The sequence below is a fragment of the Apodemus sylvaticus genome, chromosome 15 (assembly GCF_947179515.1).
Source record: "Apodemus sylvaticus chromosome 15, mApoSyl1.1, whole genome shotgun sequence".
In the NCBI taxonomy this organism is placed as follows: domain Eukaryota; kingdom Metazoa; phylum Chordata; class Mammalia; order Rodentia; family Muridae; genus Apodemus; species Apodemus sylvaticus.
Window position 1 is genome coordinate 51,202,068 of NC_067486.1, and position 72,089 is coordinate 51,274,156.

A 72,089-nucleotide genomic window follows, 5' to 3' on the forward strand; every position below is an offset into this window, starting at 1 on the left:
TTAGAAACAATGAATTCATGAAATTCTTAGGCAAATGGATGGAGCTAGAGAACATCATACTAAGTGAGGTAACCCAGACTCAAAAGGTGAATCATGGTATGCACTCACTAATAAGTGGATATTAGCCTGGAAAACTGGAATACCCAAAACATAATCCACACATCAAATGAGGTACAAGAAGAAAGGAGGAGTGGCCCCTGGTTCTGGAAAGACTCAGTGTAGCAGTATAGGGCAAAACCAGAACGGGGAAGTGGGAAGGGGTGGGTGGGAGAACAGGGGGAGAGAAGGGGGCTTATGTGACTTTTGGGGAGTGGGGGGCCAGAAAAGGGGAAATCATTTGAAATGTAAATAAGAAATATATCGAATAAAAAAATAGTCCCAAAAAATAATTCTCATTTAGAAGCAGAATCTTGCTATACTGTCTAGTCAGTCGTTAACTCCTGGGGTAATATAATCCTCCTGCCTCACTCTCTCTATAAATTGGAATGACAGAATGGTACCACTATATCCAATCATTTTATTTCCCACTGAGCGTTGACTTGGGTGCATTTCAAAAAAAATTAAATATTGTTTCTTTTCTTTTTCTTTTTCTTTTCCACTTATACTGTGTCTTGTAGTCTGGGAATCTCTGATGTTTTGTTGATTGCGATTTTCATAAGAATATCAGGAAAAGCACTCCTTTGTGCCTTGTTTTGGGCGATAGATGATTCTGATTTCTTGCATGATTGGTGATACTGACTTAGATTCTTACTTACGGTCACATCCACCCATTCTGTCTACCATGTGGTCAGCAGATTATCCCCTCACTATTATACACAATATTGAGGGACATTTCGAGATTGAGTATCCCTTTGCTCATCCGTCATTCTTCACTGACCACTTCAGTGTCCTTGGCAGCACTCCTTTGCATCAGTTATTAATTTATAGCTGTAAAATACTGAACTTTCTGACTATCATTTCTTCTACAACTGTTAGCTGACATTCAATTCTAAAACAATAAAAAAAACAGCATTTTGCTTTTCAAATATTCCTTCATTTATCAACATGAACTCTTAAGGAAGAATATGAATAGATGAAAAGATGGAAGGACATGGACAAATAAATGTATAATTTCCTTCCCTCCATCCTTCCTTCCCACCTTCCCCTCCCCTCTGTCTTCCTGTCCCTTTCCCTCTTCCCCTCCCTTTCTTTCCTCCCTCCACCTTCCTTCCTCCCTCCGCCCTTCTTTCCTTCAATTTCCTTTCTCAGTGTTAGACAATGAATTCAGTGTTTTGTGCTGGCTAAGCAAACGCTGCACTCCTAAGCTACTGCCTCACTTCTCTCTCAGTATTTTAAGGTGACATTTATTGAGATACACTATAAAGTTTAGCTTTAAAAAATTACTACCTCCATACACGTATCCAATGGAATAGTATTCAGCTGTTAAAAATATTAGGAAATTCATAGGTAAATAGATGGAAGTAGCCACCTCAGGATCTGTCTCTGCATTCCCTCTCTGCTCCATGTGCTGGCCCCTCTTTGCCCTCTCTCTGCCTCCATGAATCACTCTCCATCCCTGTCTGTCTGCCATGTCTTCTCGCTCCTCCTACTCTTCCCCTCATTTCCCCTCTCCCAGCAAACCTTTTCCCCTCCCCCAGATCTTTTGCACCAGATCTGTGGCATGGTGTAATTTCTTAGAGGTACACCTTGACATGGGCCCTCCAAAGATGCCCTCTCGTTGTATTATATTTCATAACATTCACCCCTACAGCCTAGTATACTACCTAGGCTGATCATGCATTTTTCACTATTTAATATAGCAAGCTATACTGAATTGGTTTTTGAACTATTAGATTTGCTTTGCATTTCAGGAATAGACCTCCCTTGGTCACAGTTATCCTTTTAAGATGTGTGAATTTAGTTGCTGAAACTTTACTAAGAATTTTCTATTTGTGCAGATGAGGAACAATTTACATGTTTTTTTTTCTTACAACCCCCTTCAGAATTTGCCATCAGGGTAATGCTAATAACATCAGTGTTCTGTGGTCAGTATCCTATGGCTATCAGATACTGTTCTAAGTACTTTATGCATTATATTCAATCTTCTATTTTGAAATAATTTTGAACTTTAGAAAACTACTTTAAGAATAATATTAGAAATTCTCATTTACTTTACTGATGCCACACATCCTAACCACCTGCTACATGGTTATAATTTTCCCACTCATTCCCTGATGCTTTTCATTTTTAGTACTCATATTTAAAACTGGGGAAATCCCATCTATATTTTCCTATATATCCTTTCTATCACTTTTATAGAGTTATTGGCTAATCTTTATCCTTACATTTCCTGTTTCTACCCTACAGAACCAAGTTCACTATTTAAGATATCTAGGATATTATTTGAGAGTCAATAAAATTGATCTGATGACTTTACTAGAAAATCTCAAGATAAATTGCTGTGATTTACTCTGCGGTGCTCTTGAAGATAATTCTATTTATAAAACTATGAAGTCCATATCTGATGGCACTCATAACTAAAACCAACTTTCTTACTGAAACCTCCTCCCATTTTTACCTCTTCAGACTCATTGTATCTTCCTCCTTGCTCTGTTAGAAACATTGTTGACTGAAATCTAAGGTCTACAATCTCATGAAGCCATCCCCTGACTGCCAGTTTGACTAAGGAAGAGGCAGAGTGAAATACTGAAAGCAGAGGAGGCAGTTCTCTTTTTGCTTGGTTGTAGTATGGCACCGGGTACTTATTTCTAAAATCTGTGCCTCCTGCCAGGTATCAAGGAATCTAATGTGGCGTTCTTCACTGAAACTTTCTGATACTTACAAGCCCAGGGTTGCTCATCTGCATGCGCCTTGACTGACTCAGAAGCCATTTGCTCTCCCTTAGCCTCTTCTGTGTTGTGATTCCTCTGGTTAGTTGACTGGAGTGAACAAGACCTTGGAGACTGCAACAGCACAACTCTAGCAGTCCTCATCACAAGACTTTTATTGACAAATATACGTGCTCTGATCTAGTAAATAGACAGGTTTTTTAAAAATGGCTAGAATATTGGAAAATGATAGATTATAGACAGAAGGCCTTGTTAGAGGAAGTAAGTTGCAGGGGATTACATCATTGGGGGCTATGATAGTCATGTCCTTACTATTACTGCTCTGTTCCGCTTCCCAAAAGCCAGGTTGTAAATTCTCCCATCACTCACTTCTTGTCATTATGGAGTGAACCATGAACAAAAGAAGTCCTTCATTAAGTTGCCATTATCCCATAGTGATAATAAAACTGACGAAAGCTCCCCACCTACACCTAACTACCTAAATCTCAGTATTCTCTTTACTTAACTCTTCTGCCTCCCCTTTGACTGGTAGCATGGTTCCCAGCCAGGACTGTGTGCATCAATTCTGAGTCTCTGCTTTTGCTTCCTGCTTCTCCCGTTAGAATCCCTGGGAATACTCTAGCCCCAATCTCCTCGTATTTTTGATCAAAATTTAATCTACTCCATGTCTTATTTGGTGAAAGATCAATCAAAAGAAAATTCGCTGTGTCAGTCGCTCTGAAGTTGCTGCTTGTGTTGCAAATGTCCTAAGGAATTTGGAGTTTCGGAGCTTAATCCTTTAATCTCAAGAAAACCATTTTTTAATGAGGAAAGTTGGTGTTCAGATGATAAAGTGAATAGCATCATACTGTCCTTCGAGTAAGCCAAGCCCTGCACGTACAAGTAGTTTGAGTAAGAAGAAAGTATTCAATCTAGTGTTTCCTAAAATACACCCTTCAGAACAATAGCCCAGCAAAATGGTTAAGAATAAAAGGATAGTTAATGTTCCACCTTTTGTTCTATGGTTTTTAACTTGGTTTTGCTTTTCTGTCTGAATGAGTAAATTTGCCAGAGGATCTAAGTCTAATTCCTATGAACTTCAATAAAAGTATAAACAACCAATATGGTCTAACCAGATACAGGTGTAGCTCTGTAACTAATTTGAATAATTTAATGATTTTGGGGGAGGGAGTGAAATTATTATTATTATTTTTATTTTTTATTTTTATATTCTTTGTTTACATTCCAAATTATTTTCCCTTTCCCGGTTTCCCCCTCCACAAAAGTCCCATAAGCCCTTTTCCCTCTGCCCATTCTCTGATCTACCCCCTCCTACTTCTCTGTCCTGGTACTCCCCTACAATGCTGAATCAAGCCTTTCCAGAACCAGGGCCCTCTCCTTCCTTCTTTTTGGGAGTCATTTGATATGTGAATTATGTCTTGGGTACTCAGAACTTCTGAGCTAATATCCACTTATCAGTGACTGCATTCCATGTGTGTTCTTTTGTGATTGGGTTACCTCACTTAGGATGATATTTTCCAGTTCCAACCATTTGCCTAAGAATTTCATGAATTCATTGTTTTTAATTGCTGAGTAGTATTCCATTGTGTAAATATACCACATTTCCTGTATCCATTTCTCAATTGAGGGACAGCTGGGTTCTTTCCAGCTTCTGGCTATTATAAATAGGGCTGCTATGAACATAGTGGAGCATGTGTCCTTATTGCATGCCAGTGAATCCTCTGGGTATATGCCCAGAAGTGGTATTGCAGGGTCCTCCAGAAGTGTTATGCCCAGTTTTCTAAGGAACCACCAGACTGATTTCCAGAGTGGTTGTACCAACTTGCATTCCCACCATCAGTGAAGGAGTGTTCCTCTTTCTCCACATCCTCGCCAACACCTGCTGTCTCCTGAGTTTTTAATCTTAGCCATTCTGACTGGTGTAAGGTGAAATCTCAGGGTTGTTCTCATTGTATTTCCCTAATGACTAGTAATACTTAACATTTTTTAAGGTGCTTCTCAGCCATTCGAAGTTCTTCAGGTGAAAATTCTTTGTTTAGTTCTGTATCCCATTTTTTAATAGGGATGTTTTGCTCTCTGGAGTCTAACTTCTTGAGTTCTTTGTATATATTGGATACTAGCCCTCTATCAGATGTAGGGTTGGTGAAGATCTTTTTCCAATTTATTAGTTGCCATTTTGCCTGCTTGACAGTGTCCTTTGCCTTACAGAAACTTTGTAATTTTATGAGGTCTCATGTGTCAATTCTTGATCTTAGAGAATAAGTTATTGGTGATCTGTTCAGGAACTTATCCCCTGTGCCCATGTCCTCAAGGGTCTTCCCCAGTTTCTTTTCTATTAGTTTCAGTGTGTCTGGTTTTATGTGGATTGCTTGATTGCAGGTAGAGGGCACTCTCCCTTCCTGTCTTTCATAAAGCTGGTTCTGTACTTTGTACCAGCTACAGTGTGGTTAAGTAATTTGAAACAACAAAGAAGATTCCACAGAGGAAAGTTTTATTTCCATCAAAGAAAAGGTATACTAAAGAGCTTTTAGGATAAAATACATTATAGAGTCAATTTTACTTTGAATACTTCAAATCATAGAGAAAGCCAACTCTAGATATATTATAATGCCTGATTTAAATGTTTATAGCCTCTTAGGATAGATAGATAGATAGGTAGATAGATAGATAGATAGATAGATAGATAGATAGATAGATAGATAGATAGATATGTGGAGGAATGTGTGTTCAACATATATATATATGTTGAACATATATATATATGTTCAACATATGTATATATATATATATATACACCACACTAATAGGAGATAATTATAGAAATAATAGATAACTATAAAAATAATCTAGACAAAGTAGTACTACTTCTTTACCTTGTAGCCCATTTTTCTAATTTTCTCTGCATAGAACTTGAATGGCACCTGTCATTGTATATTTTTCACTTTTGGCAACAAACTTCAATTTTCTTTGTCTTAAAATTCTAGTTTCTTAACAGGTACCCATCAAAACCTTACCTCAGATTTTCTACTTTTATAGCCGGCTTGGAGTGCATCAGGACATTTCTGCTGAGTCAAGCTATCTTTTAAACTGCATTTTGATAACTCGTTTCATTAAAATGTAGTGCAGTCTTCATGTTTATTTATTATTTGAGCATAGCTTGTGAAACTATTATTCAAATCTGACCATACCCACTAAGTATTTCATGACACATATATATATATACATATATATATACATATATATATATGTGTGTATATATATATATCATGTTTATGTATTCCAGTAATGTCTCCATTACCCATCAATCTTTTAACAAAAAGCTGTTTATTTTCCTGGAAATTAAAAAAAAAGATTGTGAAGCTCTCTGTTCCATACTCGTAGACTTTCCCTGTGTTTTTCATCAACTTTGTTATATTTTCCTATAGCATAAACTTAAGGAATGGAGAGCCTTGTAATGAAAATCACATTTCAAGGATATTATAATCATTTGAAACTGTGAACCAAAATTTTTAGCTTAAATTTTTTCTATTTCTAAGGTCCCATTTATGTTAGTGTACATATTTTATTCTTTTAAGACATTATATGATTCTCTTATTGAGCTAAGGTACATATTCCCTGTGTCTTGTGCTCCTAATTTTCAGTTCCATTTACCCTTGTAAAGTCTGATAGAAAGTCACAATCTTGAAGCTGGGAAGCTCTAGGGAAGCCACTGCCACCAGTATGTTTGGCTGGAGTGTCTTCTAGGTGTTTTGTAGGTTTAGTATAAGCAACAGAAATCTTGCATATTTGCCCAAGATGTTCATGCCCTTGACCTCAATGCTGTTGTTTCTCAGACTGAGATTCTTGGATTCTTGGATTACTCAATATGTAAGCATCTTTATTTCTTCCTTCCTTCCTTCCTTCCTTCCTTCCTTCCTTCCTTCCTTCCTTCCTTCCTTTCTTTCTTTCTTTCTCTCTCTCTGTCTCTCTCTATATATATCTCTCTCCTCCCTCCCTCCCTCTCTCTCTCTCTCCCTTCCTTCCTTCCTTCCTTCCTTCCTTCCTTCCTTCCTTCCTTCCTTCCTTCCTTTCTTTCTTTCTTTCTTTCTTTCTTTCTTTCTTTCTTTCTTTCTTTCTTTCTTTCTTTCTTTCTTTCTTTCTTTCTGTTTTCTGGAATGCTCTTTCCAGAAAGGAGGTGTTTATACCCAAATTTTCAGCTCTGAGACTTTTTCCAATGTCACTTGTATGAATCACATACCCAAAAAAAAGCATGTTTGGTTAACCTGTGTCGTTTCTCCTTGGACCCATAATTTCAACCCTCCTTACCAGTTACTTTCCTCAAGGACCGACTCCTGAACGCCATCCCACAATAGCATCCTCTCCTTTCAAACTGATGTTTCAAAAATCCATCTCTGTGTAGATAGACATGTGGTATACAGACTTTGGACTATCTCATCTCCATCCCAATGTTCCCTCTAATTTAAAATGAAAGCTAATTCTGCATTGCTTTCTAAACTCTACATGAACCAAAGACTATTATTTTCCTGAAGTCTTAGTGTGTGGCCAGCCAGGTCTGCTCCACAGACCCTGTCATCTTGATAGTGGCTGATGAAGAAATAGTGCCCTTAATAAATCTCTTGCATGAGGCCTGTTGCGTGGTGTGACGTTTTGGCACTCCTTGATTCCAGGAAGCCAAAGTATCCTTTCTTCCACCTCAAAACCCTACCACTAAGAGTTTCTTAAAGCTGAGTATTCTGTAAAACATATATATATAATGGACAACTCAGAATGGGTGCCCTGAGCCATGTTGGCCCTGGAATATACTTTTTTTTTCTATTTTTTAATGGATATTTTCTTTACTTACATTTCAAATGTTATTCCCTTTCCTGGTCCCCTCCCCCTGAAGCTCACTATTCCATCCCCTCTCCTCCTGCTTCTATGAGGGTGTTCCTCCACCTACCCACCCACTCCTGCCTTCCTGCCCTTGCAGTCCTCTACACTGGGGCATCGACGCTTCACAGGACCAAAGGCCTCTCCTCCCACTGATGACCAACAAGGCCATCCTCTGCTGCATGTACAGCTGGATTCAACCGTCCTTCCATGTGTACTTCTTGATTGGTAATTTAGTCCCTGAGAGCTCTGGGGGATCTGGTTGGTTGATATTGTTGTTCTTCCTATGGGGTTGCAAACCTCTTCAGCTCCTCCAATCCTTTCTCTAACTCCTTCATTAGGAACCCTCTGCTCAGTCCAATGGTTAGCTGCAAGCATCTGCCTCTGATTTGTCAGACTCTGGCAGAGCCTCTTAGGACACAGCTATATCAGGTTCCTGTCAGCATCCACAATAGTGTCTGGGTTTAGCGACTGAATATGTGATGGATCCCCAGGTAGGGCAGCCTCTGGATGGCCTTTCCTTCAGCCTCTGCTCCACACTTTGTCTCTGTATTTGCTCCCGTGAGCATTTTGTTCTCCCTTCTAAGAAGGACCAAAGCACCCTCACTTTGGTCATCCTTCTTGAATTTCATGTGGTCTGTGAATTGTATCTTGGGTATTTGCCCATCAAAATTCCAACTCAACTCTTCACAAAGTTAGAAAGAGAAATTTGCAAATTCATTTGGAATAACAACAACAACAACAAAACAGGATAGCGAAAACTATTCTCAACAATAAAAGAACTTCTGGAGGAATCACAGTCCCTGACCTCAAGCTATATTGCAGATCAATAGTGATAAAAACCAGTATGGTATTGGTACAGAGACAGGCTGGAAGATCAATGGAATAGAATTGAAGACCCAGAAATGAACCCACACACCTATGGTCACTTGATATTTGAGAAAGGAGCTAAAACCATCCCGTGGAAAAAAGACAGCATTTTCAACAAATAGTGCTGGTTCAACTGGAGGTCAGCCGGGAGAAGAATGCCAATCAATCCACTCTTATCTCCTAGTACAAATCTCAAGTCCAAGTGGATCAAGGACCTCCACATAAAAACAAATACACTGAAACTAATAAAGGAGAAAGTGGTGAAGAACCTCGAACATACTTTTAAAATGCTTTAAGGATTAGAGAATCTTTTAGTATTTTTTAGTTTTAAAGAATGGTTCAATTATTCATAATATATATTCTCGGGAAAAGGAACTCATGTGAAGAAAAGTTCCGAATATTTAGACAACTCCATCCTAGGAAGCTAGAGTCATAGCATGGCACATTGGTTCCTATGGAGTTATTTTTCTGCAGAGGAGCAAAGATGCTTTAGAAAACCACACCCCATGGGTTATGCTTTCAACAGCATGCTAATATTTATTGAAATCTAAAATGGGTAGAGCAATAATTCTAGGCTCTGAAGTTTTAGTGATAAATTAGATTAACTGTATTTCATATGTCTGAGTTTCTCAAAACATCATCCAGAGAACCAATATTCAAATTACCAAGGATATGAAATCCATCAATGAGTCCACAAGCAACTGAGCACATATAGAGATGTGGTATATACTAAATTAAATATTATCTCAGCAGTGAAAAGCGAATGTGCATGCTGTATGTGAACAAAACAGTGTTATGTCATTAAAGAGAATAAAATATCTTCTATGACAATACAGATTGAATTGAAGGTACCATGCTAATTTAAATAATTTAGTCACAAAAAGCAATTTTACATACTTCCTTGTCATTTATAGAAGAAAAAAATAGATCTCACAGACATAGAGGTTAGGAGTCACTGGAGGCCAGGAAGGGAAGGGGACATAGCATGGGTAGATAATGGGGAGCAAGAAACATTTAAATAGAAGAAATTAATTCATGTTCTATATCACAGCAGCAGGATCATATTCTCTAACAACTTATGATGTATTCAAAGGATACATGCTCTACTATGTTCATAGCAGCCCTATTTATAATCGCCAGATGCTGGAAAGAACCCAGGTATCCCTCAACAGAAGAGCGGATGCAAAAAATGTGGTATATCTACACAATGGAGTACTATTCAGCCATTAGAAACAATGAATTCAAGAAATTCTTAGGCAAATGGATGGACCTAGAGAACATCATACTAAGTGAGGTAACCCAGACTCAAAAGGTGAATCATGGTATGCACTCACTAGTAAGTGGATATTAACCTAGAAACCTGGAATACCCAAAACATAATCTACACATCAAATGAGGTACAAGAAGAAAGGAAGAGTGGCCCCTTGTTCTGGAAAGACTCAGTGAAGCAGTATTCAGCAAAACCAGAACGGGGAAGTGGGAAGGGGTGGGTGGGAGGACAGGGGGAGAGAAGGGGAATAAAAAAAAACAAAAACAAAAAAACAAACAAAAAAATATCTGAACAAGTCCATATCGCAACACAGAGAAATCATAAATGCTAGGAGAGATGAAAGCTAATTACCTGGATTTTATTATGCATTGCATATGTGTGCCTAATTATACCACATCCCATAAATATGTGTGTATACTATGTCAATTATATTGCTTTTCTAAAGCTGAAGAAACCATGTTAAATAATAGATATATTAATAAAGTCACTTAAAATAAATCTTCCTATTTTCCTACCTTAACAATCTCATCTAAAAAAAGATAACAAAATAGCCAAGGCTGCTCCATGTCAAAAATTCTGATTCCACTAATTATACACCAGTGTATTTAATTACTGCTGCCTAGCAGATTTACATAGAGATATGTAAGAAATTCAGATACTAAGGCCAGGATGGTGGTACAGTATGTTTTCCTGTTGACTCTGGCTTACACAGAGCGACTCATGTTGGCTACCGTGATGGCTAGTGGATAAGACCCGCACCTGGTCTCCTGGTATGATGATGTCCTCCTGACAGGCATCTATTACCCAGTAAGCACTCAGAATTTGTTCATTCCCTTTCATTCATCACATCAAAGGTCAGAGTGTGCAGCTGAGCACACACTGGGGGCTTGGTTATTCTTGGTTCAGCACTTTGTTAGATTTCATTCTCTTTTCAGTGGCATTCAGATATGAGACGACTCCTGGATGTTTCTCAAGACAGAGTGGATTGGACCTTCATTCATTCACCCATTTGCTTTGATTCTTCATTTTTAAATCAGACTTGGGTAGTGATAAAAATTCACCTTTTGGCACACAGAAGCACAGGGGATTTTTCTTCCCACGTTTCACAACTCTTTAAGTCTACTCGTTACAGACCTAAACTCTAGAAGCCTCTATCACCACATTTCCTGTTTATAACTGAACAGAGTACACACAAAAGAGTTGAAGAAACAGAGGAGAAAAAAAAACCTGAGTGCTGATAAAGACATATGTCGGTGCTGTGCTGTTTCTAACATAACATAGCAACGGTATTTAAGGGGAAAAGTTTGTGGGAGAATTCTAAGCCTACCGATCTCTTTCATGGAAGTACACAGACTCTTCTGAAAAGACAAGCATGTCTGGTGAGTGGCATTCTGAAGTCTTTTTGCATTTCATTGTTATGCCTAACAATTCATTTACTAATTTCTAAATCTTAATGAGACCTTTACTTCTGGGAAATTAAACAGGTTAACATGATATTTTTAAAATAATGTACAATGATGTTTCGTATGATTAGAAAGTGATTTAAATTGCATTAATGGGTATATTGGTTATTTGCTCTTAACAAAAAAACGTAGGTAGTATCTCCTGAAAATAAAGCTAGCACAGCTATTGATGAATGTTCATTGGGAACTGTGCCATTTGAAGATTTGTGGTTTTTACAGAGCCTTTCATTGACCATGTGTGTTTCTCTTCACTTGGTTTAAATATAAAACAGGATAGGAGTAATTGATTGCAATTGTCTCACAATTAGACATTATAGTTTCGCCCCACCCCCATCCCAGGAATTGGTGGAATTGCCAATAGTCAAGGAAACGAGAACTTTGAAAAGGCCAGTGGAAATCCCATGGTGAGATAGATCATGATGGGAGCTCAGATCAGTTTGCTACTATAAACCCACATCTGTCATTCATTCCTCCTGTATTTTTGATGTGCTCTTCATTTCTTTAACAAATATTTTTATGGGAGAAAAATAAATATTAGACAAAACAGGAATTGTGCAAAAGAAACAAAGTCTTACAATTGGGCATTTAATTACTAAAAGTGCAAAATATTAAGTTGAATTTTCTATGTGTGCTGCACAATTTACCTTTGAAAATTAGAATAACAACCATTAAATCATATATTCAGCTTTGGAGCCAGCTCTGCAACAAAACCATTTCCTTCTTCATTAAAGAAATGCACAGAACAGCATTTGTTGCACTAATTAGAATTTGTCCATTCATTCATTTATTCCTAGACACTTCTGTTGTATCCAGCATTTTATATGTATATGTATATTTACATGTATATTTATATGTATATTTTCAAATGGCAGGAAAATGAGTGACTCTAAGGCTTTGTGTACTGGGGGTAATTTTTCAAAAATTCTTTCTAGAATTGAAATTACTGAATAAGATATGTGGGTATTTCGAAACTCATTGTTGCTAAGTTGCTTCTCCAATGCAGATGTCAATTCTCCTCCATTCTAGATTGCTTCTTTTTAGTCACTGATCTCATTTAAGAATCTTCCTGAGTGCAACATATGAGTCCACTGCTTCATATGCATTGCTTTGGTTACAATGAGCTTGAACCAAGCATTCTTCATGGACTTTTAAGCTGTTTGAAACTCTGTGGTTTGGACCTTTTCTGACTATATCTTATGCCTAATTGTTATGCAGCTGGCATGTTTAATAGCAATAAGTATTAGCCAGTAGTACAGAAAAGGTATCATACATTATAATTTCTGAGAGTTTGAATCCCAAAAGTATGTCTGAAGGGTTTGAAAAAAATCATTTGTTTCAATAAAGCACAGGAATGTAAGCTGCCACATGATGTTCATACCTGCCTACTCTTCCCCAGTTCTTATGAGAGCAAAAAGAAAGAGAATCATTTTAATTCTCCTATGATCATGTAAGAAACGGACATAGTAGTACTCTGCCTGTGCTGCTAATGTGAGCTTGAGAAAGGGAAGTTCAGGGCAATGAATGTGATAGTCAATGATCTCTAGAACTTACTAGCTCTAAACAAGATGAGATAGGATGCATACACTTCACAGCTCCGTGCTCCAGCACAGGGCAGGAGTGCTAGCTGCCCTGGCCAATGAGGACTTCCCAAAACAGATATCGAAGTGTTAGTCATTAAGGCCTCCTAGATTTTAAAAGCCAAAATGATCCCCACTACACAAGATTTAGTATGAGCAGAAGGAATCTGGTAATAACATTTTCCATGTTGAAACAGGTAAAATAAATATGCTGGCATAATAGCTGAGGCCGTGCTTCCCATTCACACAAAATGAGTCTTAATTGGATCAAGTGGAGAAATCCATTGCATTGACAATTCATTTAATGAACAATGGGTCACCAGCTAGCTCACACTTTGTTGTTGTTTCATGGTTTGCTTTAGAAGGCCCTCGCTGCCTTTTCTCGCTGGAGCTTCGGGTCCATTATAAACAGAGTGAGGCTCTTTTGGAATGAGGGTTGGCTAGTTATGAATGGCCTCTTAAACTCAAGCATTCCTCTAAAGATCAAGAGACAGTGTTTTGCACGCCATTTAAGCAATATCTGTCCACAAATTTAAGATGCACTAATCAAAGGAAAAAGCACACCATCACTTAAAGGTAGAAGTCATGAAAAGCATGTGTACAAGTTAATAGTAACATGTGTCAAATTATTGCACAATTTCCCATGCATTTTAAATTTTACTTAATCATCACAGTGTTAAAGAAAAGAGAATAGGTCTTTATAAAACTTTTAACTCCAGTGTTTTATGGGTTGAAAGGTTCCACAATCCCATATTTATCTCGACAGTCTCTCCTAGTTACTTCTCTAAAAGAGATACAGTTTTTGTACAAGGTGAAGTAACTAAGCATAGAAGAGCAGCAGTTTGTCTGTGATGGAGATTTGGGTGGGCCTTCAACCCCCACAGCATCCATGGAGTTTACCAATCTCAAATAATGTTTAACTGCAAAAGCAACAAAGGAATCTCACATGGGAGAAATTGATAGCATGCTCTCTTAAAATCTGCCATCTACCTCCTAGACATCTTTTCTTCAAATAATTTGATTATTGACTAAGAGAAATCCAGGTGCTTTAGAAAGAAAGATGTGAACCTCATGTCTCAAGGATGAAGTTGGGTGCTCCAGTTGGACTCTTGACTTACTGAGGATCAGTGATTTGCACGGGGGAAGTTATACAACTTCCGGAGGCTTGATCTCATTCTGATTCTCAGGCTGTGAAAAATACACACATCAAAGATTGTACTGCTATTTTGCCTCTCTCCATGCACTCTGGGATCTATATTATTCATATCTCAGATACCCTCTATTCATGACAGGCATTCATTTTAAGGTTGGTGGGTTTCATGTTTTGCATTAAAAACAAGTTGTTTACTCAGAAATTTGGAACTAAGATGAAGGCTTCCTTTATGCTAACATCTATGATTCTCATACTTTTTGTTGGTGATAATGGCCCAGGTGATGGCAATTTGGAGTATGGAAATTGTGCTAGCATGCTATAACCCCCCAAATAAAAATATGCTGTGTTCAACACAGCTACCACCCCACTGGAAAAATAATTTCATGAGTAGATACATGGAGATATCAAATCATTTTTCTTTCAAAACATTGGGATGTTTCAAACAAATATGGACAATTGTGGAATGGATGCCTTTTGCTCTAATAGAATTTATAAACCAAGGAAGACACCATGAGGGAATGGCTATATCTGGTAAGCCCATACACATGTCCTAGTTAAAAATAGTCTGAAGTCTGAAATACATGAAGCATTATGCTTACCTCTTTCTATTGTTAATTGTTTAAGCGAAGGTTTCTGCACTAATAAAGTCTGCTAATAGAAAAGCACTACATTTACTTAGCCGGGTCTCCTTCCCAAACACATGTAATTATGAACTCCATATACAATGCCTGCCAATACCTGTTGGCTTTATAGGAGTCAGAGATCTTACCACTAAAGCCACCATTATTAGCCCTTGGTGATTTAAAACTAGATAGAAATGCACATAATGTTTTTTCCATTTGTTATTGACTCACAAATGATTTCCTCAGACCCTCGTCTTCTTAAAGATGTAAGTAGCCAAATTCAGATTATGTAGTTCTTTCTAAGTCAAGAAAAACTCTATAAATAATAGTACAATTAATTAATAATGCTACTAAAACATACCCTTGTTGAACAGATCTTGTTGGGTGCAAAAGGATGCCCTCTGCACTCATAGAAACTCGGAGATATAGTGAGATAATTACGCTACACCGTAATCATGGAGAATTACTGGAGAGAGAAGGCATTTTGTGTGTGTGTGTGTGTGTGTGTGTGTGTGTTCACATATATGGATCTGTTTGGAAGTTCTTCTATTTAGTTACACAATCTCTTCTCTTTTCATGTGTGTGTTTTATTTTTTAAAGGGGGGGCAGGCATTTCTGAAAATCAAGAAGATGCAAAAGAAGTTAAGGGTGTGGTGAAAGCCTCCAAGTGAAAATAAAATTCAAATCGAATTTCTAAGGGAAATGTTTCAGAAAATAGAAACATGCAATGCTAAAATCAGAGGGAGAAGAGCTCATATAAGCCACCTCCCCACTCACAAGTCTAAACCTTTCTCAGTATGTTACAGTCTCAGTTGTGTTGTGGAAGATCCGATTTGCTCATATAAAAACAAAATCATTTTGTTGTAAACACTGCAGCACAGCCCCATGGGGATGTAAAGGGTGTCCCAAGTTCTTACCCAGTACCATTGACATATTGTCAGGATTTCCCATAAAGCTTTCAGGATAGAATGGTACTGCTATTTTGGTTGTTTATTTGTAGCTGAGAGCAAAGTTATCTTCCTGTAGCAATTAATGGATTACCATACCTTTCACTTTTCCTTTTGATTGAAAAGGAGAAAGTACAGCTTCTACTTGAAAATTAAATTTGCCCATATGATATGATAATTTATAACTATTTTTTAGTATAACCAAAAAATAAGTGCTTTCTACTTATCCCTTTAAACTGTGTCTCCTTATATTGGGCTTTCTTTTATTTATTCCTTAAGTATAGCAACTTAATGACTGTATACTCAAAATAATAGAAATTGTGGGAAAACATTGAGTAGAAAGATTAGTTTTAGCAGTCTTACAATACTGGTGAGAGCAAGGGGTCTATTATTAGTTTCTGTTTTTGTTACTTTACTGACAGAGGAGTATTAGAAATATGTAGAAGTAAGAAAAGTAACCACATACATCAGGGTAGATTAAAGGATCATCAACATGACTGTGATGTAGGACTAAAGATTTGTTTAAAGAAGGCTGCAAGGAGGATCAGTGATGAACAACATTCAGGTGGGCTCCAAGAGCTGGCCATTCTTGAGGTCAGTAAATTTGAGATATCTTACATAAATGGTGCTGCAATATTTTTATTATTAATAAATTTAGTGATGAGTTTCATATGGCTGTTTCTTTTTCTTTAAACCTGTTCTCTTCTGTCCAGGTAACAAGGGCAGAAAATGTGGAAAATAAACCAATGTAATTGCAACCTGAACTCCAACTCTTTGTTCTTAGTCTAGGGCATGTAGTCCACTTAAATGGTTAGTCTGATGGACAATGCTTTCACATTCTCTTAAGAACTGGAACCTTTTATGGAGTAGAAAGCCATACGAGTCCATCATTTTTCTACGAACAAATCCAGGTATTTTCTCCTAGATAGAGCCTAACTTAATTTCCAAAATCAGTTTTACATCCCTTGGGATGAGTGCATAGTCAAGATCCCAGATCCCCTTGGAGATCTAGAAGCATACGACTTCTAGGTTGAATTATTTCTAAATTACAGTAACAAGTTAAGCTTCAATATCCATTTAATTAATTATTTACTTTTAGGTAGTACAACATTTGGGTTAAGTTTACAATAACAGTTTTAAAATGTGTACTTAGGGAATTTACAGGAAATAATAGTATACTACATGATGGTTGCTATCCTATGTAATTGGAGTAACGCTTCTAAAACAGTACATATTTTTCAAGAAGTAATTTGAATTATGATAATTACTCTTTTTCTCAGACAAACCTATCAGTTTAGCTGCTTGGTAGGAAGAATTGCATGAAGGAAGAATTATGTGGCAAACACATAGGAAAGCAATTGGTTTGTTCCATAGGATGGTGGGAGCTTAAGGAAAATAAACACTTTGGGGTTCAGGTTCAAATTATGAAAACATTAAAGCACAGAGCATATCTGATTCTTCACCAGGAGGTCATTTCCACTCACAGTGAACTCTTCAAGACTTAACATCTTGGCCTTAAGCAAGTAGACCTTTTCTGGCCTTGCAGCTGGCCTTCAGCCTAGCTCCTCTTGTAAGAGTTTTCAAAGTCCATTGCCCAGACCTTTTCTTAAATCAATCAACCTCCCAAAAGGACACAGATTTTATATTAGTGAAAACATCAACCAGTTTGATTAGATGGCTATCCATCAGCACCAAATGCTTGCTTCATGTTTTCTGAGAAACAAATAAATGACCACCACATTTCTTGGTAAGTACAGATTCAGAGCAGACAGATGTTCTTAGTTCTAGGTATTGTTGATGAACACCTTTACCAGAGCAACAGTGGCCTAGTTTACCACTGTCTCTAGCACAGCAGTCTGTTTACTAGCTACTCGGAGAATGGGCCTTCTCGGTAGAGTTGTGGATAAGTGGAACAGAACCTGTGGCATTTCTTCCTTGGTTGTGGATGTGAACTCATACTTGATCAGGACCTTTCTTTTGTCTCTGAGCCATCATATTAATTATCCTTCTCCACTCAATTCTCCAGTTATTGGGTGAGCTGTTGGTGCTTAATGAGAAATGACATTTTTCTGAATGTGTTACAGAAATAGTAGCATGTGATCATCTTACCAGCAGTGAGATGAAAACATAACAAGGATAATATTGATGGCAGCAGCTAACATTTATCAAGCTGTTAGCAACATTGTTCTGAACACATTCTCACGTGTTTTAACCCAAGCCCCATAATAAACATTATTATTAGTTTCCTTTTTCAAATGGGGCCATTGAGGTATGGAGACCATGATGAATAACAGTGTCTGGCCCTTAGAAGGTTCACAGTTTAGACTGGTAGTGGAATTGGTATGTGAATGATTAACAGAAGGTTCCTAAGTATATAGAGATAAGTGAAAGCCTTCACTTCAAAGAGAAGAATGCCTCTTTGAGTTGACTAAGAAACAGGCATTTCAGGCAAAGTACAATTATACAGACACATAAGAACATAACAAGGCATGGTATCTGTTGACAACTGCAAGTACTTCCTAGTGACTGGGGCATGGTATATGATTGAGAGGTTACAGCAGCTGTCCAAAAGATAAGCAGGAAATCTGAAGTAGAATCTTGTGGGAAAAGTTGGTGATAAAGAATGAAAATTGATGCTCGCTATGTTTGGGCACAGACAGGAACAGAACCTACCCTACGACCCATAGGGTCTGGAAAGCATCCAGTAAGAAAAGCTTAGGGCTAAGGAGAGGGTTCAGAAGGTAGAGTACATGTTGGTCACACATGAGGACCTGAGTTCGGATCCACAGAACCTACGTAAAGGTTGTATGTGGTAGTTATATATCTATAACCCCAGTGCTACGCCATAGATAGAGAGGCAGAACCCAAGGGCTCGCTGAACATTCAGTTAATCAAAATGGGGAAATTGAGTTCACTGAGAGACCCTGTCTCAAAAAGTAATGTGGATGAGTAAGAGACAGCTAAAATCAGCCTCTGGCCATGATGTGCCTGACCTGGGCAAGTTCACTAGCGTATGCATCTATGCCCAGGTGTATGCAACATACATTCACACACATGAAAAAAAAAAACCTTCACCAACTTTATCCAGAGTTCAGTGGGGGGAGAACATATGGAACTAAATGGTAAGATGGCGTTTCTTCCAGGAATGTTGGGTAGTGTGGAATCCACTGAAACATCAGTAAACACAACGCTCAGGTCAACTGAGCACACAGAACCAGAACCAGGCTGGTCTGAAAAGATGGTGTTTTAAAACCTTGAGTGTTGATATATAAGTCTTTTGCATTCTGTATACATACCTTTAAAATGATTTTTAAATTATGTTTATCTATTTGTGTATGGAAGTCAGGGGACCACTTGCAGGACGTGGTTCTCTCCTTCCATCACGTGGACTCCAGGGATCTAGCTCGAGGTGACGAGGCTCAAGCACCTTTGCCCACTGAACAATCTTTCCAGTCTCAATATTATATCTGAGTTATTCATCTTCATAATTTTTAACATAAAAAACATTGAGGGCATGTAGTTTTAGCAGCCAGTACTTTACCAATATTCCCCAGGTTCTTTGTGTTTTTATTTTTCAAGCTGTTGCCTATATAAAAATCAATAAATCCTGACCACGACAGCATATTTATATAATCCCAGCACTAGTGAGTTCAAGGCCAGCTTGGGGTATACAAGACTATTTCCAACAAACGAAAGAAGGTAATCAAACAAACAGTCTCATGTATATATATAATATCATGTGACATACAGAATTTTTAAGTATGTTTAATATAGTTTATAGTTATATTATAAAATGCTTAATAATACTAGATGGAGTGTTTTTAATAAAATTATTGCACAGGGAAATCACTAAGGCTTATACTGTTTTTATATTTTATGAAACATTAATATTCCCTTAAAGGAAGAAACCCACACATTTTACTTATATCATTCAAGATCTCATTACTCAAGAATTAATTAATTCTTGAAAATTTTTTTGTAAAGGACACATTAGATGTTACAAAAAGAAGTCAGAAATAGCTCTATTCTCAATTGTTTATGGTATTCTGAAGGTTTAGAAATAATGAGACAGCTACACTGTACTTACATATAATAAATAAATAAATATTTTTAAAAAAGAAATAATGAGTATTGAATTAAATAGCAAGTAATAAATAAACACATAACTGGCTTTAAATAAAATTCAAACTAGTTTAAATTTATATATATATATATATATATATATATATATATATATATATATATATATACACACACATATATATCATTTGTGTGTGTGTGTGTGTGTGACTGTGTAATAATTGGTTCTGCAAAGTGGGTTTGATGTATAAGAGTAGAAACAGGAAGACTTGAGCTCTGTTTCTAGCACCCACATTTAAGAAGCAACAACAATAGAACCATTGGGTGTGACCTTATGTGAGTCTGCAAAGCCAGCATTGCTGAGACAGGAGAATCACTGGAGCTTGTTGGCTTCCAGCCTAGCTCAGAAGTTCAGTGAGAAACTCTGCCTAAAAGGAACAAGGCTGAGAGAGTTAGAGCAAGATACCCACTCTGGTCAGTATGTGCCTACCCACACAAACACACACACACACACACACACACACACACACATATTCATGCACATGCACCACACGCATACAAATAAATGACATGTAAATTATATGTGCATATGAATGTGCATGTCTACAGAATAAACACATATGTAATACATATAATTTTTCATTTGCCTAAACACTTTCTGATGGAGACTAAAAAGCTATTGAAGTATTAATAAGAAGTCAAAGAGACAATCAAAATACAAATGTCATATCTGAGGTACAGAAAACAGTAGAGAGACAAAGATGTTTTTATTGACATCCTGCATTCTCATTAAACACTTAAAGACAGACAAAGGAAGCTCAACAAATTTTTCCTGTATGTTAGCTTGGAAGTAGAAGATGTCTCTGACTTCTTTTGTCTGTTTTAGAGACTCTGCCTCCTACTGGGTCATCTTGTCCAGCCTTGATATGAGAGTTTACATACTGTATCTTGTTTTTCCATATTTGGTGGATATCCCTGGGCAGGCTGCTCTTTTCTGAATGGAAATGGAGGAGTGGATCTAGTAGAGTGGGAAGGAGGAAAGAAAGGAGAGATCAGGGTGCACTGAAAACAACAACAAAAAAGACAATAAAAAATTAATTTTTACAAAGATTTTTAACACTGTTTATTGTATTTAAGCAATGAACACTTATTTTATTTTATATTTTAATTTTCTGGAAGGTTCTAAACTGTTCTCAGACTTGGTGTCACGATGAGAGAGTAGGGACTCTGAAGGACTACGATTTGTCATCCCTACTTGCTATTTACAGCCAGTTCTCATTATATATGCAACATCTACATTCCTCACAAAATAATTTCTTTTTTCTTTTTCTTTATTATTTTCTATATTCTTTGTTTACATTCCAAATGATTTTCCCTTTCCTGGTTACCCCTCCCCCTAAGTCCCATAAGCCCTCTTCCCTCCGCCAGTTCCCCAATTTCTTAAAGCAATGGCTTGATTGATTTTATTTTATTTCAAATCTTTGATTCTTTGGTATCAGGTATAAATGCTGACCTAGGGAAGATACTTAATTGATACTGGTTATAGGCAGAGAATTACTCTTCTGGGATCAGCATATGATGTGGTCATGCTGGCATGACTACCAAGACATACCAACTCTGGTCTGCTGTCTTCATGGTTGCTCATAAATGGGTGTTGGTAACTGTAAATCATCTGGGGTAGTTGGCTGGCAATAAGCAACCTAACTCCTTCATCACTCAGAAGTAAAATGGAAAGAGAGACACTCTCAGCAGTGAACTCACTTCTATTAATGGGACACTCAGTGGAATGAAGAAAGGCCCTGCGGTGCATTCTAATGAAACTGCTTCATCCCAATATCTAGTATGTTACAGCCCTGAGTCTGATGAAAGGAGAAAGCAATTTTTGTGGGGGAAGGGGGATCATTTTAGCCTGAAGAATAAAGTCGGGGGAAAGACTATGAAATGGAGATCTGGGATGATCAGGAGAATCCTGATTTTTGAACTGAGTTTTTATAATCAGTCACATTTGTCACCCTTTACTTACTTAATTTATCTTTCATTTTATTAACACAAAAAGAGCTTTAACTGCTCTGAACCCAAGGACTTATCATCACTTTGAAAACTGCAAATATCCACTTGTCAATGTTTATTAATCTTCTGGCAGATTTATCATTCATTATAAGTAAAGGAAATTATTACTTAATAATTTTGAGACAGACTCTTACTACATAGCCTAGAAATCCTAGTACCTTAACCTCTCCATTATTGTACTCACTGGTGTGAAGGGTCACCTCAGCTAAATACAGTGGTTTGAATCATGACCTTAGCTGAAGTAAAACTGATGTATAGTAAGCAGTCATCTCACAGATATCTACTTTTGTTTCCAGGAAACTCTGGATGCCCCTTCTTCCTCTGGGGACTTCTAGCCTTCTTGGGTTTGGCTCTGGTTATATCGGTGATCTTCAATATTTCCCACTATGTAGAGAAGCAGCGACGAGGTAAGACCTTCAGGCAAATCATTGTATGGTACCTGCTCAAATGCAGACCCTCAAATGGCTCAAATGGCAACCTCGGGCATAGAGACTGTTATGAGATGTCATTAACGGCTTGTTGTAACTATGAGAGATCTGGCATTATTTTCATGCTAAGGGCTCCCTTAATCTAAGAATGAATTCACTTTGAAGATGTGAGACAAAGCTCACAAACTTAGCTTTATGACTGTTTCAGGAATGACAGCTGAAAGGAGTTATTCTGCTAAATGGGCTTCTTTAAATGATCAAATCAGGATACAACAGTTTTTTGAGACAGTGACAAAGGTGAAGAGCTGCTCCCTAAGGCTCTACTGAAGTTATTCAGTTCTCTGAGGCACCAGCCATGAGACTCAGCACCGACTGGAAAAGTCGCAGACTGAACCTGGGCCTTCCCTACACCACAGATCTAGAACTTTGTCAGAGTGTCATTACCACTGCTAGTTTTGCCTTCTTTTACTCAGATGGCTTGTATCTACTCATGTCATAATTACAATGCTATAATGTGCACAACCTGCACACACCACCATGTGTACACTGACTACACGGATCAGTGCACAAAAGTACCAAAGTTCAACTATTTCTGGGAAGCGTCTTAATATCTAAAGGGTAGAGAAACAGCAGCAAGAGCTATAAATAGTCAGGAAAGAACTTTAAAAAGAAAAGATAAAACTCATGAAAAGGGACAAAACTAAGTCAGCACACTGAGGTTAAACACAGCGCACATGTCTCAGGAAACCTGCACGAAGTGTGTAAATGGTGATCACACTACAGGGAGGGTCCTCGATCCACTTGGGAGGATCTTCCTACGTGGTGAGGACCCAGCTCCAGGTGTGGACAGGAAGTTGTTGTCATGCAGATTTTGAAAGCTTGGAGGTATTTGACAATGGATGGTGTAGATGGTATAGCTCAGATCACATGACCATTTAATATCAAAATTGTGCCTGAGTGCCCAGGGTTGGCATACACACTAATTTTTTCCTATGTCAATGTGAACAGGTTTTGTAATTTTCACCTTTGGTGCTTCAGACATCAGATTTTACTTGTTCATATCCAGATGGTTTTTATATCACACAAATAGAGACAGACCCTCTCCGTTTAGTTTTATGTGATATATTTGATAATTTTTTTAAATTATACAAGCTATTGTTGTCTCAGCCTTACCATAAAGGGCTCTATTGTTTAAAAGTAGTGAGGTGGCAAAAATAATTGAAAATAGGAAATAATAAATTGAATGCATAATGTCTTTCTTTTGATTGATGGCAGCCATTTGATCATTAACAGCATAGCTTCTAAAGCAAATCAAATGTGGTCTGAATCAATATTGACTCCACTTTTAGGTTTCAGCTGTCAGATCTCATGCAAGTAGCAGGTTCTCGGTGTCTCTTCCTTTTTACAGCTAATGGAAAACACCATGCAGACTATAAGGGTCTCGTGGGGAAATGTAAAAGTACATATATATAATTGCAAAGAGGGGATTTGGCAGGTTGGTTTGTATCTGATTCAGTCCATATCACCATGCCTCATGGACCTGGTGCTTCTTTCTCCCTTTCCACAGTAATTACCTCCTTCCTTTTGGAGGTAGAAATCACCAAGAGCCTTCCCTGGCCCAACATCACTTCCTGTAACATTAGTATGTTGTTTCAGTAGGTGTCAGCCAGTTCTTCAACCTCTTTGCTGCTCCAACCATGTCTGTATCTTGTCCTGGGATCCTCTATAGCTCCTGGCTCACTCCACCCCCATCTATATATTATTTAATAACTTAACAACACCTAGGGCTTTGGATGGTGCTCCTGTAAGCCACATTCTATTCTACTTCAGTGGGTTGGGTTTTCTGAGGCTTTTATGAGATTGGTTCCAAACTTTAGTAGATGGCAGGTCATTTTATTTGATATGTACATCTTAGGGGGAAGACACTGTGTAGATTGATGCAAACTCAGGGTGATTAGCCTTGAAGCACCTGCACCAGTGCTCAAGGATTGCAAATTGCTCTCACTAAACCTTCCCAACTGTCCCCCACCCCTCACCCCCATCAACCCCCCACTCACACCCCCACCCCCACCCTTCATCACCCCCACCCAGAGCTTTCCTCAGGTGTGAATATTTATCCTGACATCTTTTCCAACCCACAGGAAAAAATAATACTATTCTTAACTCCCAGAGATTACAGGCGGTTTGAATTGTCTCTGTAAACACTCAGTTCTTCCCTAATCCTGAAGACCCAGGTTTGCTCTAAGTCTTGGGCAAGACAGGTTAGAAGAGAATTTGTCACATCATCCAGCTTTCTTCCATGTGCTCTGTAATTGTAGTGCTGCTGCAATTGGCCCCCTGTCACTTTTATGTTAGCACCACTGTACTTCTTTTTGTGGCTAAGAAACTTGCAAGATATGACTCTACCTCGGCCAACAAGCAGTGAAGAAACATCGGGGGCTTATTAAATAGCTTACAAAAGGAAGTCTCATTCCAGTGCTAGTATAAATCTACACATTTAATCAGACAGATACCCTTTTTCTCGATGCTTTCTGTAGCATCTATGTAGATCTTTGAAAATGAATACTCTCTCTGTTTTCCAAAATAAAGTTTTATTTTTATTCAATGCATTGTCCAAAATCTGTTCTTTGGAGTGTGTTCATTTCTTTTCCTAATCAGAATGTATTTTTCTTTTTTCTTCCATTAAATCCAAAACATATTTTTTTATTCAACTTTTCTTTGATTTGAGGAGATTAAACAAGTGTGTGACTTGTTTGTATATCGACCTAATTAGTGAACCTTCTTCTCACTAGACAGTGGCATGTGTTTGGCTGAAAATGAATCAGAAAGATTCAGCGTTAGAGTTTCAGCCATTTGCTGCTGTTTCTTGCTGTGACACAATGTGACAAAGGGGTGGATCCCCCTAAAGGGGAACCATAAAGGCAAGTCTTTGCAGCGTGCTCTCAGATACATAGCGACCACAAGCCTCGCATGTATATCACAGGGGAGGATGGGCAACCTTACCTTAGCTCTTCTGCTTCATGATCTTACGCACTCCACTCCTCTGTAACAGGACAGTTTTCAGTTTGGCCATGGAGCATCGAGATGAGTAGGCAGTGCTTAAATCATGCCATTTATTCTTAAATAAACTTCTGGACCTTTGGAACACAGAAGGTCTTTGCAAGATCTGAGCTTACTCATCTTCATGCTTAGCAAGAGATCATTGTCACTTAACCTGTACAGCTAAAAGCACCCAAGCAGAGATGAGCTAGCTACCATCCGAAAACACCTTTGTATTCTAAGACTTGTGCAGCTGGTGGTGTCCTTGGACTTTCAAAGTCTTCCTTCACAGTGTTTCTTCTGCAGTTTATCTGATATGTAAAATCCTTTATCCAGTTCTTTTCACTTTTTCATATTGCTTTGCTCCCCTTTCATTCCATCTAATGACCAGATACTATTACATATTATCTTGTACATAGTTACTTTTATTTAACTTTTCTTGCAAAGTTTATGATCTTTTTCTTTTTCATTCTGGGGATGAAACATCTGACTATATTCTCTACTTTAGAGTTATTCATTCAAATATTGCCTGAGTATGTTTTCTGTGCACCAACATTCATATTTCGACTATTACATTTTTACTTTAAAAGTCCTTATCTTATAAAAAGTATTTGCCAGTTTGAGAAAATGATGTTATGGAACACCTAATTATTCTTATTGTTGTTACTAAATGGCATTGTTTTTAGTTTTAGTTAGTATGGAGATCAGCTTTCATATACCTCAGGCTGGACTCAAACTCACCACATAGTAGATAATGACCTCATACTTCTATTTTCCTATTTTGACCTTAAAATGATGGGATTATAAAAGTGCACCAGCTTGACCAGTTCATATGGCCCTGGGGATTGAAGCAAGGGTTTCGTGTGTGCTATGCGAGGACTCTGCCAATGGAGCTATACTCCAGCCCAACATTCTGCATTTTTATTATCAATTTTTTTTTATTATAAGTATCAATGCTCAACTGGTGGCAATTCCCTCTGTAAAGGTAAAATTTCAGTGATTTGCTTTCAAGTCAAACTTTATATTATATATTTCACTTCACTAACTGAAAATGTTAGTCTATTTCTAGTTAACTCATTTATGAGGAAACTTTCCAATTCAATGAGCAAAATGTGTCGCTTATATGATATGGATTTAGAACACATGACATGGACAAATTGTTTTGTCATTTTACAAAACATCTTAACATTGTTTTAATTACTTTTCATATGCACTCTGTAATGCTAGGCTTTGCTCTTCTGTTCTACAGATAGACTGAGAAGCATAGCTTCAGAATAATTTCCACACTGCCACATAGCAAGTGCCCTGAAGAGCCCGTACCAAATCCAATATTAGCTGATTCCTAACCACAAATATCTGCCATGACACGTCATCCTAGCGCTTACTCTCTTGTAATTAAGTTCCAAGAGCACTAGTTACTTTTCTGTTGCTGTATAAAACATCATTGCCAAGACAATGTCTAAAAGAAAGAGTTAGGCTAGAGGAATGCAAGTCTGTCGTGGTGAGCAGGTGTGGCAGCGTGGGGCTTGGAAGCCCAAGTGAGAATCTCACATCTTTAAAGGCAATCACAAAGCAGAGAGAGCAGGCTGGAAGTAGGTGAGGGTTTTACTCTCAGAGCCCATTCCCAATGACATACTTCCTCCAGCGATGCTCCATCTCCCAAACCTCTTCAAACAACAAGTGTTCAAATGCCCAAGATATGGGGGAACAGCTCTCATTTAAACCATGACACTAGGCAAATCTTAAAAGTACCTAATGGTCTGAGTCCAATTGGTTCCTTTTTCTAAATGTACAAGTAAATGTATGTTATAGCATACTTTATTTTTCCAGTTTATACTTTTCTGACCTTGTTCTCTTCCGTGTTTATTGATATTAGATCTGTTTCTGAAATTTTCTGATTTTGCTAACTTGTGACTACTGGGATGTGCCTTTTTGACCTTTCTAAGCTCCCTTCAGCATTCATCAACATTCATATTCAAAAGAATCATCTGAAAGCAGCTGAAAGAAACTTTCTATTTAGGATGTGGTCGTGGTAGGACATTTCCTGAATGCTATATTTCTGGCATCCCATGTAGATTACTTCTATAATCTTGGGTTCTGCAGCATCTTAGAAGACATCTTCTACAAGAACATCCCTCATTTGATTGAGAATCCCTCCCCAAATACTGGCATGGACCAGTAATGTGATTACCTTCATAAATACTTCAATTAATGTTTCTGTAGGAGTTAACAAACTCTCGAGGTACCATGTCTACACCATGACATAAGTTTACCTAAAAATAACTTTCGTAGTGGTTTGGACATTGACTCAATTATTTTAAATGTTTCCTACTAGTTCTTTCCTGAATCACATTGTTTTCCAGATATTAAAATTTTAAGCCCATTTAGCTTCTGATGTCAGGGACAGAAATGGCTCCAGTCTCTATTTCCATAGAATAAGTTTAGTAAAAGTTCAGGCTTTACTCCATGCCATATTAAATAATAAGAAATTCAAATATGATAAATTTCATATTACATATATACCTCTATTATAAATCACTGATGGATAGATGATAAAATTTCTAAAATAAAGTTGATATTCAGCACAAAACTGTACCTTGAATGTTTTTAAATCCATCAATTTCAATAATTTATTATGAATCTATTATTTTATAAAATATTACTCGAAACCTACAATTTCCCATTACTTTTAAATATACAGACACATTGAATAAATTATTGGCTTTTGAGCTAACACCACCAGGGTTCAGTGTGAACTACTTTCTGAGAACTGGAACATACTTTCTCCATTGTTTTATTTTCTTAGATTGCATCTCTGGTCAATATAGAAGCGATTCTAACACTTCAAATACTTTCAGAGACTATGTTACACCTTTTTTTTCAGTGTCTTTGCTCTCAGACTGTCACCGTATGAATAAAATGGAACTACCATAATGCTTCTTCATTTCATCAGATGCCAGGAAATTTTAAAGGAGGAGGGAGATAGACATATGATAAATAGAGACCTCTCTCATAGATCAATAGGTAGGTAGGTAGGTAGGTAGGTACCTACCTATAGACAGATAGACAGACAGAGGAAGGAAGGAAGGAAGGAAGGAAGGAAGGAAGGAAGGAAGGAAGGAAGGAAGGAAGGGAGAGAGAGAGAGAGAGAGAGAAAGAAAGAAAGAAAGAAAGAAAGAAAGAAAGAAAGAAAGAAAGAAAGAAAGAAAGAAGAAAGAAAGACAAGTATAGTTGTTGTTGTTGTTGTTGTTGTTGTTGTTGCTGTTGTTGCTGTTGTTGTTGTTGTTAGAAAGGTCCGTTAGAACCAACATGAACAAAAACAGAAGTAACAGAAACACCCAGAAGAGTTCCCAGAAGAGTTGGTGGAACTCAAAGGCAGAACCTATGTTCATGTTTCACAATGGTCAAGGGCAAGAGGGTCAGGAATAGAAGTCCCAGATTTTTCACATTGTTTTATGTGCAGAAAATACAATGCATGTGGCACAATATTATGCCCAAGCTATCTTGTTTTCATCTCAGATTACCAAGACAGAATTGACTGGCATAGAAAGAAAGCTGCCTTTGTCACTTATGTTACTACACAAAACACCAAAGGTAGTTAACTTTATAAAGAAAGGGGTTTTATTTAGCTTATAGTTCTAGTAGTTTAAAATTTGGACAATTTTAACACAGACGCTTACTGATAGCAGTGGCAGGGGTGCCTGTTAGAGAAACTGATCACATCTCCAGCCAGGAGACTGAAGGGAACCGTCAGTTTTGTTCCTATTCATGACTATCTTCCAAGAATTACCAAGCAGTCACATAGGAAACTGTCTAATCCCGTCTGATAGCAACATCCTCAGTGGTTCAAGGATTTGCCCTTAGATCCCACTCTTGCAAGTTTCGCTGCAGTCCCTGAGACTGCCATTTTGTCATTTATCACAGGGATTCCTTGGACACCCTCAAATCATCTCAAAATCATGTCTTCCCCCAGTTCAACTAGTCGTAGCCTTTGTGGCTTGCTTGACTTTGTTCATAGACACTGAGACTTAGCTCCCCTCATGAAATATTTTACAAATACATAAGCAGTTTTTAATTTGTTTATTTTTAATATTTTTCAGATAAAATGTACAGATACTCTGATGACTACATTCCAAGGTATGTTAAAAATGAATAATGTATTCTGATTTCCAACTAATAAGGAAAGTAACAAATGTTATATTGCTTACAGATTTGTCTCAGATATATTGCCAGTTGGGCTAAATGCAAAAGAAAAATAAATTATAATTTCTTTTACTTGCATCTGAAGATTGGAGGCCATAACACTATCATAGATCCCAGTTATTAATACATCAAGTCAATCAAAGAGCTGAGTGAAAATTAAAAAGTCTAATCTGACATCTAAAAAGTTCTCAGTATCTAATATATAATAGATACTATATATAACATAGATATCTATATTATAATGAAGATGAAACTTTACGAGTGCAGTTTAATTTTATATAGGGATTATATGGCACTGCAGAATGAGGGGTAGAGAGAAGTCTATAAGATCCCATAAGACAAATAATCAGACCTGGTGGTTCATGTTAATAATCCCAGCAGCAGACAGGGTGAGACAGAAAAGGATATAAGTTTATGCCAAACTACACAGTAAATTTTTAGTCCAGCCTCAAATATATAGGAACATTGTCTCAAAAAAAAAAAACAAATAGAAAAGACAGACAGACAGACAGACAAACAGACACGCACACACACACACACAGTTAGTGGCATGGTGTTTGTAGGGATGATTTTAAGCAATAGTGAAATGTAATGAATTTATACTCTGAAATAACAAATACTAATTATAGAGTCTGTTTAATATGTTTTTGATTAGTATGTCATATATATGTGTATGTGTATATGATATATAGGATATATATGATGTGTATGTATGTATATGTGTATGTGTATGTATATGTATTTTTTAGAAAGATTCTCTCTATATTGCCTTGGCAGTTCTATAACTCACTATGTAGATCAGTCTAGTATCAAATTCACAGAGATTCACCTGCCTCTGTCTCTTGGGTGCTGGAATTAAAGACATGCACCAACATGCCAAACTTGTACAATATATCTTTCAAAGAGAGTCTAAGGCATAAATAATAGTAGGAAATTTCATTTTTCTGGATAGTATATTATAACCCAAATGATCATTATATTGGATATTCCAATTAACGGTGACAATTCAAATAAGAACAATTTTCTGCAGTGTTCTTCAAATCTTCTCAAAATATGGACAGAGAAATCTTTGAACAAGCTTTCTAACTGAACAAGATAGGACAGGTCAGGGCAGGACAGGACAGAATAGGAAAGGATTTGAAGCCCCTGGACTCTAGTGGGTCTTTTTATCATGGTTTCTGCTTTGTTTAAAAATGTCTCTTACAGGAACAAGGGCCTCTCCTCCCTTTGGTGTTTAACAAGGCAACTCTGCTGCCTATGTGCCTGGAGCCATGGGTAACTCCGTGTGTACTCTTTGGTTGATGGTTTTGTCCCTGGGAATTCTGGGAGTACTGAGTGACTCATATTGTTGTTCCTCCTGTGTGGCTGCAAACCCCTTCAGCTCCTTGGGTCCTTTCTCTAGCTCCCCCATTGGGGACCCTGTGCTCAGTTCAATGGCTGGCTGAGAGCGTCCCCCTCTGTATTTCTCATGCACTAGCAGAGCCTCCCAGGTGATAGATAAAACCAGCTTCAGTCAGCAAGCACTTGTGGACATCAATAATAGTGTCTGAATTGTAATTGTATATGGGATGGATCCCTGGGTGGGGCAGTCTTTCAATGGTCTTTCCCTCAAACTCTGCTCCACCCTTTGTCTTTGTATCTCCTTCTGTGGGTATTTTGTTGCTCTTTCTACAAAGGACCCGAGTATACATACTTTGAAAGACTTGATGCCATAGTGTAGAGGAATACCATGACAGGGAAATGGGGAGGGTTGATTGGGGAAGGGGAGATGGCTTATGGGATTTTCTAGGGAGAGGGAACCAGGAAAGGGGAAACATTTGAAATGTAAATAAAGAATATATCTAATAAAAAAAAAAGAGAGAACAAAACTTCCCCCTCCACAAAAATGTCTCTTACAGATACAAGCTACAGTTGCAGGTAGACTCTCTGCATACAAATTTTTGTGACTATTCTCCATACTGAAATCTTTTAACTAGAATTTCAGGCTATCAAGAATGATTTTCTGATGATAAACATGAGAATGCTCATCTCTTTTCTGATGAACTTGATTCTTGACATTTGAAGGGCAATTAAGATGCAGCCTGCCAGGTGTGGTGGTGGCAACACTAATCTCTATTCCAGCACCACGAAGGCAGCCAGGAAGGGCTGGTGTGAGTTTCTGGCTGTATTGGCTTGCATAAAGTGAGCCTACCTCAAAATATAAAGGATAAGAAACAAAATAAGAAGATACAGTGTAATGAATAGTCTTGTGATGTTATTGTTTGGCTAAAGATTAAGTTATGACTTTGGTATCGGTTTGAGAAGAGTTGGAAAGGGAAATTGGTACAATACCCATGTCAATGTAACTAGGCTTTTATCTGTACTACAGATGTGGGAATGAGGCTGGTTCGTGTGTAACATTTGCTAATTTAACAAATAATCACTCAAAAAATAAGTGCTACCTTACAAAGTTATAAACTAAGTTCACTGATTCCCAAAGACTAAGCTCCTCCTGCCTGGAGGAAAGCAAAGATGCTCACCATGCCAACCATCAGGTATATGAATAGGAGTTTAAATGCTTCAACCCACTGCAGCTGAGCTCCACTTTCCTACCTGCTGTGCCTGGTGAGGAAGACACTAATACACAGGACATGCTACACTGAAAGAGTTTATCATTTACAATTATGCACCAAGGGTCAAAGAGACCTCAAGTTCATCGTGAATGGTCCCCAGCGGCTAGGACAACTGCCTCTGGCAGAGCATCTCATCTGCATGTGTCTTGCTTCTAGATGAGCAAAGTCAGAAATCAGCCAGCATTGGCTTGTATACCCCAGAGGCAAAATGACAACTAAAGCTGTGACGGCTCCTGTCTCTATGGAGACTGCGGCCAAGCCCAGGCTTTTCTAGCCAGTTTGCCTTCATCCCATGGTGTTTCATCTTCTGTTGCATATGCTGGTTATCCTTGAGCATTTCAAAAGAGACAGGATGTTCCAAAGTCATCTGGAGAACACTCTTCAAAAAAAATAAAACTACAAAATGGAAGGATATAGATCATTTCCTCAAAGATTTAATCATCTATTGCCTGTTATTAAATACTTTAAATATCTATTGCCTATTGTTTTTAAATCTCTGTTTAGGCAAAAATTGAATGTACAAAGCAGATACCACCTAAAATGATAAACTTATTCCTAAGCTTCTGTACTTATAACTAGTCCACTTATCTGGATTATGTGGATTGAAGATCAAAAATAATTTTGTAGGAAGACATTGAGACTCTGGAAATTATCTTCATTCATTAAAATAAAAAAAATCAAGAAAGAACAAGTGGAAAATGATCTCTTTTTGAGGTAGGCTAGAATTACTGAAGCCTCTTTAGTTAGACAAAAGCAAACATGTCCATCATACTAGGTTCCCCTTTTCACTTTCTCTGCATCTGCAATATCTGCTAAGCTGGAAGCTATACTGGAGAGAAAGAAATTTCTTCTATGCTCTTCCTGGTTCTCCAAGTCCCTGCCCCTTCTACACCAGAAGGTCACAAACATGATCAATCTAAGGACAACACAACATCCAAATTTACCTTGCAGGAAGTGAAATGCATACTCCATGTTACTTTTCCTTGGACCACCTCATTTTTCTTTGAAATATTTTTTTCAAGGTTTACCCATTTTTATTTTTTATAAAATAAGCTACAAATACTTTTTCTTGTTCCCACCTCCCCAAGGGAAAACCACACAGCACAGCCTGCGCCCATTTGTGAGAGAGAAGTTGGCTGGTCAGATTCTAAACTCCTACATAAAGGTGGCTTCTCTGTGCACACTTCCTTCAGGCCAGGAAATAGAGATGGAGTCTGCTGTGAGGGCCATCAGCTCCAGCATGCTGCGTGCGGTGTTTCTGCTCAAGGCTCCAAGAAAAGGCATTCTTGCCACCTTACCACGTCAGGACAGGGTCACTGGTCATTGTGGGACAATATGTGTGACTTTCACCAGAAGAGCAGGAACCTTCTGGAGCAGAGACTTTATCAAGTTAAGCCCTGAGAAGGCTATGGTCCCCACATGTGGGCAGCATTATGGGGCTAATGCCTTCCAGACCCAAGATAGAACAGGGTTTACCAAGGTGGATGCATTTACAGAATACTGAGGTGGAACCCCAGGCAAGGCAGATTGCTGAGAGCAAGCCAGCAAAAGCACCAGCCCTGGCGTCCCTCACTGCCATCATGGCTGACCATGGAAGAGCTGGTAAGGGTCACTTGTTGCTCCGCCTGAAGGACATGTGAATCAGCATGGCGCCTAGACAGAAAAGGCTGCTAATCTGCCCTGATGCAATCTGGCACTCTGCAAAAGCCTAGATCTCCCTTTGGCGGGGTCATCACTCCTATTCCTCCTGGGGAAGCAGAAGTAAGGGACAACATGTCAATCTTAGAATTCTGGAAGTCGATGAGAAAAGCCGGAGGAATAAGAGCAACTCCGGTATTGGTCAGCAAGGTGGCTGACGGCGAGGATGAGGGCAGGAGATGGAGGGAGAGTACGGAAGTGAAACCTAGTATGACTCTAGTGTTTGGAGCAGCAAGCTTGTGGAGACGCTCTTGTGGGTTTGCAGAAGGGCTGGTTCAGGTCTTCTGTCCTCTTCACCATCTACTCAGATGCCCAACACTGTATTGATGTAAGGAAGTTTATGTTGTGGATTACTATGGGATTGAGATCCCAGGAATTCAGAAAATTACGTAAATTCTTGCAGTTGTTCTTACAGACTGAGAGTCTTTAAGACATAGGACTTTCAGATGTTCTATCCTGACCCAACGGCTTCCAAGAATACATAGGTTGAGGCTCCTCTTCCTTTTCCTTTTATGGGAAATAGAGTTTTCCCTCGTAACATGTGTCCTGATTACGGTTTCGACTACCCTCGTCTTCCCAGTTCCTTTCTACGTCTGCTTCCATCCAGATCCACTCTCGCTTTGTCTCTCATTAGAAAAGAGGCTTCTAAGGATAATATAAAATATAATAAGATAGAACAAAAACTAACACGTCAGAATAGAATAGGACAAAGGAATAAAAGCCCAAGAGAAGGCACAAGAATCATATATAGACACAGAGACGCACCTTTGGAGATCCTATAAAAAAATGCCACAGATGTATCATGTCTAAGAAAAGACACTAAACTGGAAGCCATGATATATATGCAAAGTACCTGTGAGAGAGACAGATAGAGGATATATATATATATATATATATATATATATATATATATACAGAAAAAAAGAAAAAAGCTTTTAGCCTAGGTCACTGGGCTATCTAGTCTCAGTTTCTTGGTCACCCAAGCAGTGTAGGGTATGATTCCATCTTGTGGAGTGGGACTTTATGTCAGATCAGATATTAGCTGGTTACTCCTGTAGCTTTGTGCTAGCATTGCACTAGCATACCTTGAAGGCAGGGTATCATTGCAGATCAAAGGATTTGGGGCTGTGTGAGTGTTTACAGTTCTCCTTTGATAGCATGCAGATTACCTTCCTGTTCTAAAGATGCTAGCTTGTTGGAGGGAAAGCACCATATAGGCACAAGATCAACTTCTCTAAGTTAAATGAATTGTGTGGGTGCTGTCTTCAGCAAAAGTGCCTTGACATCAGTTTGTGGAATTGTGGAGAAAGTTACAATTAAACAATCATATTGAGTAGCACTCAATATCAGCTTCCTCTTCTCCTTCTGCTTAATATTCTTTCCATATTTCTCGTATCTTGTACCTTAATACATAAAATCTCAGACTAATGCTAAAGCTGCCTATCCACCATACACCTACCTCAGCCTAACATGATTATCCAGCTGCATTCTGGCCATGTTTTCTGGCTTCCTGTTTCTCTTTTACAACTTGAATCTATGCCTTGCAGTGTTTGGCTTCCAATCCCCTGACTCAGCTCTTGCATAGCTGACCAATGAATTCCACAAGTCAAATCCTAATTTTGTTTTGCTGGCTCCATCTGAAGCATTTCTACTTGTCATGTTTGCTTTTCTGGCTTTTAGCAGCCAACAGACCCCTTTGATTTTGCTCCTGTTTCTAGTAGCTTCTTCTCCTGAACCTTAAAACACCAGAGTGTTAGCACTCCTTTAGCAAACTGCTTTTCTACCACTATTCATTCCCCCAAATAATTTCACTTTCCTTCATGGTTTGCGGTAACACTCAGATGCCAATGGAATACGAAATTACATTTCTGCATAGTCAAAGAAATGCATTTCAAGTAACTCAAGTTAACATTTGCCAATACCAACTTCCAACAGACCACCAAACCTGCTCTTTCCCTAGCCTAATAATTTCCCAATTCCTTAAATTAACTTTTATTACTCTTAAAGCAATAGCCTACCTTTTTATTTGGATGTTGGAACTCTATATTATATTATGGAATTTGGAGGCTGAGAAGAATTAAGTAGCATAATTGATTTATAAATGGTACAATTATGACTTATAGAACTGAAGTATAAGGTAGAAGTAATGTGGTATTTTAGAAAGTAATCTTTTAAAATCTGCTTAGATCACCAAGCATTGGAGGTAAACAAACACATATTTAAAACAGTGAATGCACAAGGTCTAAATGAAAGCTCAAAACTGGGCCATAGAAGTTACAATAATAAATTTTACAAATTTGAGATGTCAATAAATATATCTAATGGCTGGAGTCCTGCTTCAGACATGGCCAGAGTGAGAGTCTGATTTGATCACAAGCTCAGGATAAATTATTCTCTCAGTTAGAAGCTCACTTACTAATTTTTTTCAAAAAGCAATCACTGTATCAGCTGGGTATGTGACTCAGAGGAAGAGTACCTACTTAGCATGCGCAAGACCTGACATTTGATTTTCAGCATTGCAAAGGGGAAAAAAACAGCAATTATGGTAATCTTCCACATAAAACATTGCCAAACATTTGTTGTTGAAGTTTATTACATGTCTGCAATAAGCTGGAGCGATTTGGCATTGCTAAGTAAAAACACGTTTTTTAATTTGTTCGTTAAGCAGCTGCTCCTGAATAATAGTTTATTTGAGGTGATTAATCACTTGAGGCCTGCCTGCAGACATGGGACAATGCATTATAAATCACATCTTATTTTCATTCATAGGGAATAGAGTGATATTCATTTTTTGGACATGATTTATCATTTGCAGGTTGTGTCTGCTATCTCTGTGGGCTGGGAAAATGGATGACTTGTCTTATTAAAAGTCTTCACCTTTTTGCTGTAATATTTTCTGCATATCCAGAGAAAAGCCAGGCTCAGAACCATTGGTTCCTTATTAAGGTGTACTGGATAGAAAGTGCATTGTAGGTGAGTTCTTTCACTATCGGTTAAGTGAAATGTAAGCCAAAATCTGGACTTTTCAAATGGTTTGTGTGGACATTTCCTGGGCTGTTATTTGTTTAAGGAGACCTACTCAGTATTTATAGACGCTCTGTCTTCTTTAAGAAGTGTGGGGAGCACTTTTGTGTTGTGCCTTGGAATTAATTCCTTTTTCTTTGCATATAATTCCTTCTACTTCTCTGTGGCATGTAATCTCAAAGTGAAGGCAGTTGGTCTTCTTTCATAAAATGCCACTTACTAAGTGATAGGTTCCTCTGTCCCTACCTTACCAATGTAAAATGTAGCCATTGGGGCCATTGCCACAAGCATGATATTAGTAGGACCATCATCTGGAGATGATGACAAGGTATTTACTCTAATAGTAGCATTAGCCTGGGGCTGGAGAAATGGCTCAGCAGGTAAGAGCACTGACTGCTCTTCCGAAGGTCATGAGTTCAAATCCCAGCACCCATATGGTAGCTCACAACCATCCGTTGTGTCAGAAGACAGCTACAGTGTACTTACTTACATATAATATGATAAATAAATATTTAAAAAAAATAGTAGCATTAGTCACATAAAGCAAGCCAGAAACTTAATCAAATAACAAGAACCAGTACTCCTGGATCCCCGTTGGCTATCTTCACTAGAGGTGCACAACCAATGAATGGTCCTTATATGGCTTTCTAGTCTATTTCCCTAAAGCCTTTTGCTATGTATCTTTCTGCATGACTTCCTTAGAATATATGCAGATCATAGGACTTTCCAATCGAATTTACATTGTGATTCTAGCTCTTTTACTAGATTTACAATTATTGACTGTATGTCTGGGTATTTAATGCCTATGCATTGCTGATTCCTAGTATGTACAGTATAGCAAATCATAACCCTTCTAATAAACTCACACAAAGTTTGAGTGAGTCTTGGAAGAGTGCGAAATTCTCATAACTGGTAATTATTTGTGATATTTCTCACTAACTAAGTTAATAAATTAATCTATCTGAATCTTGGGCTTTCCTGTCAGCAGCTGCATTACAAGTAGGTTCCAATTGTGATATTTCATCTTCTAATCAGAGTCTAAAGTATTTATGTAACAAATGTAGTTTTAAGGGACCTTTCAAAGCTGTACTGGGAGCAAGCAAAGAGGCAGTGCAGCTAGGAGCACAGACACGCTACATTCTAGTCCCAACTCTGCTTTTTTCCTATTCTCGTGACCTGGAGAAATATCTTGTGACCCTGAAGCTAAGAAGCCATACAACATCTGTGTATTTCATATTTCTTATCTATAAAATTTGGGCAATATACCAGCCTATGGAATTGCTTTGAGAATTAAACAAAAACATATGAAATGTGCTTCAAAAATACACAAGAGTTCTCATTAATCGTTTATTATCATTACTTATTCCTGAAAGAAGGTTCCAATCTTGACTTTTAATTTGCACATGCACACACACACATACATGCATGTGGGTGCACACGTGCGTGCAACCATTCACACACACACACACATACATACACACACACACACACAAATGAATAAATCCTGCTTTAACTCATTCATATATGATCACTTCTACCATAGGAGTCTGAGGCTGAACAAGACCATGTGATAGTTTGTTACATATTGAAGTTAGTTGAGAAATCAGTTATTAATTTCGATTTATTAGTTAAAGCAGTTATTACTTGTTATGTTTTACTAAGTGTAAGGTGGATTTTGTCTAATAAAGAAAATTATGTTCCCCTGTTGTAGAGTTGATGAATATTATGTTGAAGATGTTCCAATTTATGGTAACTTAGAAAATATAATCCCAGGTAAGTTTTATTTTTCTATCATTAAACATGTGAAAAGAAAACTACTTAATTCTACAAACAATTTGAGGTATCTCTTTTTAAAAACCATCACAGGTATCCTAAAAGCCATAGTTATCTATATCTAGTATATTACGTAGGATATACTTGCAAGGGCCACACTGTAAATTACACTGTGGTATTCAGTACAAGCTCCTGTTTTTCTATGAGCCCTTCATTTCTCTCTTGTAGTAACAATATATTGCTACCAGAATAGTAATAGCATATTTAATTTCCATGAATTCTGACACACAGAGAATTCTATGAAATAAAACCATTTCTACAACAAAATATGATGCACAGAAACAGTATTTTGTGATCTGTATATAAAAAGCATGACTACAGTTAACCGCCAGGATACCGAACACTTTCTCTAGTTTCCTGTGTTTTAACCTGTGCTCTCTGAGTGGAGACTGGACTGACAGCAGGTGGGGAAAAAGCAGAACCAAGCCATCACTAAGTGGTTTGTGCTTTTAGTTTTCCACAAGAGCTCCCCACTTGAACCTTCTCTCAAAACTAAACACTGTAAAATCCTCAAAGCAGGCAGCTGAGATGAAGCCCCAAGGCTGATGAAAGAAACTGCTGCCTATCCGCGAGCCTTACTCGGCTCATGGTGGAGTCTCTGGGTTTATTCTGCTGCAGGTCTCTGTCTCAAACACAAAGGTTTTCCATAATCTAAAAATATCTGCATATCTACACATCCACCAATATGGAATTATGAAGACGGGAACTTTATAAAATTCAAATATTTAACTTGGTCCTTTTATTCCATTATGAATGTCCACTAACTTTCTGTACTGAAACGAAAGAAACTGTCAAAAATATATTAGAATAGTGTCCCTTCTGTTTTATGATCTTTCCATATTTAAGCTCTTATGAATTCCAATGGCCGAGAGCCAGACAGAAATCTGATTTCTAAACAAAAGTATACCTGGTGTTTATTTCCTAGATTCTGACCTCTCATGCTCTGGATTGGACTTAGAAATCTACTACTTAAAAAACAAAGACAAGATTCTCATGCTAGTTTTCCAGGGACCATGATTTCAGTGACACTATTCTATGAACCTTTTCCCTGTAGTGCTTTTCAGAGAGAGCAGAAAGATTATTAGGTTCATTTGAGTATAATGACTATATCTCCCTCTCTGAGGCCAAATTGGTGGTGCATTGTACAATTTTGACAGGCAAGTGGCCACCCTATGTAGTCATGCATAGAGATGCATTTGGGAAAATAATGATACAGAAGAGGATGAAGTGGGAACAAGTCTGCTGACTTTTAGACAATGCACAGGATTCCACATCCTTAGCATGGTTTTGAACAATCTTGAGGTCTTAGAACAGTCCTGTCTAACTGAGATGCCACTGATTAATTCGTCACAAGTCAGAACCTCAGCCATTTTATTCAAAATCACAATGAAGTATTTTACATGCCTCTGAATAAAACATCTTAGGCATAGAACAAAGTACAAAACTTCAGTCATTGATGGACTTTGAAGCACTGTGCTTGCCAGTGGACCGTGTGCAGGCACACCCAGGTAACAGATCACAGAGACAACCCTTTAACTCCATCGTATCTCTAGATCATCTCAAACAGTAGCTTAGAAGAGACTCCCACGTGCCACTGTGGAACCGAAGATCCCTATATTACAGTCCATATCTAGACATTGCGGGTAAAAGACTTCTCTGCCCGATCTGTGTATAACAACGTATACTTTCAAAACCTTTTTGCATATCCATCTAAAAGATTACTTCATAACCTGCCACTTTGCTGAAGTTGTTTATCAGCTGTCTTTGGGGTATTTACAAATAGATCAATATTTAGCAGCTCTATTTATAATAGCCAGAAGCTGGAAAGAACCCAGGTGTCCCTCAATGGAGGAATGGATACAAAAAATGTGGTATATATACACAATGGAGTACTATTTAGCCATTAGAAACAATGAATTAATGAAATTCTTAGACAAATGGATGGAGCTGGAGAACATCATACTAAGTGAGGTAACCCAGACTCAAAAGATCATTGTATGCACTCACTGATAAGTGGATATTAGCCTAGAAACTTGGAATACCCAAAACATAATCCACACATCAAATGAGGTACAAGAAGAATGGAGGAGTGGTCCCTGGTTCTGGAAAGGCTCAGTGCAGTAGTATAGGGCAATACCAGAACAGGGAAGTGGGAAGGGGTGAATGGGGGAACAGGGGGAGGAAAGAGGCCTTATGGGATTTTCGGGGAGTGGGGAGACAGAAAGGGGGAAATCATTTGAAATGTAAATAAAATATATATTGAATAAAAAAATTTAAAAAAAGATTACTTCAATGATTCCTGACATTATATATGGTTAGCTAAATATTGTTTGGGTCATGCGTTTTATTTATCCCAGCACTTTTCATTTTTCTATGGAAACATCAATCTCTTCTACTCCCAAGAACCACTGGACGAAGACTGCTATGAGCAAATGAAAGCTCGACCTCAGAGATCGGCGAGTGATGCACAGGAGGCAGCTGCACCTGCACAGGTGGGCTTTCCGTACAAGTTAAGTGTATTCACTTCACAGCACCTGGACGTGTTTCAAGAGCACGAAGAGTGTTTCCTGATATACATTTGGAGTAGCCTGTTAACATTTTTGCAGCAGGAATCACGTGTCAGTTTCTGAGACTTGAGCCCTACAGGGAAATACAGAAGCAAACCCAATACGCAAACCAAAAACTCAAATTTAGTAATAGTTCAAAAGATAATAGACTTTGTGCATACATGCATATATATGTAAATAAATGCCCACACATATACACAGACAGCAGCAAATTTGCAAACATGCATTGAAAGCATCATAAAGTTCAGTTAAAATATTAGTCTTTGTTTTTCAAAATCTTTTCTCTTATATCCTCTCATTACTGCCTAGAGTAGTCAAGGGGAAGATGATTCCAAGACAATTGTGTTGGCTTTGGTTCATGTGCCCCACATGCATTATCTACTAGATTCTCATAAAGGAGACAGCATCAAAACCCCAATTTTACTAAGAAAGAAAAGCTTGTCTTGGAGCACTCAGATACTACATGCGAACACAGAATCCAAAGGCAGATCCATCTTACATAGAATATTTTTATTTTATTCTAAAGTAGGTCACACTTTAGGAATTCCCCATTGCAACAGACTTTTTCCTCCTTTATATTGCATTATTTTTATAGGAAATCATACTTTTTAATAATTCTTAGTCTTCATGTGAGACTCCTGACAGCAGGAGCAGAGGTGCGTCTGGGTGTTGCCTGCCTTTGGAACCCTTTCCCTTTCCTGGACTGCCTTGTCTCGTCTCAATAGGAGGAGATGGGCCTCGTCTTACTGCAACATGATATGACAAGGCTAGTTGATATCCATGGGAGGCCCCCCTTCTCTGAAAAGAGGAGAAGCAGTTGGGAGAGAGGTGGGGGCAGTACTGGCAGGAAAGAAGAGAAGCGGCAGAATGTAAAATAAATTAATTAATAATTTAAAATTTAAAAAGGAAAAGAAATCAAGATGTGGTGTTTGAGAAAAAAAGGTCACCACACATGCAGTCTAAAATTTGGTTCATTATGAAATATGCTTTTAGGGACAGGAGAGATGGCTCAGTGGTTAAAAGCATTTGGTTCATAGGACCCAAACTGGAGAGCCCATAATCATTGCTAACTCAAGCTCCAGGGTATCTGACTTTCTCACTGCTCTCTGCAGGCACACACACACACACACACACAGAGAGAGAGAGAGAGAGGGAGGGAGGGAGAGAAATATGCGCATAGCATGCACACATACACTCATAAACACAACTCTTTAAAGAACAGTTTTATTTTTAAAAAAATAAGAAAAATACATGACATATCTTCTGTTAAATTCATGATAATGAATTTGTGAAAGAAAAGCTCTTGGAGGAGATTAAGGTGTAATTGCACCATCTAGAAATGTAGAGACCCACCCACACAGTTTTAGCTATAAATATACTAAGAATTCTGAATAGACATTATGACTAAATACACGGGAATTGCACAGAGTAGCTTTGTTCGAGCTATATCTGGTTTTTACTCAAGTGGAAATGATGCAAAACCATGTAAGACTTCAAGCCTGCTATCTGAGGAATTGTGTATTTAAAGACACTATTCAGAAAGCCAGTCTTTATTCTATTACATTCCTATAAATTTAGTTTCACACATTACAGTTGTAGCTTCCTAATTGCTCTATTTCATTTTATAAGCATAATCATTACCAATTTGTTATTCTAATACTGTTGGTATTGATCAATCAGAGAAGTGTAGGAAATCTACAATATCATGCGTATGCTGAAGGAAAAGAATGTTTTCTGGGAAATAGTGGATCATTTCATTGTCCTTTGAAAATGATGTTATGATTTAGAGACTGTAATTTGAGTATCTTGGTCTACATCAACAAATTAAGTCAATTGCTAGGAGTTCATCAGAAAACCTAGGAATCAGATTAGTTCTCAAGGGTTCCTACATCCTATAAACCTGAAAGCTATACACGTAATGCTCCTTTTATTCATTTATTGATCTCTGATCAATGTTCTGCCTCCATACTGTATCAAAAGCATCATCTTCCTTCCCAAACCAACACTGATTATGCTATTCACTAGTTCTCCAGAATCTTTCAAGATCTTATAATTTTCCTTTTCTTCCTGGAAATGAATCATTGTTATTTGCCTATCTATCCTGTGTGCAAATGATCTCTACATTAAGAAATGTATCATTTCTTAATGATACATTAAGAATGTATCATTAATCCTATAATTATATAGATTGATGCTATATTATTATATAGATAGAAGAATTAATCCTATAATTATATAGAAAAAAGAATGATATATTAATCCTATAATTTCTGAACTGGATAGAAACTAGATGGGATGTTTCCATCATCATAGTTTGTGTTTCTTTCTAGAGATTCACAGTCTTTTTCCTTTTCCTCTCTGTGCTCCGCCTCCCAATTCACTCATCTAAGACAGCACAGAGAAAATCTGAAGTATTTATGTACAAGCATAATACTTTCTTGAAACTTACATTACATTCCTTTCACTCTGACACTGCCTGATAAAATACAGAAGTTATTGGCCAGCCACAAATGATTTTGAGTAATTTTCTATAAGTGCAGGCACCAAATTTCAAACACTTTAGAATAAAGGGGAAATTACTACCTCATATGATCGACAGAGCTAAGAATGTATTTTGCATTTGAGATGACTGAGTAGAGACTGTCTCCTCTATCTCTTCATGGACTTAATACCTCTTTGTATTCTGTCATCAGCAGACTCCTCCAGTGAGGTTTGGTAAGCTACTGAAGGTTTGTGCATTTTTCCTTTTGACTCAGGTGAAAAATACCTTTTCTGTTCTTGAGAGTAAATATCAATGTTAAAATGCCACCAAACATCCCCATTCCTGGGCCATTCTCTTGGGTCCTGTTGCCAGGGGAATGGAAGGCAATGGGTGCTTGGTGTGGCATAGGTCAGCTGTTCAGTCTTGCTTGCCTTGGGTTGTCACTCCCAGTATCTAAAACAGGGTAAGACAAAACTTACCAAGGAAGACAAGGGAGTTCAACAAAGTCCTTAAGGTCAACCAATAGCCATTCTTTCATGGTTCTAAGTGTACTTCACTGGCTTTTCACCTGTCTCTCTGGGGAAAGTCAAAGCAGATGACAGTACTAAATGTGTGTGTCAGTGAATTGCCAAGTTCACAGAGCAATACAGAACAGAGTAGGGGAATACTGGGCATCAAGGTAGGAAACCATAAAGGGCAGGACTTGAAATCCAAACTTTAGTTCATAGGCTGTGATTCTGTAGGACAGATGATAAAATCCAAGAAAGATATTTTGAAAACAGTGTACATTATGAGTGGTGGAGGAAAAAGACGAGAGTATGTATGCCAGTTAGACAGCTATTTCAGTCTTGCAGAAATAATTAAAAAATAGCAAGTCCGATAGCGAAACACTAGACATTTCGTTTATGCCAGCAGGGAGATACTCCCAGGCACTGGGAGTTGTTTGTCCAAATGCCACTTGCCTCTGGCCTCTCTGGCCTGATCTTAGAGGTAGATCCTGAACATAAATAGAGCTATGCTGTACTCAATGGACGTTCTCCAATTTTAATTTGAAGCATGTAGTATTCATAATGCCATCTGCTTTTGAACAATTGTAGCTTAGGTGTGTATTTCTCTAGTTGCCAATCATATTGATACTATGAGATCAATATTAGTGCTTTCATTTGAAAAGCAAGAAAACTGAGATTGAGTATGGTTTTTAAGAAGCTGTCCAAGGCTGTGCACATAGTACAACTGAGACTTAATCTGTAGCATTCCTACAACACATTAAAGGTCTGGACTCCAACCTATCACCCTGTGTTTCCCTGCATTAGCTTAGTCTCCTGTCCCCACTCTGACATGGACCCCACTTTAGCACAAAAGGGAAGAATAACCAGTTCCATTCTACCTTAGATGTCAGTTGTGTAAGGGAATCTGTTTGTTTTATTGTTTTGTTCTGTTGTTTGCGTTGTTTGCTATTACTTCGTTTTGTTCTAATTTTTTGGTACAAGGTTTCTCTGTGTAGCCATGGCTGTTCTGGAACTTACTCTGTGGATTTGTAGAAAAAACAGACTTCAAACTCAGAGATTTGCCTGCTTCTCTCCTCAGAGTGCTGGAACTCTGTTTGATTTATTAATATGAATCTTTAAAAATGTAAATTAAGAGGCAGAGGAAGGATTTGTGGATACTTCTATGATATTAAATCACTAATCATTAAGCACATATAAACCATACTGCATAATTTGTAAAATATCTTTCTATCATGCTTTCCATCATAAGCAAATTATGGTGCAGTCACTTGATAGGAGTGACATAATGCAGAAACTGCTTGAGATGAAGGTGAAGATAGAAATGGTGCAAAATGTTCATGTAAATTTTGATGATGGGAAATAAAATTTATGAAAGCTCATTTAAATAATTTTCTTTGTTAACTCAAAGGTCTTGAATTGACTATTTATTTGTTGTTGTTGTTGTTAACTGTCAACCTTGGCAAAATATCAAAGCCAGAAAACACATTGATTTTTTTCTTTTTCTTTTTGGTTTTTTCTTTTTCTTTTTTTTTCTAGTTCTTTTTTTCATTCAATATATTTTTTAATTTACATTTCAAATGATTTCCCCTTTTCTGGTCCCCCACTCCCCAAAAGTCCCATAAGCCCCTTTCCCTCCCCTTGTTCTCCCACCCACCCCTTCCCACTTCCCTGTTCTGGTTTTGCCTTATACTGCTACAAACCAGGGTTTCTCTGTGTAGTCCTGGCTGTCTTGGAACTTACTCTGTAGACCAGGCTGGCCTCGAACTCAGAAATCCACCTGCCTCTGCCTCCCTAGTGCTGGGATTAAAGGTGTGCACCACCACCGCCCGACTATAAATTAATTTTCATAGGTCATGGAAATTTGTAGAAGTCCTAGAAATTAAAGAATGGACTAACAATGGAAAACTAACAGACTCCCCCCCCCCCCTTTTTTTAAGGTACCTGCTGAAGCTCAGATGTGCTATGCCTCACTGGATCACAGCGTGAAGGGGAAACGCAGAAGGCCCAGGAAACAGAATACTAATTTGTCAGACAGAGGAAAGGATGCACAAGTCTACACAATGGATGCCAATGTTTCTCAGATCAATATGGTAGAAAGTTTCCCACCAGATAACCAGGTAGTAGAGGAAAGTGTTCATGATGACCCTGCTAGACTGTTTGGGTTGATCCGTGCCAAGAGAGAGCCTGTAATCTAACTGGACCGTGATCCATCTCAATGATAACACCCTTTGAAAGATGGTTAAAATCCCTCATGTGACACACAGGGACTGGCACAGTGACAGTCTGCTCATTTGTCGATGGGATGGTACCTTCCTTTTTTCATGGATTGCATCCCTACACACTAAATCTAATAAAATTAGCTATATGAATTCAGTAATAGGAAAAGTAGATTAATAAAATGCAGTTTGCAAATTAAATTACTTCATACTAAAATCAAAATGAACAGTAATATCTAGCAAGAACAAATTTTTAAAAGTATATATGTGCTATGGGACATCTTGAATGAAAGAGAAAAGCCAGTGTCTTTAAAAAAATTAATCAGTAAAACATGTCTTCTTTCATCAATGTGAATAAATAGAAGAAATTTCTAATTAAAAGTTCACTGCCAAGAAAAGTAGAATAATCTTGAATATTTTTCCAAAATGTAAATAGTATCATTAGTTTTTTAAATTTTTATAAAAATATATCCATGCTTTTTTCAACAATTAAAAATTAACAAAAAATTCTACTAGTCAGAGATAATATGAATGAATATTTTTTATGAATAACTGTGTTTCTGGATATTTTGCTAGACACAACCATCTGTGTGGGTCAGCTTTTCCTGTTCTCTGTTTTAACTTAAAAATAGGGGATTATGCATATTATTTAAATTCTCTTTGTGTATCGAGAGACTATGGCTTTGTTTCTACTATACTTAACTATTTTAAAATGTATTCAATTTTCAATTTGATGATTCCGGGAGGCAAACACAAGGTCTTTCAGATGAAAGACAAGTACTCCACCACTGAGCTTCCTCGCAAGTCTGTCTCTGAATTCTGATGTCTGTATTGTATCTCATTTATGATTAAATCATAAATCATTTAAAGACGTTTAAAGACTACTTAGATTAATTCAAGCTTCCATTTTATGTGTTCCCAAATAATATTTTAATGAGAATGTTTCATGTCTGGATACTTATCTAGTTTCTTCTTTGTGTTAAGGGCTTAAAAGGAAATTAAATATTTAAAGATATGGTTTCGTATTGTTAATTTCCATAGGTCAGATCTCTGAAAGGTCAGTTATTGGACCAAAAGTATGCACACACCTCAGATTCTGAAGGATTATCTCACACTGTCTCCCAAACAGTTAACTCAATAAACTTCAGCACAGCATGGAGATGCAGATCTGTGACCCAGCACGCAGAAGGCTGAGGTAGGGAGGTCACAGTTAGCTCCAGGCCATCTCAGACTAATGAGTGAATTCCTGGTCAGCTTGGACTAAGAGTGAAACCATGATTCAAAACAAAAAGTCAGAAGCAAAATCACTTCTCTTATCCTTCACTGAGAAGGAAGCTTGATGGGAGTCTATAATCAGCGTCTCTTACCTGTCAAACTCTGTATTTAAAAGTGATACTCTGACATAGAAGCATGAACACAAAACTTGTTTTTCTTCTTTTCTGGCTGTGTGCTATAGAATTTATGTACATTACATCTTTTATAATATTTTTAATTTTTAAGGTTTGATATAGTGATATAATTTTCACCTTCCCTTTCCTTAGTCCAAACCCTCTTCAGACATCCCCTCTTGCCTTCTGTCAGTGACCTCTTTCTCTTTCATTGTTACAAATATGTATGTGCGTAATTGGAGAGCTCTACATGGAGAAGCCCATTTCTCTGTCTTTCAGTGTTCCCCAGTTGCCCATATTGTTTGTCTAAAGCTGAGACCCTGCAAACTTCCCCTCCATAGTGGCACGTCCACTGGCTTCACCATTGCTCCGATCAGTCAGTCATGATGATGACACTTACTGTTTTTATTTAAATAACAATTAATTTTAAATAATAATTTTAAAATAATTTCATAATTTTCCATGTATAAGACTGTCTGGACATTGTCAAGTTCTTTGTATCCATGCAGGGTTCTGTCTGCTACCCCACATTTCAGCTTAAAGGACTTCTTTAACTATTTTTACTATTCAGGTCAATGAGTGGTAAAGCTCCCCTAACATGCTGCTATAAATCCGAAAAGGTCGTTCATTGTATTCGTTTTTTAGAGAAATTGTCACTAGGTAAAAAATATCTAAGGTTGAGTTGACTATGCTTCTTTGAACAATCTGTACTGTTCCTTTTATGGATACAGAGGTGCCATCCACAAACTTGGCTGATACCCTTGGTCTTCACTGTTGTGACTTACTGAATCAAAACTGCTGGATTTGAAACAAGTATATTATCATTTCCTTCAAAGATTAAGTCATCCTTCTTGATCTGGGAAGCAGAACAAGCCATACCTGTCCCTATTTAAATATGTGACTGTATTTTTACCCAATGAATTATGAATTTCAATCAGAGAGATTAGACTCATTTGCCTCAATAACAGCATTGAGGAAGTGTGAGTTCACAGACTTCATTTTGTAATGGAAGCCCATTGTAACTACCTTGATCATATTGTGAACATGTCTACAAGTAGTTTGGACAGTAGTGGGCTCCTTTCTGCTTCACCACCATTTGTCAACCTAGAGCCTCCTCTTTTTCTTTTCAAGGAACTCAGTTCTACACTAACGTGTTTAGCATCTCTTCAGAGGACTTCTCTGGGCCCCTTCGTGATACATGTATGCTCCCTCAGTATAATGTCCAACATTTTCTGCAATGTCAACAGTCTTACTATTAATAATGGTCTTCATTCTTACAGTAGGTGTGGCCAAAAATAGGCTTTCTTCCTCTAGATAATACTTTCATTGGGTAAAAGATACTGTGAAATATACTTTATTTTATAATAGATATTCTACAACTATTTTGAACATTTCTTGTAAAGTGTCAAGCTATTTGGACATAATTTGATATTTTACATGTTTACTTTTTCTATTAGTTTTTAGTTAGTATACAATGTAATGAGTTTTACTATGGTATTTGCACGCGCACGCACACGCACGCGCGCGTGTGTGTGTGTGTGTGTGTGTGTGTGTGTGTGTGTGTTTGATGATACTTTGCTCTAATTCATTCCCTCCCCAACTGACTCTATGTCACATGCCCACTAGGGATTAGTGCTCTTCCTTCCCTCTTGTGCTTACATGTCACATATGTGCCATTGACATATTTTATCCAACTTCCTAAGGAAACTTCTTCCTCTTTATTAATATAGTATTAATATATTTAATATCAATAAATATTTCCTTTCCTATATAAACTCTCACACAGATATACAGACATTCACAAGGAAGTGCATTCACACACACACACACACACATACACACACACACACACACACACACACAAACACACACACACTCACAGAGACAGGGCCATAGAGGGAGAGAGACTGACAGTCTGAAAGAGAGAGATAGAGAGGAGAGAAATTCATATATGATTATAAATCTAGATTCTGCGTAATATGGAAAACATGCAGCATTTTCATCTTGCTCAATATAATGATTTTCGGTTACATCCATTTCCTTGCCAATGGCATGATTTAATTTTCTTTTTCCTTTTTTTAAAAAAGCAGCCAAATACCTGATTTATTAGTAGATTAATTGACCACAAGAAAGTCTGTGCCAATATCAGCAGTTGTTCCTCACATAATTACATTCCAAAAATAATTTTGGAGAGTTCTGGCTTTGGGGTACAAGTTATTTTAGTATGTGAGTTATGTTGGTATCGCTTTCATTCTTTTTTTTATTAGATATTTTCTTTATTCACATTTGAAATGTTATCCCCTTTCCTGATTTCCCCTCCAAAAAGCCCTTATCCCATTCCCCCTTCCCCTGCTCACCAATCCACCCACTCCCGCTTCCTTGTCTTGGCGCTTTCCTATATTGGTGCATCAAGCCATCTCAAAACCAAGAGCCTCTCCTACCTTTGATGTCCAACAAGGCTATCCTCTGATACATGTGCAGCTGGAGCCATGGGTCTATCCATGTGTACTCTTTGGTTGGTGTTTTAGTTCCTGAGAGCTCTAGGGGTACTGCTTGGTTCATATTGTTCCTCCTATGGCAATGCAAGCTCCTTCAGTTCCTTGACTCCCTTCTCTAGCTTTTCCATCCAGGACACTGTGCTCAGTCAAATGAGCACAGTTGCTGAGACATTGACCTCTGTATTTGTCAGATTCTGGCAGAGTCTCTCAGGAGACAATTATATCAGGCTCCTGTCAGCAAGCACTTGTTGACATCCACAGTGTCTGGGTTTGGTGACTGTATATGGGATAGAAGGTGGGGCAGTCTCAGGATGGTGTTTCCTTCAATCTCTGCTCCACACATTGTCTCTGTGTCTCTTCCCATGGGTATTTTGTTGCCCCTTCTAAGAAGGACCAAAGTATCCATACTTTTGTCTTCTTTCTTTTTGAGCTTCATTTGGTCTGTGAATTGTATCTTGGGTATGCCGAGCTTCTGGCCTAATATCCTCTTATCAGTGCATGCATAATATGTGTGTTCTTTTGTGACTGGGTTACCTCACTCAGAATGGTATTTTCTAGTTCCAACCATTTGGCTAAGAATTTCATGAATTCATTGTTTTTAATAGCTGAGTGTAAATATACCACATTTTCTGTATCCATTCATCCATTGAGGGACATCTGAGTTCTTTCCAGCTTCTGGCTATTATAAATAGGGCTGCTATGAACATAGTAGAGCATGTTCCTTATTACATGGTGGGGAATCCTCTGGAAATATGCCCAGATGTGGCATAACAAGGTCCTCTGGTAGTATCGTGCCCAGTTTTCTGAGGAAACACCAGACTGATTTCTAGAGTCGTTTTACCAGTTTGCAATCCTACCAGCAGTGGAGGAGTGTTCCTCTTTCTCCACATCCTTGCCAGTACCTGCTGTCCCCTGTGTTTTTGATCTTAGCCATTCTGATTGGTGTGAGGTGAAATCTCAGGGTTGTTTTGATTTGCATTTCCCTGATGACTAAGATTTTGAACATTTCTTTAGGTATTTCTCAACCATTCAGTATTCCTCAGTTGAGAATTCTTTGTTTAGCTTCGTACCCCATTTTAATAGGGTTATTTAGTTCTCTGGAATCTAGCTTCTTGAGTTCTTTGTATACATTGAATATTAGCCCTCTATCAAATGTAGGGTTGGTAAAGATCTTTTCCCAATTTGTTGGTTGCTATTTTGTACTGTTGACAGTGTTCTTTGCCTTACAGAAGCTTTGTAATTTTATGAATTAATTTGTAATTTGTTGAAAAGGCTATCTTTTTTCCACAGGATGATTTTAGGTCCTTTGTCAAACATCAAGTGACCATAGGTGTGTGGGTTCATTTCTGGGTCTTCAGTTCTATTCCATTGATCTACCTGCCTGTCACTGTAACAATACCATGCAGATTTTTATCACTATTGCTCTGTAGTACTGCTTGAGATCTGGGCTGCTGATTCCCCCCAGACATTCTTATATTGTTGAGAATCATTTTAGCTATCCTGGGATTTTTTTGTTATTCCAGATGAATTTGAAAATTGGTCTGTCTAGCTCTATGAAGAATTGAGTTGGAATTTTGGTGGGGATTGCATTAAATCTGTATATTGCTTTCAACAAGATGGCCATTTTTACTATTTTAACCCTGCCAATCTACAAGCATGGGATATCTTTCCAACTTCTGAGGTCTTCTTTGATTTGTTTCTTCAGAGACTTGAAGTTCTTGTCATACAGATCTTTCACTTGTTTGGTTAGAGTCACACCAATATATTGTTTGTGACTACTGTAAAGGGTGTTGCTTCTCTAATTTCTTTCTCGGCCTTTTTATCCATTGAGTATAGGAAGGCGACTGATTTGTTTGAGTTAATTTTGGATCCGGCCACTTTGCTGAAGTTGTTTATCAGGTTTAGCAGTTCTCTGGTGGAGCTTTTGGGGTCACTTAAATATACTATTGTATCATCTGCAAATAGTGATATTTTGATTCTTCCTTTCCAATTTGACCTTTTGTTGTCTAATTGTGCTAGCTAGAACTTCAAGTATTTAATAGATATGGAGAGAGAGGTCAGCCTTGTCTAGTTCCTGATTTTAGTGGGATTGCTTCAAGTTTCTATCCATTTAGTTGATATTGACTACTGGTTTGCTGTATATTGCTTTTACTATGTTTAGGTATGTGCCTTGAATTCCTGACCTTTCCAAGACTTTTAAAATGAAGAGACATTGAATTTTGTCAAGTGTTTTTTCAGCATCTAATGAAATGACCATTTGCTTTTTTTCTTTGAGTTTGTTTATGTAATGGATTATATTGATGGATTTCCTTATATTGAATCATCCCTGCATCCCTTGGATGAAGCCTACTTGATTGTGGTGAATTACTGTTTTCATGTATTCTTGGATTCAGTTGGCCAGAATTTTATTGAGTACTTTTGCATCAATGTTCATAAGGGAAATTGTTCTGAAGTTCCTCTTTCCTTGTTTGATCTTGGTTTGGTTTATGTTTAAGCATTATTTTGGCTTCATAGAATGAATTGGGTAGTGTTCCTTGTGTTTCTATTTTGTGGAATAGTTTGAAGAGCATTGGTATTAGGTCTTCTTTGGAGATCTGGTAGAATTCCCCACTAAACCCATCTAGTCCTGGGCTTTTTTTTTTTTTTTTTTTTTTTAGTTGGGAGACTGTTAATGACTAATTTTCTTCCTTTAGGGGTTATGGGATTGTTTAGATTGTTTATCTGAACCAATTTAACTTTGGTATTTGGTATCTGTCTAGAAAATTGTCCATTTCATCTGGATTTTCCAGTTGTGCTGATTATAGGCTTTTGTAGTAGGATCTGATGATTTTTTTAATTTCCTTAGTTTCTGTTGCTACATCTCCCTTTTCATTTTTGATTTTGTTGATTAGGATACTGTCTCTGTGCCCTCAGGTTAGTCGGGCTAAGGGTTTATCTATCTTGTTGATTTTCTCAAAGAACTACCTCCTGGTTTTGTTGATTGTTTGTATAGTTCTTTTTGTCTCTATTTGGTTGATTTCAGCCCTGAATTTTATTATTTCTTGCCATCTACTACTCTTGGGTATATTTGCTTCTTTTTGTTCTAGAGATTTCAGGTGTGCTTTTAAACTACTAGTGTACACTATCTTCAGTTTCTTCTTGGAGTTACTCTTGAGTTTTCCTCTTAGCACTGCTTTCATTGTGTCCCATAAATTTGGGTGTGTTTTACCTTAATTTTCATTAAATTCTAAAATGTGGTCAATGTCTTTGCTTATTTCTTCCTTGACCAAGTTATCATTGAGTAGAGCATTGTTCAGTTTCCATGTGTATGTGTGCTTTCTGCTGATTTTGTTGCTATTGAAGACCAGCCTTAATCCATTGTGACCTGATAGGTGGCATGGAATTATTTCAATCTTCTTATATCTGTTGAGGTCTGTTTTGTGACCAATTATATGGTCAGTTTTGGAGAAGGTACCATGAGGTGCTGAGAAGAAGGTATATTCTCTTGATTTAGGGTGAAATGTTCTATAGATATGTTAAATCCATTTGGTTCATAACTTCTGTTAGTTTCACTGTGTCTCTGTTTAGTTTATGTTTCCATGATTTCTCCATTGCTGGGAGTGGGGTGTTGAAGTCCCCTCCAATTTTTGTGTGAGTTGCAATATGTGCTTTTAGCTTTATTAAAGTTTTTTTTTTTTTAATGAATGTGGGTACCCTTGCATTTGGAGCATAGATGTTTAGAATTGAGAGTTCTTCTTGGTAGATTTTTCCTTTGATGACTATGAATGTTCTTTCTTATCTTTTTTGATGACTTTAGGGTGAAAGTCAATTTTGTTTGATATTAGAATGGCTACTGCAGCTTGTCTCCTTGGACCATTTGCTTGGAAATTTGTTTTCCAACCCTTTACTCTGAGCTAGTGTTTGTCTTGGACACTGAGGTGCATTTCCTGTATGCAGCAAAATGCTGGGACCTGTTTATGTATCCAGTCTGTTATTCTCTGTCTTTTTATTGGGAAATTGATTCCATTGATGTTAAAGAATAGTTATTGTTGCTTCCTGATATTTTTGATGTTATTTTTATGTTTGTATGGTTATCTTCTTTTGGGTTTGTTGAAAGAAGATTACTTCTTGGTTTTTATTTTCTTTATGGTGTAGTTTTCCTCTTTGTGTTGGTGTTTTCCATCTATTATCATTTTTTTGTGGAACGATATTGTGTAAATTTGATTTTGTCATGGAATGTCTTGGTTTCTCCATCTATGGTAACTGAGAGTTTTGCTAGGTATAGTAGTCTAGGCTGACATCTGTGTTTGCTTAGGGTCTGTGTGACGTCTGCCCAGGATGTTCTAGATTTCATGGTCTCTGGTGAGAAGTCCAGTGTAATTCTGATAGGTCTGCCTTTGTGTGTTACTTGACCTTTTTCCCTTACTGCTTTTAATATTCTCTTTGTTTAGTGCATTTGGTGTTTTGATTATTATGTGACAGGAGGAATTTCTTTTCTGGTCCAATGTATTTGGAGCTCTGTAGGCTTCTTGTATGTTCACGGGCATCTCTTTCTTTAGGTTAGGGAAGATTTCTTCTATAATTTTGTTGAAGATATTTACTGGCACTTTAAGTTGGGAATCTTCATTCTCTTCTATACATTTTATCCTTAGGTTTGGTCTTCTCATTGTGTCCTAGATTTCCTGAATGTTTTGAGTTAGGAGTTTTTTGCCTTTTGCATTTTCTTTGACTGTTGTGGCAATGTTTTCTATGGTATCTTCTGCACCTGAGATTTTCTCGCCTATCTCTTGTATTCTGTTGTTGATGCTTGCATCTATGACTCCTGATCTCTATCTCCAGGGTTGTCTTCCTTTGCAATTTCTTTATTGTTTCTATTTCCAATTTTAGATCAGTTTTGTTCAGTTCCTTCACCTGTTTATTTGTGTTTTCCTGTAGTTCTTTAAGGGGTTTTGTGCATCCTCTTTAAGGGCTTGTACCTTTTTAACCTATGTTCTCCTGTATTTCTTTAAGGGAGTTATTTATGTCCTTCTTAAAGTCCTCTATCATCATCATGCAGTGTGATTTTAAATCAGAGTCTTGCTTTTCTGGTGTGTTATAGTAACCAGGGCTCACTGTGGTGGGAGAACTATGTTCTGATGATGCCAAGTAGACTTGGTTTCTGTTGCTTATGTTCTTGTGATTGTCTTTAACCATCTGGTTATCTCTGGTGTTAGCTATTCTTACTGTCTCTAACTGTGGCTTGTCTGTCCTGCAAACCTGTGTGTCAGTATTCCTAGGAGACCAGCTCTCTCCAGGAGGAATTTAGGTATGGACAGCTGTGGTACAGGGTCAGCTCTGGGGTGCAGACAAAAGCCAGAAGAATCCTGTCACCAGATGTTCCTTGGTTCCTGTGTCCTGATGGCTCTAAGTGGGTGTCTTGGGTGTCTCTTCGGCCAGGAATTTGAAAAGAAGTGGTGGTCTTACCTATACACACAGGTGAGTAGGCACTCCTGGGAGACCAGCTCTCTCCTGATGGCATTTGGGCAGAGAGCCCTTTGGCAGAGGTTCAGTTCCAACTGCAGTCAGAAACCAGAAGTTTCCCATTGCAGGCCACCCCTCAGTTCCTGTGTCCTGATTGTTGGTTCCTCTGAGCAGCAGGGGTTGTCCTACCTGTGCTCATAGGAATGTCTGTACTCCTGTGAGGCTAGCTATCTCTGTGCACCATCTGGGTATAGGAATTCAATTTTCATTGTGACACAAAATTCTGTTTGAATGAATACCATATTTTCCTTGTCCATCTTTGTATTTTGCTGATGGACAAGGGCTGGTTTCAATTCCTGTGTACTGTGGATGGTCCAGCATTAAACTTGGATACACAGGCATATCAATGGTATAATGATAATGGTATAAAGGTAGCATCCTTTGATTATTTTCCCCAGATGAAAATAGCTGTGTCATATGGTAGTTCTAATTTAAACATTTTATAACTCCTAAACTAATTTCCATAATGGCTACATAGGTTTGCAAGTCTACCAGCATGAATACCTTCTCTAGCATTTGACGTTGTTTATTTTCTTGATAAAAGTCATTCTTACAGGAATGAAATGGATTTTCAAAGCACTTTTCATTTCTGCTTTCCTCATGTATAAGGTGAGTATTTATTGGACAGTTGCATTTCTCTTTTTGAGATCTGTCTACTCAGTTTACTACTCCATTTGTTAACTGGACTACCTCAGGTTTTTTTTTAATTGATAAAATTGATTCATTTTGGAAAAAATCTTGGACACAATGTTAGGCAAATACATTTAGAATATAATTGAAAAAAAGTGAATACATTTTCTGATAAAACTAAAGATTTTCATCCAACATATATGTGATGTAATTGAGGATTACATAGGTTAATTGACAATATTGAAGATTTTTTTTGGAAAGAATCACAGATACAATGGTAAACATACGAATACAATTAGAATATAATTGAAAAAGGAAGTGGAGACATTTTTGATGAAACTGAAGATTTTGTTCTTACATATGTATGATAAAATTGAGGATTATATAGGATAATTGCTAAAATTAAAGACTGGTTTGGATAAAATCTCAGATAAAATGGATGGTATACAAATACAATTAGAATATAATTGAAAAAGGAAGTTGAGACACTTTCTGATAAAACTGAAAACAGTCATATAACATGCAAATGATAAAATTGAGGATTATATAAGATAATTTTTAAAATTGAAGATTTTTTTGGAAAAAACTCAGACATAGTGATAGGCATACAAATACAGAATATAATTGAAAAAGGAAGTGTAGACATTTTCTGACAAAACCAAAGATTTTCATAAAACATGTATGATAACATTTATGAGTACATAGGATAATTGATAAGACTGAAGATTTTTTGGAAAAAACTCAGATATAATGATAGGCATACAAACACAATTAGAATATAATTGAAAATATAATTGAAAAAGGAAGTGGAGACATTCTTTGATAAAACTCAATATAATATATGTATGATAAAATTGAGGATTACATAGGGTAATTGATAAAATTGAAGCGTTTTTCAATTATATTCTAATTATATTTGTATACCTACCATTTTATCTGAGATTTTTACTAAAGCAATCTTTAATTTTAGCAATTATCCTTTATATTCCTTAATTTTATCAGACATATGTTAGAACAAAATCTTCAGTTTTATCAAAAATATCTCCACTTACATTTTCAATTATATTATACTTGTATTTGTGCGCCTATCATTGTATCTGAGATTTTTTCCAAAAAACTCTTCAATTTTATCAATTACCCTATGTAATCCTCAATTTTATCATACATATATTATATTCAGTTTTACCAGTTTTTTATTTGATTAATTTTTTGCAGTTCTTCATATAGCCTTGATAGTTATCTCTTCTGTGAGATGTGGTTGGCAAAGACCATTCACTATTCTCTTCGCTGATGATTATTTTCTTTACCGTGCAGAAACTTCTAACTTCGTGTAGAATCATCACTTAACCCTTAGCATTATTCCCTGAACTAAAATCCTTTCCAAAGTGCTTTTCCCTATGCCTGTATTTGCAGGTGTTGTGTGTATTTTGGCGTTTCATATTTTACATTAAAGTTTTTATCTGTCTTGAATTTATTTTCATATACTGTGAGAGATCAGGATTTATTTGTGTAAATTCAGGCTTCCCAGTTAAACAGACTATCTTTCTTCAATGTTATATTGTTAACTTTTTTTTACAAAATAATGTTGCTATAGCTCTGAGGATTATTTCTGAATCTTCTCTTTGGCCCTATTTGCTATATGTCTGCATTTGTGCCAGGACCATATGGTTTTGTTACTATGGCTCTGTCATACACTCTGAGATCAGGTATTGTGATAACTCTAGTATTATTCTTTCTTCTAAGGATGTATTTGCCTATATGTGTTTTTTGACCCCCGCCTGTATATCGGGATTGTTTTAACAATTTTTTTGTTTTAATTTTTGTTATGTGAAGAATGTCATTGGATCTTTCATGGAGATTTGACCTGTAAGACAACTTTTGGTAATATATCATTTTTACTGTGTTAATTCTGCAAATTATAATAATCATATTCATATCAATCATATTAATAATCAAGGTCAGATTTTCCATCTTTTAGTGTCTTTTTCAATTTCTTTCTAAGGTGTCTTAAAGTTTATATTTTAAAGGCCTTTTACATGGTTACCATGGGTAACCAAGATGATGGCAATAGCTTGTGTTGCTTTGAAGTCCTCTGGAATCTCCTTGATCAATAATTTGTAGAAAAATTCTTTCTCCATTTGCCCTTTGTGATCATTATTGAGTTTTTGAAGGATGTCCTTTACACATCTCTAAAACATATTTTATTACTCCATCACTCTCTCCTACAACATTTTTTCTTCTTGACCTGTTTCCTCAGTTCACAGGATACCCAAACTTTCTCTGCTTATGACAATATTTGAAAACATCCTCTAGAGCAATGATTCTCAGCCTGTGGGTCATGTTACTTTTGGGAGTCCAATGGCTCTTTCAAAGACGACCTGAAAACATAAATGTTTACATTATAATTCATCACAGTAGCAAAATTACAGTTATTAAGTAACAATGAAAATATTTTATGACTGGGGTTACCACAACATGAGGAACTGTATTAAAGGGTTGCAGCATTAGAAAGACTAAGAACCACTGCTCTAGACAATAATTTCTAGTCAAGAAATAGAGGTTTCAACTCCTTTATTTTTTCTCCTGGACATTATTACTCTTGGAATTGTACTTCATTGCCTAAAGGTCAATGTCTTATATTCCATTGATTTATCTATTTTGTCTGGAGTTTAGCTCTTCTGCTAAATGGCATGAGAAGTCTTTATATTATTTCATATTGACAATAACATACTCAGACACTCGCATCATGTTATTATAAATCTGCATTATAAATATATTTTAGTCATGATTTTTAATATGATAAGAAGCTGTGAGCCTGTAGTCATCAGGCAATAATTGTATGAACATTTCTCTTGTGAAAGTCTGAAGAGCTTATGTTCCAAAAGGAGTATTATTACGAACTGATTTTTATAAGTCTAGTAAAACTGAAACTTGTAAGATCCAGGAGATTTCCTCCCCCAGACTACAGACTCTGTAAAGAACAGCTGGCAAAAGATGCTGTAATCAGTTCCAGAACTGATTTCTACCAAATTAGTTTCTACCAAAATATACAGAGGAAAGCAAAGAAAAAATTTTCAGAAGAAAACAAAGTTTTTAAGCACTTGAGTTGGTCATTCATGTTGGCACAGAGACTTTTCCTGGGGAAATACAACACACACATATCTATTCACCTCAAATCATAATCCAATATCAGACCAGAGTGAAGATTTAATGAAAGTCCGACTTTCTGAACCACTGAGTTTTTGGTAGGTTCCAGCTGCATCGCTGTGAATCCCAGCAGAACACAGGTGAAAATACTAAGCTCTGTGCAGGACTTGAAGACAGCTTGATGGGTCCAAGCTCCTCTCAGCTACTTAACTGATTACAGCATCTTTTTCCAGCTGTTCTTTACAAATTCTGTAGTCTGGGGAGGGAATCTCCTGGATCTTGCAAGTTTCAGCTTTACCAGGCTTAATTCTAAAAATCAATTTACTTTCCCAGTCTCTAAAGTCTTCCCCCTTGCTACTGAGGTGGGGGATATTTCAGTTCAGAGGAAACTGCTATACAATAATTAATGATACCTTAAAGTTAAAAGAAAGTACGAAGTCGATGTGCTCCGGTAAATCCAGCGGACCCCAGCAGGAGCCTTCAGGTGCCTGCTTTGGGATCTGAACAGCCTGGGCCACAGCACTCTTTCTCAGGAAGTGCGGGAGACCTGGTGTGCACCCAGAGGCAGTCTGGGAGCTCACAGCACAGCTTGCACTTGTGGCACAGAGCTTAGGTTCCAGTCCTGAGGCCTCTGGCAGCAGCCCTCAGACCTCCCTGCTTCCATATCCAGCTCAGCCTGGGCAGCAACACCACATCTCCAGGTCCTGCCAGAGGCAAGAGGGGCTTCCGGGTGGCCAGCTGGGAGAGGTCGGTGTGCTCCAGTGAATCCAGCGGGCCCCAGCAGGAGCCTTCGGGTGCCTGCTTTGGGATCTGAGCAGCCTGAGCCACAGCACTCAGTCTCCAGGAAGTGCAGGAGACCTGGTGTGCACACAGAGGCAGTCTGGGAGCTCACAGCACAGCTTGCTCCTATGGCGCAGAGCTTGGGTTCCAGTCCTGGGGCCTCTGGAGGGGGCCCTCCGATCTCTCCGCTTCCGGATCCAGATCAGCCTGGGCGGCAACACCACATCTCCAGGTCCTGCAGGAGGCAAGAGGGGCATCCGGGCGGCCGGCAGGGAGAGGTCGGTGTGCTCCAGTGAATCCAGCAGGCCCCAGTGGGAGCCTCCAGGTGTCTGCTTCAGGATCTGAACAGCCTGGGCAACAGCACCCTGTCTACAGGCAGTGCAGGAGGTAAGCTGTGCACCAGAGGCCACCTCGAAAGGGGCAGCTTGCAGTGGTGAGTCCAGCACTGACAAGACCAACTAACCAGTGAGAACTAGATGGCAAAAGGCAAATGCAGGAACATCACTAACAGAAATCAAGGCAATATGGCAACATCTGAACCCAATTCTCCTTTACCAGCATGTCCTGGATACCCCATCACACCAGTAAAACAAGATTTGGATTTAAAATCACTGGTCATGAGGCTGGTACAGGAACACATGAAGGACATACTTAAAGAAATTCAGGAGAAAATGGATCAAAAGTTAGAAGCCCTTGCAAGGGAAACACAAAAATCATTGAAAGAAATCCAGGAGAATACAAAAGCCAATAATGAGGAAACACAAAAAACACTTAAAGAAATACAGGAGAACTTTGGTCAACAAGCTGAGGTCATGAAAGAGGAAACACAAAAATCTCTTAAAGAATTACAGGAAAGCATAAACAAGCAAGTGAAGGAGCTAAGCAAAACCATCCAGGATCTAAAATCAGAAGTAGAAACAACTAAGAAAACTCAAAGGGAGACAACTTTGGAGATAGAAAGCCTTGGGAAGAAATCAGGGGACAGAGATGCAAATATCAACAACAGAATACAAGAGATAGAAGAAAGAATCTCAGATGCTGAAGATTCCATAGAAACCATGGACTCAACAGTTAAAGAAAATGCAAAATGCAAAAAGCTTGTAACCCAAAATATCCAGGAAATCCAGGACACAATGAGAAGACCAAACCTAAGGATTATAGGCATAGATGAGAGTGAAGATTTACAACTTAAAGGGCCAGCAAATATCTTCAATAAAATTATGGAAGAAAACTTCCCTAACCTAAAGAGAGAGATGCCCATGAATATACAAGAAGCCTACAGAACTCCAAACAGACTGGACCAGAACAGAAATACTTCCCGTCACATAATAATCAAAACATCAAATGTTCTAAACAAAGAAAGAATATTAAAGGCAGTAAGAGAAAAAGGCCAAGTAACATATAAAGGAAGAGCTATCAGAATCACAGCAGACTTTTCACTTGAGACTATGAAGGCTAAAAGATCCTGGGCAGATCACATGCAGACTCTAAGAGAACACAAATGCCAGCCAAAACTACTATATCCAGCAAAACTCTCAATCACTGTAGATGGAGAAACTAAGATATTCCATGACAAAACCAAGTTTACCCAATATCTATCCACAAACCCAGCCCTAAAAAGGATAATAGGAGGACAACACCAATACAAGTAGGGAAACTTCACCCTGGAAAAAGCAAGATAGTAACCTTTCATCAATCCCAAAGGAAGTTAACCAATTAAATTTAAAAAATAATGTCAAAAATGACAAGAAGTAACAATCACTATTCCTTAATATCTCTTAACATCAATGGATTCAATGCCCCAATAAAAAGACATAGACTAACTGACTGGATACGTAAACAGGACCCTACATTTTGCTACTTACAGGAAACACACCTCAGGGTCAAAGACAAACACTACCTTAGAGTAAAAGGCTGGAAGACAATTTTACAAGCAAATGGTCTCAGGAAACAAGCTGGAGTAGCCATTTTAATATCAGATAAAATTGACTTTCAACCCAAAGTCATCAAAAGAGACCCTGAGGGACACTTCTTGCTGGTCAAAGGAAAAATACAACAAGAAGAACTCTCAATCCTGAACATCTATGCTCCAAATGCAAGGGCACCCTCTTTCCTAAAAGAAACTTTATTAAAGCTCAAAGCACACATTGCACCTAACACAATAATTGTGGGTGACTTCACCACTGCACTTTCCTCAATGGACCGATCAGGAAAATAGAAACTAAACAGGGACACAATGAAACTAATTGAAGCTTTGGACCAATTAGATTTAACAGATATACATAGCAGATTCTATCCTAAAGCAAAAGAATATACCTTTTTCTCAGCACCTCATGGTACCTTCTCCAAAATCGACCATATAATTGGTCACAAGACAGACCTCAACAAATATAAGAAGATCGAACTAATACCATGCCTCCTATCAGATCACTATGGAGTAAAAGTGGTCTTCAATAGCAACAAAAACAACAGAAAACCCACATACACGTGGAAACTGAACAATATTCTACTCAATGATACCTTGGTCAAGGAAGAAATAAAGAAAGAAATTAAAGACTTTTTAGAACACAATGAAAATGAAGACAAAACATACCCAAATCTATGGGACACAATGAAAGCAGTGCTAAGAGGAAAACTCATAGCCCTGAGTGCCTCCAAAAAGAAAATGGAGAGAGCATACATTACCAGCTTAATGACACACCTGAAAGCCCTGGAACAAAAAGAAGCTATTTCACCCAGGAGGAGTAAAAGGCAGGAAATCATCAAACTCAGGGCCGAAATCAATCAAGTAGAAACAAAGAGAACCATACAAAGAATCAACAAAACTAGGAGCTGGTTCTTTGAGAAAATCAACAAAATAGATAAACCCTTAGCCAGACTGACCAAAGGGCACAGAGAAAGTATCCAAATTAACAAACTCAGAAATGAAAAGGGAGATATAATAACGGAAACTGAAGAAATCCAAAAAAATCATCAGATCCTACTACAAGAGCCTGTACTCAACACAACTCGAGAATCTGGAGGAAATAGACAATTTCCTTGACAAATACCAAATACCAAAATTAAATCAGGACCAACTAGACAATCTGAACAGTCCCATAAAGCCTAAAGAAATAGAAGGAGTCATAGAAAGTCTTCCAACCATAAAAAGGACAGGACTAGATCGTTTCACTGCAGAATTCTATCAGACCTTCAAAGAAGAGTTAACACCAATACTCTTCAAACTATTCCACAAAATAGAAACAGAAGGAACACTACCCAATTCCTTCTATGAAGCCACAATTACGCAGATACCAAAACCACACAAAGATCCAACAAAGAAAGAGAACTTCAGACCAATTTCCCTTATGAACATCGATGCAAAAATACTCAATAAAATTCTTGCCAACCGAATCCAAGAACACATCAAAATGATCATCCACCATGATCAAGTAGGCTTTATCCCGGGAATGCAGAGTTGGTTCAATATACGGAAATCCATCAATGCAATCCACTACATAAACAAACTCAAAGAACAAAACCACATGGTCATTTCATTGGATGCTGAAAAAGCATTTGACAAAATTCAGCATCCTTTCATGCTTAAAGTCTTGGAAAGAACAGGAATTCAAGGCCCATACCTAAATATAGTAAAAGCAATATACAGCAAACCGGTAGCCAGCATCAAACTAAATGGAGAGCATCTTGAAGCAATCCCACTAAAATCAGGGTCTAGACAGGGCTGCCCCCTCTCTCCTTATCTTTTCAATATTGTACTTGAGGTACTAGCTCGGGCAATTCGACAACATAAGGAGGTCAAAGAAATACAAATTGGAAAGGAAGAAGTCAAACTATCATTATTTGCAGACGACATAATAGTCTACCTAAGTGACCCAAAAAACTCCACTAGAGAACTCCTACAGCTGATAAACAACTTCAGCAAAGTGGCAGGTTATAAAATCAACTCAAGCAAATCAGTGGCCTTCCTATACTCAAAGGATAAGCAGGCTGAGAAAGAAATTAGGGAAATGACCTCCTTCACAATAGCCACAAACAGTATAAAGTATCTTGGGGTGACTCTTACCAAACATGTGAAAGATCTGTATGACAAGAACTTCAAGACTCTGAAGAAGGAAATGGAAGAAGACCTCAAAAAATGGAAAAACCTCCCATGTTCATGGATCGGCAGGATTAATATAGTTAAAATGGCTATTTTGCCAAAAGCAATATACAGATTCAATGCAATACCCATCAAAATCCCAACTCAATTCTTCACAGAGTTAGAAAGAGCAATTATCAAATTCATCTGGAATAACAAAAAACCCAGGATAGCTAAAACTATTCTCAGCAACAAAAGAAATTCTAGGGGAATCAGTATCCCTGACCTCAAGCAATACTACAGAGCAATAGTGTTAAAAACTGCATGGTATTGGTACAGTGACAGGCAGGAGGATCAATGGAACAGGATTGAAGATCCAGAAATGAACCCACACACCTATGGCCACTTGATCCTCGACAAAGAGGCTGAAAACATCCAATGGAAAAAAGCCTTTTCAACAAATGGTGCTGGTTCAACTGGAGGTCAGCATGCAGAAGAATGCGAATTGATCCATCCTTGTCTCTTTGTACTAAGCTCAACTCCAAATGGATCAAGGACCTCCACATAAAGCCAGACACTCTGAAGCTAATAGAAAAGAAACTGGGGAAGACCCTTGAGGACATTGGTACAGGGAGAAAGTTTCTGAACAGAACACCAATAGTGTATGCTCTAAGATCAAGAATTGACAAATGGGACCTCATAAAATTACAAAGTTTCTGTAAGGCAAAGGACACCATCTGGAGGACAAATTGGCAACCAACAAATTGGGAAAAGATCTTCCCCAATCCTACATCAGATAGAGGGCTAATATCCAATATATATAAAGAACTCAAGAAGTTAGACTCCAGAAAATCAAACAACCCTATTAAAAATGAGTTACAGTGTTAAACAAAGAATTCTCATCTGAAGAACTTCGGATGGCAGAGAAGCATCTTAAAAAATGCTCAACTTCATTAGTCATTAGGGAAATGCAAATCAAAACAACCCTGAGATTTCATCTTACACCAGTCAGAATGGCTAAGATTAAAAATTCAGGAGACAGCAGGTGTTGGAGAGGGTGTGGAGAAAGAGGAACACTCCTCCACTGCTGGTGGGGTTGCAAATTAGTACAACCACTCTGGAAATCAGTCTGGGGGTTCCTCAGAAAACTGGGCACCTCACTTCCAGAAGATCCTGCTATACCACTCCTGGACATATACCCAGAGGATTCCCCACCATGTAATAAGGATACATGCCCTACTATGTTCATAGCAGCCCTATTTATAATTGCCAGATGCTGGAAAGAACCCAGGTATCCCTCAACAGAAGAGTGGATGCAAAAAATGTGGTATATCTACACAATGGAGTACTATTCAGCCATTAGAAACAATGAATTCATGAAATTCTTAGGCAAATGGATGGAGCTAGAGAACATCATACTAAGTGAGGTAACCCTGACTCAAAAGGTGAATTATGGTATGCACTCACTAATAAGTGGATATTAACCTAGAAAACTGGAATACCCAAAACATAATCCACACATCAAATGAGGTACAAGAAGAAAGGAAGAGTGGCCCCTTGTTCTGGAAAGACTCAGTGAAGCAGTATTCGGCAAAACCAGAATGGGGAAGTGGGAAGGGGTGGTTGGGAGGACAGGGGCAGGGAAGGGGGCTTGCAGGACTTTCAGGGAGTGGGGGGCTAGAAAAGGGGAAATCATTTGAAATGTAAATAAAAAATATATCGAATAAAAAAATTTTTTATTCTTCTTTTAATAAACTGTATTTCTATGTAAAAAAAAAAGAAAGAAAGTACAACTCAAATCTCAAGGAGATAGACAATTGCTTATTTCCTTTTGATATTAAATAGCTTATTTATTGTAGAATAAAGGTAGGGAGATTTGTGTAGGCACATAGTCTCTCTCACTCCAAAGTTTTGTCTTTATTTGATTAATAAAGCAATCAACTTATATTAAGACATAAAAGATAGAGAATATGAAAATTCAGGAGAGGTAGGATATAAATGTACTTAGCTATATTCTCCTGTACTGTTTTAATCTCTATGGAGACTTTAGTAAGAAATGTTCCCTTATAGGCTAAGATATTTGGTTCCAGTTGGTGGCACTGTTTGGGGTTGGAGAGTAATGGAACCTCTAGGTGGGAGAGCCCTGATGGGGAAATATTCATAAGAACAGTTTCACTTACTGGATATCTAATTACCTTAGAGCTATTGATTTGTCCTAGTCCAGGAGCAATGGAAGACAAAATGCCAGCAGAATGTTAATAATGGGGCTTATCTCAGTGTAGGATGGAGAACATCAGGGGCTGGGAAGATAGCTCCGTTTGTAAACCAATTGCCTGGCAAGTATGAGGACCTACGTGAGCTCACTCCCTACAGCCACATGAAAAGCTGAGCATGATAGCAAGTACTTGCAATCCCGATTACAAGGGAACCTGGGGCAATGATTGCAATGATAGTAAATAAAACACTGGGCTTGGGCTTTGGATTTGCAAGAGATGAGCTATCCACACAGCTTTTAGACTAGCAAGAGAAAGCTATGTTAAGAAGAGAACACACAGAGTGCTCTGAAAAAGCTAACCGAAGCAGAACAGAGATAGACAGACAGACAGACAGACAGACAGACAGACAGAGGGGGGGAGAAAGAGGGAAACAGAGACACACCAATCTGAAAAGCTGTCTTTAGCAGAACACACACACACACACACAGAGAGAGAGAGAGAGAGAGAGAGAGAGAGAGAGAGAGAGAGAGAGAGAGAGAGAGCAATCTTGAAAGCTGTCTCGAGCAGAGTGTAGGTTGTCAGCTTGGGCCCACAATTCGACTTCAAGTCATTTGTTTCACTGCTCCCAGACACCCCTTTTCTCAGAACCCTTCTCCAAGCCGCTGCTGGCCCTTGGCAGGTAGGTGTATCTTCCCTACTACATTACTGTCAGTTTCTGAACATTTCATTACCTTAGGCAAGAAATAATCTTATCTATGCTTGTTGACAGCTCTTTCTTTTGGACAATTTGCCATTCTGTGATAATGACACATCCTCCGGTTGACATAATCAGAATGTGTCGAAGATTAATGCCACGTGGGCCTCCTTTCATTATTAATAAGTAAAATCCCATTCACACTTTATTCTATCTCCACAAATACAAATGAAGTCTTGGCTGATTTTTTTCACATTTTCGGGCATTTACAGAATCCTGAGCCTGGTCTTTTTTAAAAAAAAATATTTCACAATTAGCAAAAGGAGTCTAAGAAAAATGAAGTGATGTCTCCACTCTCCTTAACTTAGAAGACAAAGCTTTCTGCATCATAAAACAAATTCAGATAGTCTGATTTGCTAAGGTTTTAAATTGAGAATGTCCACAAGAATATCAATCTTGTTTTCTGTGCCAAGGAGGCCTGTGTGAATATTCATGACCACTGCCAGATCCTTCCTGTCTTTCTTCTAATATAAATTTGTCTTTGTCCTTGAAAGTATCGTTGAAAGGAAAGACCAGCAAGACTGAAGATGGTTGCCACTTTTTCTGATAAAACCCAGGGAAATGTGCAATTCTCTCTGCTCATCTTACTAGACCTGACATTATTATTATAATTGACCATCATTGGTGCTTTTAGACGATATAAATACTTGCAGTGTTACTAAGGTGTACCAGAAAAGACTCTCTGGCACTTTTTTTCTTCTTTTATAGGCATGAGGGGAAAAGTTAAAGTCTACAACTGCAGCTTCCCTTGTTTTAACAAGGAGATTGTGGGTCTAATTTATCGGGAAACTACATGTTTAAATCTATTTACAAGGCTATTAAGGAGGTCAGATGAGGCTGTAAATGTAGGAAAAAAAGCATTATGTAAAAGGCAAAATGCTGAGATTTTCAAAATGACCTTATAAGGCATTTTTCTAGCAAATTCCTCTAGAAGCCCACTCTGTGCTTATATTATTCTGCTGTCCTGCAAAGTCCAGGACCTATTTTGTCCTTCTTGCTTTCTATCAGTAACGACTCACCTCCACTTTTGTTTATATTTCTACACAAGAGCCTCTTTTCATATTGTAAGCTAACCTCACTGGTTCTTTTTTTTTTTTTTTTTTTTTTTGAACCTCACCTTTTAGACAACACTAAAGACAACCTAAGGTGTTAAAATGGTCTCCTAAAATGCAATCGTAATCAAATGTCACTCAGGCTTGACAGGTGAGGGCATGAAACAGAGTTCATTTGATTTGCACAAACAAAGTCATGTAGATTTGCATTAAACCAAAGTGTCATAGAAAAATTCACATCTAATACATTAAATAGTAAATTAACATTTTCAATAACTCTTTGATTTTTACCTGTTATTATTTGAAGGCCAACCTTTCTTTGGAATGTACACTCTAAAGAAATTTTGAACACCCTTGAAAGTAGAGTCAAAGAGCGGGCCCTTTGCTGCTGACACATGCGCAGGTGCTATTGAACAAATTGCAGATGCAAGTAGCTGAGGTTCTTGTATTCCTCTGTCTTGTGGTAGCTTCATTTATCATCAAGTAGGCATTTAATTCCCCTGATTAGAGTATGACATTACCCATGAGCATGAGAGAAGTTAGCATCTTGTTTCAGAATAAGTGCAATCGCTGTTCCCATTACTGCCTGCAGAGGTTGGTAGTTACACTGTCTTGTATACTCATAAACATCGTGCTAATCAAGCAGGATCTTCCCTGCTATATCAAATTTCTCTGTGTGTTTGGCAACCCTTGGCTTTCCAGCCTCCTGTTTTATTCAGACGTACTTGTGTATACCTTTCTTGATAGGGAGAAGGTCTGAGAAAGGCATACTGAGTAAGTACTCAATGTGGAATGAGAAAAGTCGTTTATTCCTACACATGTTTAGGGAATTTACCAAAATCTAATTGTTTACCTATAATCTGGCAGACATTGTCCTAGATCCTGAGTTTAGAAGAGGAGGCATAGCCTGTGCCATGATAGAATTTTAGATTTCTTACAGACTGATCACTCTGAGCCCCTTCATAATGTTACAGAACTTCCTGATCCCTCTTTAGCAGGCTTTATGAGAGCTGTTTTCTGTAATATAGCTACTGGACAACTTGGTGTTTCATTTCTCAGGAATTTAGAGCCCTGAGGTGAGAACAGAACTGTAGTTGGAAAGAAAGTCAAAGTTCCCACCAAGCCTTTGGATTAATGCCTGTGTGGGCCCTCGAGTGACTTAAGCAGTGAGTGCACTAAATATTAAGGAAGCAGTTCTTCCAAACCGAATCTGCAGATGCTGACGACTGCATCCTGATTGCTTTATGGGCTCCTGTTTTCTCATATTAGCTCCACCAAAATGATGCACATTTCTGTCTTGCAATTTTTATTGGCTTCATTTTCTACCCAGGATAATCAAACAAATAAAGATAATTGGGCAAATTAAGATGAAAAAAAGCATGCTAATCACTTGTCATTGTGTTCTCATCAACAGATAAATTCATCCAGTTCCAATGCTTCCATTTAATCTACTTCCTTTCAATTTGGGTAATGTCCTACTCTAATCAGGGGAATTAAACGCCTACTTGATTATAAAGGAAGCTTCCACAAGATAGAAGAATAGAGGAACCTCAGCTATTTGCATCTGCATTCTGTTCAATAGCACCTGCGCATGTGTCAGCAGCCAAGGGCCCGCTCTTTGACTCTACTTTCAGGAGTGTTCAAATGAAAGAAAAGTAAATGTTGTGTAGTGATCAATACTTGTGTTCTGTCTAGGAAAGGGACCTATGCTGAAGAAAGGTGCAAGCAAAGGACAGGCTGAAATTCAAAATTCACTCCACCCTCCAAAATTAAATATATACAACAATAAATCTACTGGGTCTCTGGGCTATAGTAACTCAATCATGGTTTATTTATAATAACGTTTTTCCTCTCATCTGTAGATTTGGGAGTTGGGGCTGGGGGAGCCCACCAAACAACATAATAACAAACAGCTGTTGGATATACCAGACATTTCCCAAGGAGCAAAATACGAGCAATGTTACTTTTCTCCTATTTGTGTGTTTTGAAGGCTTCTTGTCACACAACAGACTGTTCATGATATATTTGCCATGTTACATAAAAGATGTGACAATCCTTGATGAGCTTAATTACACTCGGCATGTTAGAAACAGTATTTTTCTGAGTGTGACCAGGTAGTGAAATCCTATCAAAATCCCCATTCACCATGGGCCCGAGCCACTGTCCTTTCCTGTCATGCTGGAGAGCAGCAGTTCCTCTGACATCTCCCCCTTGCTCTGAGACACTTCCAAAACAGCTCAGAAAAGCACTGTGGTGAAGCCAGAAGAGCTGAGACACAAATCCTGCCACCCAAGAATTCTCTAGAGCCTTGTGAGCTCCCTCCAGCATGCCCTTCAAAAAAGGGGGACTTTGACATTTCTCTGACAAAACATTAATCGCCAGAGGAAAGCCCTTCTACTTGCTCTATATTAAAATTCACTTTCATTTTAAAAATAGAAGTTGAGTTAAGTCAAACGGTTTGCCTCTTATTTATGTAAAATGCAAAATAGCATCATATTGATTCGTGACTTCTTCTGGGAGCTACATCAGTCTCTGGTCAGAATGTCTAAAAGGCCAGGGACCCCTTTTGTGGTGTTGAACCCTGAATCTATTTGCTAAGATTCATACTCATAAGGTTCTACATGAATATAACAGCTAACAGTAGGATTTGATGGCTTTATTTTTAAATTTATAAAACTTTTTCTCAGGCTACACAGTTATCCAGCATATTAGAAGTGACTCCCATTCTTTTTAATCCATTGCTCTGTTCACCTGCTACTTCTGAGAGAACTGTCCTGGGCAGTTGTCCTGCAGATGTGGCCACACTTAATCCAGCAAGACACCATGACTGACTGTGGGCTTACGATGTAATCTGCCAAGCCAAAGCTTGGGGATAATTTACTGGACAATTATATTCCTTTTTAAAAGTCATTTTTAAAATTCATTACTTTTCTGCCTGGCTTTTGAAGCTCTGTGAAGAAGGCTTCATTATGATTTCTACTTTACAAATTTGGAAATTAGATATTTTTAAAAGTGTTAGTTCTGCATGCTGACCTCCAATTGAACCAGCACCATTTGTTGAAAAGGATCTTTTTTCCACTGGATGTTTTCAGCTCCTTTGTCGAAGATCAAGTGGCCATAGGCGTGTGGGTTCATTTGTGGGTCTTCAATCCTGTTCCATTGATCCTCCTGTCTGTCACTGTACCAATACCATGCAGTTTTTAACACTATTACTCTGTAGTAAAGTTTGAGGTCTGGGATACTGATTCTCCCAGAAGTTCTTTTACTGTTGAGAATAGTTTTGGCTATCCTGGGTTTTTTGTTATTCTAGATGAATTTGAGAATTGCTCTTTCTAACTCTATGAAGAACTGAGTTGGGATTTTGATGGGGATTGCGTTAAATCTGTAGATTGCTTTTGGCAAGATGGCCATTTTAACAATATTAATCCTGCCAATCCATGAGCATGACAGATTTTTCCATTTTCTGAGGTCTTCTTCGATTTCCTTCTTCAGAGACCTGAAGTTCTTGTCGTATAGATCTTTCACTTGTTTGGTTAGAGCCACACCAAGATACTTTATGTTGTTTGTAAGGTGTCATTTCCCTAATTTCTTTCTCAGTCTGCATATCCTTTGAGTATAGGAAGGCTACTGACTTGCTTGAGTTGATTTTGTAACCAGCAACTTTGCTGAAGTTGTTTATCAGCTAT

General features: G+C 37.9%; 1 protein-coding gene across 1 annotated transcript; it reads left to right on the forward strand.

The window, feature by feature from the left end:
* Window positions 1-10,995: 10,995 nt before the first annotated feature.
* LOC127666130 (T-cell receptor-associated transmembrane adapter 1) lies at window positions 10,996-47,240 on the forward strand. The gene is made up of 6 exons (XM_052158863.1): window positions 10,996-11,216; window positions 22,047-22,157; window positions 29,318-29,354; window positions 38,466-38,527; window positions 40,991-41,079; window positions 46,083-47,240. Exons 1-6 carry the CDS (start codon window positions 11,210-11,212, stop codon window positions 46,338-46,340), a joined length of 564 nt encoding a protein of 187 aa, XP_052014823.1. The 5' UTR covers window positions 10,996-11,209; the 3' UTR covers window positions 46,341-47,240.
* The last annotated feature ends 24,849 nt before the right edge of the window (window positions 47,241-72,089 follow it).

What these genes read in the sequence shown, in the direction of transcription:
- LOC127666130 (XM_052158863.1), top strand. An exon ending in CTTAGAAAATATAATCCCAG is followed by an intron (nt 38,528 to 40,990) that starts GTAAGTTTTATT and finishes TCTACTCCCAAG; the next exon opens with AACCACTGGACGAAGACTGC. An exon ending in AGGCAGCTGCACCTGCACAG is followed by an intron (nt 41,080 to 46,082) that starts GTGGGCTTTCCG and finishes CCTTTTTTTAAG; the next exon opens with GTACCTGCTGAAGCTCAGAT.